Source organism: Fundulus heteroclitus, unplaced genomic scaffold (genome assembly GCF_011125445.2).
Source record: "Fundulus heteroclitus isolate FHET01 unplaced genomic scaffold, MU-UCD_Fhet_4.1 scaffold_42, whole genome shotgun sequence".
Classification (NCBI taxonomy): domain Eukaryota; kingdom Metazoa; phylum Chordata; class Actinopteri; order Cyprinodontiformes; family Fundulidae; genus Fundulus; species Fundulus heteroclitus.
The window spans coordinates 617,958-688,541 of NW_023396835.1; the positions used below are offsets into that span (position 1 = coordinate 617,958).

General features: G+C 42.5%; 3 protein-coding genes and 2 pseudogenes across 9 annotated transcripts; 3 read left to right on the plus strand and 2 right to left on the minus strand.

The window, feature by feature from the left end:
- Positions 1-4,641: 4,641 nt before the first annotated feature.
- Positions 4,642-5,336, minus strand: LOC118560367 (annotated as a pseudogene).
- A 2,715-nt stretch (positions 5,337-8,051) lies between these two features.
- Positions 8,052-16,393, plus strand: LOC118560366 (intraflagellar transport protein 57 homolog). 3 transcript variants are annotated; one of them, XM_036131331.1, is made up of 11 exons: positions 8,052-8,512; positions 11,772-11,946; positions 12,214-12,332; positions 12,414-12,504; positions 12,636-12,719; positions 12,801-12,923; positions 13,006-13,077; positions 15,623-15,754; positions 15,845-15,907; positions 15,997-16,063; positions 16,153-16,393. In XM_036131331.1, exons 1-11 carry the CDS (start codon positions 8,358-8,360, stop codon positions 16,332-16,334), a joined length of 1,263 nt encoding a protein of 420 aa, XP_035987224.1. In that variant the 5' UTR covers positions 8,052-8,357; the 3' UTR covers positions 16,335-16,393. The 3 variants fall into 3 exon arrangements, with proteins under 3 accessions (XP_035987224.1, XP_035987226.1, XP_035987225.1); XM_036131332.1 differs by lacking the exon at positions 8,052-8,512 and adding an exon at positions 10,345-11,116; XM_036131333.1 differs by lacking the exons at positions 12,214-12,332; positions 12,414-12,504.
- Positions 16,394-17,123: 730 nt separating this feature from the next.
- Positions 17,124-36,663, plus strand: LOC118560368 (annotated as a pseudogene).
- An 18,971-nt stretch (positions 36,664-55,634) lies between these two features.
- Positions 55,635-61,453, minus strand: LOC118560365 (tripartite motif-containing protein 16-like). 3 transcript variants are annotated; one of them, XM_036131330.1, is made up of 2 exons: positions 61,432-61,453; positions 55,635-57,540 (listed from the first exon to the last, which is right to left on the minus strand). In XM_036131330.1, the coding sequence occupies exons 1-2, from the start codon at positions 61,439-61,441 to the stop codon at positions 55,865-55,867; spliced, it is 1,686 nt and encodes a 561-aa protein (XP_035987223.1). In that variant the 5' UTR covers positions 61,442-61,453; the 3' UTR covers positions 55,635-55,864. The 3 variants fall into 3 exon arrangements, with proteins under 3 accessions (XP_035987223.1, XP_035987222.1, XP_035987221.1); XM_036131329.1 differs by lacking the exon at positions 61,432-61,453 and adding an exon at positions 59,556-59,570 and having other exon boundaries at positions 55,635-57,529; XM_036131328.1 differs by lacking the exon at positions 61,432-61,453 and having other exon boundaries at positions 55,635-57,686.
- LOC118560364 (intraflagellar transport protein 57 homolog) lies at positions 60,254-70,514 on the plus strand. Of its 3 annotated transcripts, none has more exons than XM_036131326.1 (11): positions 60,337-60,728; positions 63,990-64,164; positions 64,432-64,550; positions 64,632-64,722; positions 64,854-64,937; positions 65,019-65,141; positions 65,224-65,295; positions 67,120-67,251; positions 67,342-67,404; positions 67,509-67,575; positions 67,665-67,905. In XM_036131326.1, exons 1-11 carry the CDS (start codon positions 60,574-60,576, stop codon positions 67,844-67,846), a joined length of 1,263 nt encoding a protein of 420 aa, XP_035987219.1. In that variant the 5' UTR covers positions 60,337-60,573; the 3' UTR covers positions 67,847-67,905. The 3 variants fall into 3 exon arrangements, with proteins under 3 accessions (XP_035987218.1, XP_035987219.1, XP_035987220.1); XM_036131327.1 differs by lacking the exon at positions 60,337-60,728 and adding an exon at positions 62,785-63,336; XM_036131325.1 differs by lacking the exons at positions 63,990-64,164; positions 64,432-64,550; positions 64,632-64,722; ... (5 more) ...; positions 67,509-67,575; positions 67,665-67,905 and adding an exon at positions 68,631-70,514 and having other exon boundaries at positions 60,254-60,699.
- The last annotated feature ends 70 nt before the right edge of the window (positions 70,515-70,584 follow it).

Genomic DNA, 70,584 nt, shown 5'->3' on the forward strand with positions numbered 1-70,584 from the left:
CTGTGCAATAAGCAGCATATTACCTTTATATATGTAATTTTTAATTAAGGTGTTTCCTAATAATCTTAGATTTTTAACCAAACATTTCTGCACCCAGCAAGATGAATGGGCCTGCTGAGCTGTCTTCTTTCATGCCATGTCTTCACCCTGCTGGTCGAGACCGCGGCTCACCGGGCGTTGTCAGCGAGGCGGCGCTGCTGCCGGTGAGCCTGTCAATAAAAACTGAGACAGGCAGGCAGGGAGCAGCGTGCAGATAAAACAAACACGCCCTCCCTCCTTCTGCAAACCTCCTGCTGCACCACCGGGGGGGAGGAGGAGGCATGAATTATTCACCAACACACACTGAAGGCCTGTGAAGGTGGAAGCTCGGTGTGAAGCATCACTGGAGAATATTATACATGTGGAGGAGAACAATAATGCTGCAGACGTTTCTGTCCAGTATTCTAGTTTCTGAGAACAGCCACACAATGAAACTCAATCTGTTGGCTCCAATCTTTCACAGGTCTACGACTTTTATTGGAAAATGCATCACATGTGTCCAAAAAGGGAATATTTATGTGGTTGATCCTCTTGTGCAACTCCAGACTTGCTGAACATCAACATCGTGGCTGAATTCTGGGGAATAACACGGGTTCTTAGTTATTGAACAGTTGATCCAAAGCTGTCAGGATTTTGGGGTTTATCTGGACACTGTTTGGTGCCTTGAAAATATAATGAATGTCCTAGAAGCAAAGGTAAATATGGCCATGCAGTCTCAAGCCAGCACTCAGGGTGAACACCGTCAAACTCAGGGCTGCTGTCTGTCTGTCAGCAGCATCCACATGGGCTGGGATGGACATTTTACAAATGTGTAGTTTTGGTCGTTCTGTGATTTTTTTCAGGTCTGCTACCACCTGTTTTAGACGGCAAGGGCTCTGGAGACCTACCCCTATACATTGGAGTCATAATCTGACTCAGACATTAAAGGTTAGTCCTCTCTCATGTACATCTGGGTTGTCTTTCTTCAGAAAAAAAAAAAACTTGAAGATGAAAATACTTCAGAATCCACATTAGATTCCTCCAAGTAACTTATTGATAACACGGTCTCTAGATCTTCCCGTCTCAATCACTTCAGCCCGCCTCACCCGGGTCGTAGATTTGGCAGCAGAGGAAGAAAACAATTAACAGAGACAAAACACTCAGAATATAGATATATTTATTACAATTGGAATTCCAGGAGGAGACACACACAACGTTATCATAAAGCTCATGTAGTAAAACCCAAATTCCGCCCTTTCATGCTGGTTGTGAGCGTGTCTGCCGGTTTCATCCTTTGCTTCAGCTGGCCGCCCCTCACAGAGTGACTCGGGGTGAGGTCCACGCACACAGGTCTAATCTTCTCACAAGCAAAACAGATCCATATTCCAGTGTCAAACAGGTTCTTGATATATTTCTGCCAGATGTTTTAGGAGTTTACTAAGATAATGAAGAACAATAAAAAAGCTTTTACTAACCTTCTTGACTGGTACCCCCATAAACCCCATGTGACTCCCACTTTGCCCAGTATCCTACAAGACGGTCGAGTGAATTTATAGATTTCAGTAAGTCTGCAAACCCCCATCCCATGTCGAGTCCAGGCCACACAGTTTAGTAATTAGAACTTAGGTAATGATTACTGCTTTAAGAAAAAGACATGATTAATAGAAAAAATTATTGTATATTTCCATAATGTTATCCAGCTCATTTTTAATTTTGTTCAAGGTACCAGTGGTTTTTCTCTGACTGTAAGCTGACAGGAAATGGGTTTGAGAGAGAAGACGTGATAAACAGGGGACGCAAACCCTGGATGGCTACGTCAGGGTCTGAGGCCTTCAAACAAGGGTCATGTTCTCCAACCCTGCCCCACCACGCCTCGGTCATTTTATCATCAGTATGCGGCCATCAGCGCTGAGAGGTTAGAGGAAGCCACTCGGGAACAGAGCAGGTCCACCTCTGGCATAATTCTAGGAAGGTGAGAATCACTACCAGCTCTGCTAAAGAGTTCCTGTCAGAGCCCACCCCGACGGCTTCTTAAAGACACACCTTTATCCCTGGTTTAATGGGAATGCAGCCCCCAGACACGGTCATGAGAGTGAAATCTGGGCCATCCAGTGCTTAGAGAAGCCTGGCACACAGTGTTTGGCAAAGGTACTGCACGGTGTCCCCAAGAACCCCGGCTGTCTGCAAGTCCTGATGGACTTTTAGAGACGGGAGAACTTTTAAACACGAAACGGCCCTTCCTTAAGGCCAACCATTATAAACGCTGATGATGAGCCCAGATATGATGTGGAGCTGCTGGGTGGTCTGCCTCAGCTGACAGAAAATGCTCCTCAAGGTTTTTCTGTCCAGCTTCAGCTTGGACGGCTCTGTACTGGGCTGAGATCAGGTCTGCTGTTTACCTGGACTTCATCGCACCAGGTGATGCTTCATGTTCCATTCAATAAGCAGTTCTGCTCCATGACCGCTCTAAGGCTCCAAGCTTTTAATTTTAAAGATTTTCTCCCTTTAGTGGCGGCTGAGTATAAGGAAGGTGGCTTGGTGCTTTGTGAGCGATATTCTAGGCTGTGTTAAGTATGCTTGCTTAGTGCATACATGCCAGCAGTGTTAGGGGACAATGTCCATAAAACTCCTCTGTTCTTTGGCAGGAAATGGGTAAAAATCGTATTTTTGTTTGTTAAAACAAAGTTTCTGAGTTATCGTTGTAGTTGACTGTTTTCATTCATATTTTATCCTAACATGTTAAAATTCGGTGGACCTTGTCTGTCATGAAATGAGCACTTATTAAATGGTTGGTTCCACATTAATCTTATTGTACTTTTTACTTCATCTGCTAGTTTAACGTGTTATTTTCTTTTAGCAATACATTCAGTTAGGAACCTTAACCCCTGAAGGTCAGGTTGCAGCCAAAATAGATGAAACATTCTTAGCTGCTGACTTGCATTCATAGAAAAATTAAACAAAATACACAAAATTCTGCCTGAAAATCTTTGCTGCATAAACACAGAAGTTGCTGCAGGTATTAATGTTTAGTCTGATTAGTTGTTGCATTAAAAGTCTGCAGACTTTTGTCTGGCAGTGAATGTTTAGGTATCACAGCTGATCAGTTGAGGAACAACTTGAACATCAGTTATTGTCTCTTTATGCTTCAGCTTCAGCTGAACATCTCGCTGCTTTCATTATTACAGATCACATCAAAAATAGATTCTAGAAGTTGGAACCAAGTCTGGATCCTGACTTTACAACCAGCAGTGAAGCAACATGACATGAAATCAGCTCAGGTCCACTAAGAGACCATATCTGTTGTCTCATGTGTGTCTGAACTCAACAAAACGGGTCCAAACCAGAACCGGATCAAAGAACTGGATCCACTTTTTCAACCTGGGCAATCATTTGACATTTTATTACTGAGTTTGCAGTCTTTGCTGCTAAAAGAAACAAGGAGGTAAAAACAGCAAACATTCTGGTGCTGATCAGCTGGTTTAGAAAATAATGCTGAGAAATGAACAAACCCAACAGAACCAGAACATCAATTCTGAAGAAAAACAAGTGCTGACAATCTCTGACTATTGATTTCTGAGCAGTTTAGACATAAAACAACAACCATCAAGAAAATAATCTGCTGGAGATTTAAAAACCAGAATCAAACTCACTGAACCTTCAGTGGATTCTGTCTATTTGAGTTTACAGAACTCAGCAGAACCTCCAATCATCCAAACATTAACTCCAGCATGTAGCGGCTGAGTGAAGGTGGTCTGGACTCTGTGGAGGAGAGTCATGGTTTCAGAGACGCTGTAGAAGGACAGAATACCTGCTCTGTGATCCAGGTACACTCCTACTCTGGAGGAACCAGGACCTGAGATGTAGGTCAAGATGTTGTTGTGATAAAATCTATAACCTTCTTGGGAACAATCTAAAGCCCAAGATTTGTCATTAGCTCCAAATCCACATTTATTCCCTCCTCCTGCTCTGCTGATATTCTTGTATGCGACTGCTACATCAACTCTCTTTCTCCTCTCCACCTCCCAGTAACAACGTCCAGTCAGACTCTCTCTACTCAGAACCTGATAATAACCAGTGAATCTGTCTGGATGACTAGAATAAGACTGAGGTTTATTCATCCTTGTCACCTTCCTGTTCCCCTTTGATAGTAACAGAAGACTGTTTGCTGTGTTTGGATCCAGTGTGATTTCACATGAATATCTCAAGAATCCAGCTCTGCTCTTTGGTTCTGGTTCTGACAGTGAAACATCCACCTCAGTGAGTCTCAGTGAGATGTTTGTCCATGCGTCTCTCAGGATGTCCTGTAGTTGATCTCTGAGCTCTGACACAGCTGCTGTCACATCCTCAAAGTAGCTCAGAGGACGGATCTTGATGCTGGATGAGTGTGTAGACTCACTGAGTGCTGACAGTGAGGGGTAGTTGTGGAGAAACTGGTTGTGATCCTCTGTGTCTGAGAGCTGCTTCAGCTCAGCGTCTTTCCTCTTCAGCTCAGTGATCTCCTGCTCCAGCTTCTCCTGAAGCTCTTTGACTCGACTCCCTTCAGTTTCCTGCTGGGATCTGATCTGCTGCTTCACATCAGAGCTTCTTTTCTGGATGAGACGGATCAGCTGAGTGAAGATCTTCTCACTGTCCTCCACTGTTTTATCAGCAGAGTGCTTGATGGCCTCCAGCTCCTGTTGAAGCAGCTTCACATCTTTCTCTCTGTTCCTGGATTCTCTGCTGGATGTTTTCTCGTCTCACCTCCAGCTCTCTCTGCCTCTCAGTCCTTTCTGCTGCAGCTGACACTGTGTCGTGGCCTTTATGTTCATCCACTAGAGCAGAGACTAACAGATACACTTCTGATCAGTACGACAGAACATCTTCATCACCTCATCATGACGAGAGCAGATGTTCTCCTGGAGGTTCTTGGAGGGCTCCACCAGCTTGTGTTTCTTAAATGCAGCTGAATCATAATGAGGCTGAAGGTGTTTCTCACAGAAAGAGGCCAGACAGAATAAACAGGACTTGATGGCTTTCAGTTTTCTTCCAGAGCAGAAATCACAGGCCACATCTTCAGGTCCAGCATAGCAGAGATCAGCAGGAGCAGCTTGGAGTCCAGTCTTCTTCAGCTGCTCCACTAAAGCTGCTAACATGGTGTTTTTCTTCAGAACGGGCCTCGGTGTGAAGGTCTCCCTGCACTGAGGGCAGCTGTGGATTCCTTTGTGATCCTCTTCATCCCAGAAGTTTTTAATACACTTCATACAGTAGCTGTGTCCACAGGGAATAGTCACCGGATCCTTCAGTAGATCCAGACAGATCGAACAGGAGAAGGTTTCTCGGTCCAGCTGGTTCTGCTCCATTTCTCCTCTCGGTCACAGTGACTGTGTGAGTTTCATTTCCTGAAAACAGCAACAGCTCTGAGCTCTGATCTACGAATCACGTGTCAGAGCAGAGAGGCTGCAGCCAATCAGCTTTCAGCTCCAGCAGATGTTGCTCCACCAGCTTCAAGGTGTGTCTGAGAGCAGGAAGAACAGGGAGGGTTATCAGGTTTTACAGCCTGCAGAATAAGGAGCAGGGCCTCATTTATACAACATTGTAGGGAATCTATACTAAAAGTGTACGTACTCCAAGAAATAAACTGTTTCTGTGACTTATTTTCTTACGCATTTTATTTTGAAAGGTTCGTCTTCCGGCACAAACATCCGGTCATGAGAGGTTTTGGTTGAACTTTCCTGTAAATCTCAGCTGAAATATTGTGGGAAGTTTCTGTTTTCCTGGCGAGCTCTGTAGGAAATCTTTCTTTCTTTGCTCCCATCAAAACTAATCAGTTTTAATCCGTTTAAAGCTCAACAGACGCTGATTTAGATGCTGCAACGGCGACATCTGGTGGACGCTTTGCATAATTACACCTAAAAAGAATTCAGCCGTTTAGAAAAAAAAAACTGTTTATTTAAACAACAAAAATACAAAATATATTACAGAATGAAATAAATAGTTTTTATAAGACAAAACAGATGTTTGCTGGTTTTCTGCTCAGTCTTCAGGACAGAACAACACTCCCGTCCCGTCTGGAAGAACAGAACCTGCTGAGGGCTCTGGGGCCCGTCCCGTCGGCGGTTCTAAGCCAAGGGCCCGGCGGCGGGCTCGGGGATGTTGGTGGCGTGCATGTCCCGCGTCATGTTGGACTTCTCTTTGAGTTTGGCCTGCAGCAGCGTGTGCTGGACCACGCCTATCCTCACGTCCATCTGGACCATCTCCTGCTTCAGCTTGGTGAGGCTCTGTTTGATTTTCACCAGCGGGGCTGGAGAGGAGAGATGGGAACACAGACAGAGGAGGGATGTCAGACACGCTGGGGGCAAAAACAAGGACTCCTCTAGAAGTCTGCTTCACCTCCATCACACATGCCGCAGTGACATTTTCTGGCCTAGATCATTTTTCCATGTCTGGCTTCTAAACTGAACGAGTCTTCTGGACGTTTCTTAAACAGATCCCCAGGGTCCGTCTCCCAGGGATCTCTGTTTCTGGTCCTCATGGACCGATGTCCAGCAACGCTTACATCTGTCTCTTCCTCATCACACATGAAACAAATAACCGGGCCCCTAGCAGGACTCTGCAGTATGTGTCTGCATGCTGAGGAGGTGATTCAGCCACTTGGTTCAGGTGTAGGTAGCACTGTTGCCTTGCAGCACGGAAATAAGTGAATAAATACAAATAATAACAACAATGAATGAAAACCATCAACATCAAAGATTAAAAGTACAAAATCACACAGTTTGCACACAATAACTCTATACAAAAGCTACATTCATGCTTTATACAAAAAGTTAATAAAATAACTATAAACCAAAGCTATAAAACTACCTTTATCCAACTAGATTTAAAACTGTGGATAAAAAGGAGTCATTTTACAGACGTCTATGGTGCTTTTTACCACAGCCACTAGAGATGGAAACTATGCCTCAACTCAACCTCAGCTCTCCTGCTACAGCTGTACTTTCCTAGATCTGCAAAGCAAAGTTTCTATGGTTCTGTTACTACCATTTATAGCAACATTCAACAATTTCCCCATGGGATTATTAAAGTATTTCTGATTCTGAAATGAGAATCGCTTTATGTTTCAATCTACTTTAGCTTTTCCATTTTAAGACTTAATGATAGTAACTGATTTTAATATGACTATATTAAAGGGTTTTCTTCTGTTTTGTGGTGCCCACAGGGGGCCAAAGGACCCTTGTTGTTTATTGCTGAATGGACCAATCAGGTCTAAAGGATGGATGGACGGATTTAGGTGTGTTAGACCAGAGAGACATCTTTAAGGTGCAGTCCTCTTGAGCTGGAAGTAGAGGCCCCTTTTAGAGCCATGAATCCCTTCTCCAGGAGAAAGCGGTTCATGCAAATGGAGTCTTTGCAAAAAGAAAAAAAACAAACAAACAAAAATAACTCTACATGTTTGGAAACATGACCATCAAAGCTTAATAAAAAAATAATAAATGTTAATGCCGAGCGTGCAGCAAGATCCAGCCAACTGTTGTCATATTTTTCTCTCAGAATCAGTCATCAAGATACAGAAATGGTGGAAATCATGATTTGACTGTAAAGAGTTTAATAAATAAATAGGAAATAAACTCACAGATGAGCTAAAAGTGAAGGTTTGAGTTACAGCTAAAAAAACTGTTTGGAGGAGAAAAGAGGAAACAGCATTTATATAATTGAAAAAGGTATCATTGTAAAATATTATAAGAAATATAATAGAAGAAACAACAAATAAATCAGGATTGGCAAGTTTAATGTTTGTTATATGGAACAGGAGCAACAGTTTGACCTGCAGTAGATATGAAAGAGAAAGGAGGAGGAGAGTGGACTTTGATGGAGGTTTCAGGAACAGACTGGGAGGCAGATGGTCCAATAAACACCAAGAAAGCATTTTACTTGTTATTTTAAGCGAAACGGATGAAATAAATAAAGTAAAAAAAATAATCAAGTGCTGTTGCGCCACTAGTGTACAGCAGGTGGCGGTATGCAGCTTCACGTTCTTGCAATCCGTCAGTAAAAACGAGAAGAAGAAGAAGAAGAAGAAGAAGAAGAAGACCGTGTAGCTTCGCCACCGCGTCACACTAAACGCAGTTTATCACCAGGATCGTATCTACACCATTTAGACTTTAAACGCAAATCTTTAATATATAAACACATCTAAACTTGGACTTAAATACCATGCTAGCAGCTAGCATTAGCCACATCTGCGGTTAGCTTTCGGTTGCCGTGGCAACGGGCAGCGCGAGCACCGAGGAGGCCGCGGAGCGACTGCCTGAGCGCCATTTAGCTGTTTTTATTGTCAGCGTTAGTATTTAGGTGATTAACGGATGGCCGAGGAGGGGAGACGCGGAGAGGAGGAGGACCGGGGGCCCGGGGCGGCTCACCGGGGCTTTGTGCTGATGGAGGAGCTTGTGGAGAAGCTGAAGCTGCTGAACTACGAGGAGGAAGTTCTGGTGAAACACAACATGAAGAGCCTGAGCAGGTGAGCCCCGGCGGGCCCCGAGAGGCCCTGCAAGGCCCTGGAGCTCCATGGAGAGCCGCTTTCTTTCTCCTCCGGGGGGGAAATGTGCAGCTTGGGGTGTAGAAGGGGGACAACATGGCGCCCTCGGTGTGTTCAAAGTGTGGAGCAAATCTTTCAGGTTTTCCCAGCAGGAGGTCTGGAGACACGGAGGCGTGAAGCAGGTTCCTCCTCAGGTCTGTCATTAAGATGGTTAGAAAGCTTTGGAGCCTGAGCCGATCCGCTAGGATCCAGTACCAGAACCGCCCAGATCCACTCCTCTCCTCAGACTCCTTGCAGCTTTGCAGCAGTCAGCAAAGCAGCAATCTGACTGAAGCTTGTTTCCTTTGCTGTAGAAGAAGTTGAACTGTTTGAGAAATGCTCAATAAATCAAGTTTGACTGACTGAGATCTAGTTTAAGGTGTGAATGAGGCCAGAAAAAGACCTTCCATTTATTCTGCTGCCCTCTGCTCATCTCACATTCTGACCTTAAACATGTGGAAAATGATCTGGATTCACTTTGATGGTGAATCTTTCTGCTTCTAATTTAAAATAATCTGTGTAGAACCCTGACAACGTGCCTCCTTTACACAGTGACCATGTAAACCAGGCAGAACTGAGAACCACGTGTTAAAATCTGCCCATAAACTGAAGCACTGCAGGGGAACGAGTTCCACCGACGGAGAACCAGAACACATGAAACATGTGAGGAACACGTTCTGATGCTGGCCTGAACTTTAGAACGTCTGCTAAAGAGAGAGCAGACGGTTGTGGACGCGTTGCCAGCGGCTCCATCCAGGAGCGTCAGAACGGTGCAAACAGGAAGGTTTAATGTGAGCTGAAGGAGACGTTTGTTTCCTCAGACGTTTAACGCTGCCTTTCTGCAGCTTTTGGTGAAGAAGGCCAACTGGATGTGGTTGGTGTGGATCAGGCCAGACATGAAGGGCTCAGAGCGTCAGTGTGGACCGGCTCCTTCTGCTCCTTTCCACACATCTGCTGCACGCCGCTCTCTTTGTTACACTTCTTCACAACAAGGAGAGCAAAGAGACTTTTTAGGTCTGTGTAGAGCCGTCAGAGCAGCTCACACTGACCTCAACTACAGAGTTCCTGCCAATCCTTAAAAAGCCTTAAAAGGCATTGAATTCTTCAGTATAAAACTAAGGCCTTAATTGGTATTTAAATGTCTTAAATAGGGCTGAACAATTAATCGCATTTTCAATATAATCGTGATTTAAAATAACGCAATTTCCAAATCGCAGAGGTCTGCAATTTTTGGTTATGTAACAATTAGGGAATTAGACACGTCCATTAGGTGTCAGTAAAATGTTTAAAGTGGGTTTGCTTCCATATGGAAGGGAAGACAGTTACAGCAGTGAGATAATCTAATTTTATTAGTTGTTTTAGAGTTTTTATAATCATACAAAGCATTAAGTACTGGTCAATGAGTTTAATACATAGACTTGCTTGTTGGTTGGACTTTGCACTTTATCTTCTACAAAGATTGATGTCTAATTAAATTAAAAGCTGTTCTCTTGAATAATATTCTGATCAATAGAAACATTAAAAGTTCATATTTAAAATAGTCCTTGTTAACAAACATCTTTATTTAGAGGCCATTTTTGTTGCTTACGGAGAAAAGTCAAAATTGCAATTTTGATTGAAATATATTGTAGGCAGAACGCAATCATTACTGCTCTGAGTTTAGATGCTGTGGGTCTTTTAGCAACTAATCCACATGGCGAGGAAACAAATTGATTTGTTGTTTGTATATATTTTGAAACACTTGATAAATTAAACTGGAAAAAAAATTGTATTAAATCACAATATTAAGAAAAAAAATCGCAATTAGATTATTTTACAAAATCGTTCAGCCCTAGTCTTAAATCAGTCATTCATAGGTCTTAAATTTGTTACCATGTCATAAATAGGATTTTAGTTTTGTAATCCATATCAAGCATTAAAATAACTACAACAGTTATTTATTTATTTTACCTACTGAACGGCTCGCTGTACCCTTTATTGGTTCTGTCCCAATAGAGAAACCAATAAAAACCATGTTGTGGACTTTGGGGAGATGCGCCACTTTTTATCTGGACAACATGGGGAAGTGTAAATTCGTCCAGCCAAGAGTTTTCTGCATGGCTAAAACCAGGACCAGGGAATGTGTATGAGGCAACGGTGTATTTTGTGCAAGGAGTCATTGAAGCTCGGCATGATGGGAATGAAGGCGGTGGAGTCACACATGTGAAGGTGAAACACAAAGCGTCCAAATCAAGTTACCCAGAAATAGCAGGTATGTCTCAGTTGTGTTCCTCCTCGTCTCTGCGATGCCTCCACAGCCGTCTCCGTCATCAACGACAGTGATGTTGGTCATCGCTGTGGCACAGCAACAAACCTCTGGACAATGTTTGGCGGTACCAAAGCAGAGGTGTTGTGGACTTTGAACACGGTGACGGCACAACTTATCACCAAATCCAACACGCTAAGAAGGCGATATAAAGACAAAATGGCAAAGTTGGAGGTGGAGGAGGAACTGAAGAAAGCCTGCAGTACCACGCCATGCTAACACACTGCAAAAAGGGAACTCAAGTAAGGAATATTTTCTTGACATTTTTGTATTTGTCCTTGATTTGAGCAAGTAAACAAGATTATTTGCCAATGGAATAAGATTTTTGCACTTAAAATAAGAACAATTCATCTCCATCATCTTATTTCAAGTGCAGGACATCTAAGTATCTTATTTTAGGGGTAAAAATACTCATCCCATTGGCAAATAGTCTTATTTAGCTGCTCAAATCGAGGAAAAATACACTAATTTCAATAAAATTTTACTTGCAAAAGGAGCTAGCACTGATTATGTTGTGGTTTTAAAAACTGATTTATTGTTTATTTTACTAGGGAACAAAACAAAGTTCATCAGTTCAGTTCAATAGTTGTTAAAAAATATATATCTGTCATTTATGTGCTTTTAGCTTTCTTCCTGTATGGAAAGTTTTTCAAAATTAGAAACATTCTACTGACCAGAAAGTAACGCTTTATGTTAAAATAAACATTTGGGTAAAGCAGTTTGTTGGTCTTAACTTTTTATTTCCAGTGGCGTTAAAAAGTGTAAAGTAGGAACCCTGAACTAAGTCAGGGATGGTTTCCAGCAGGTCTGCTAGAACGGTTGTGGGTTGAAATCCCAGCCCAGCTGGAAGGAAACGTGTTGAGCAGCTTGATGAAGCCTTCTGCTCTTCCTGCGCAGACATTACTTTGTCTCCAGTCCCTACCTGGCGTCCAACCCCGGCGAGCAGTTCTACATGTTCACCATCATCGCTGCCTGGCTCATCAACGTGGCGGGGCGGCCGTTCACAGAGCCCCAGGAGTACGACGAGCCCAACGCCACCGTGTCCAACATCCTGGCAGAACTCAGGGCCTTGGTGAGTCCATCATGCTGGAGCCGGAACGGCGCTGAGTTGCTGCAGCAGCGGCCATTTAAAGCCATCGCTGTGGTTTCTGTCTCTGCTTCTTAGCTGAAACGCTCCAGCTGGGGGTTTCTCACCTTTTTCAGCAAACGTCTGCTTTTTATCTGCTGCAGTAAATCTGCTGAATAAGTTTGCAGTGACGGTGAATGAGCTGCTGAATGGATGAAAGTGTTGAAAGAGAAGCAGCAGAGATGTAGGGATGGTCTCTCCCGTCTCTGTCAGGGTGTCCAGGTGGACTTTCCTCCCTCCAGACTGAAGTCGGGCTCAGGTGAGCACGTCTGCCTGGTGCTGGACCACCTGGCTGAGGAGGCGCTGAAGAGGAGAGGCTTCACCTTCACCAGGTTCTCCCACATTTCTTCCTCCCTGCGTGTTAGCGGCCGCTAGCAGAGCAGCTTGTTGATGCGGCCCGTTTCCTCCCTCAGACCCAAGTACCCTGCAGAAAAGCCGGAGGAAGACGGCGTGATGGACGACGACGCAGAGCTGACGCTCAGCAGAGTGGAGGAGGAGATGATTGTAGGGGCCTCGCTGGAGAACTTCACGCTTCTGATCAATGGAGGCCAAGCAGCCGCTGATGCAGCTGCTGCTAGAAGGTTCTCAGGGGTTCTGCTGGTTCTGATGCTTGTTGGCTTTTCATGTGACCCCAGGAGGAAGCTGACCATGAGGAGGAGGAGGAGGAGGAGGAGAACATGATGGACCTGGAGGCTCTGAAGCTACCGAGCTCTCACGCGGTGAGATTTGGTCCCGGCTGCTGGCAGAGATCGCAGCTTTGCTTTCAGTCAGGAAGTGAAACAGATTCTGTGTTCTGGCAGCAATCAGAACCGAGCTCCAAGCCGGACCGGATCCTGGAGTCCACTGTGGACGCTGCAGAGTGGAGGCTGGAGGTGGAGAGGGTCCTGCCGCAGCTCAGAGTCACCATCAGGACCGACAACAAGGCCAGAGCTCACCTTCAGCGCCTGAAGCTTAGCGGCTGGCTTCTGTGGCCAGCTTGGTTCTGACCGTGTTCTGCTCCTCCAGGACTGGAGGATCCATCTGGACCAGATGCACCAACACAGAGACGGGATCACGTCATCGCTCAGAGACACCAGGGTGAGTTCACCTGAACACGGTGGCCACCACAGCAGGAGCCAGCCATGGCTCGGTTCTGCTCAGTCCAACCGGGTCACTGCTTCAGCTGCAGAGACTCCGCTTTGCCTCTCTGTTGGTTCTGGTCCGGACCGTCGGTCTGTTGGTCCCTGCTGGTTTTCACTGAGTAACTGGGAGCCAGAAATCTGCCGGGAACAACGAGCCTCCTTAGACTTCAGGGATGAAGCGGCGCTGTTGACCCGCAGCAGAACCTTTTCACAGAACCCGTCTTAAACTGGACCTTTGTCTGCTCTCCGTTCACAGCGTCCCTCTGAGACCAGATCAAGCTCTCTGATGTCAGCAGTTAAAGGAGGAAAGGACCTCATGAGTCCTAAAGCCTTCATCCTTCTGCAGCAAATGCGTCTGAGAAAAGCTGCTTTCCACACTTTAGCCTCCCACAACCTGGAGGCACTTTTCTTCATTATTGCTGCAAAGAACTCGTTTCCTGAATGCTGATTAGAACAAAATGCAAAACTGAAGAAAAGCTTTGGAGAGGAACTTTGATGTTTTCTCACATTTTCTCACATTTTCTTCACTTCTAACTCTTGATGCACATTGACCAATAAAATGTTGTTGCTAACGTCTTCGCTGACCAATAAGAATGCGTCTTTGTTGACCAATAGGAATGCGTCTTTGTTGACAAATAGGAATGTGTCTTCGCTGACCAATAGGAATGCGACTTTGTTGACCAATAGGAATGTGTCTTTGTTGACCAATAGGAATGCGTCTTAGCTGACCAATAGGAATGCCTCTTTGTTGACCAATGGGAATGCGTCTTCGCTGACCAATAGGAATGCATCTTTGTTGACCAATAGGAATGCGTCTTCGCTGACCAATAGGAATGCGTCTTCGCTGACCAATAGGAATGCGTCTTCGCTGACCAATAGGAATGCGTCTTTGTTGAACAATAGGAATGCGTCTTTGTTGACCAATAGGAATGTGTCTTCGCTGACCAATAGGAATGCGTCTTCGTTGACAAATAGGAATGTGTCTTCGCTGACCAATAAGAATGCGTCTTTGTTGACCAATAGGAATGTGTCTTTGTTGACCAATAGGAATGCGTCTTTGTTGACCAATAGGAATGCATCTTCGCTGACCAATAGGAATGCGTCTTCGCTGACCAATAGGAATGTGTCTTTGTTGACCAATAGGAATGTGTCTTTGTTGACCAATAGGAATGCGTCTTCGCTGACCAATAGGAATGCCTCTTCGCTGACCAATAGGAATGCATCTTCGCTGACCAATAGGAATGCGTCTTTGTTGACAAATAGGAAAGTGTCTTTGTTGAACAATAGGAATGCGTCTTCGCTGACCAATAGGAATGCGTCCTCGCTGACCAATAGGAATGCATCTTCGCTGACCAATAGGAATGCGTCTTTGTTGACCAATAGGAATGCGTCTTCGTTGACCAATAGGAATGTGTTTTTGTTGACCAATAGGAATGCGTCTTTGTTGACCAATAGGAATGCGTCTTTGCTGACCAATAGGAATGCGTCTTCACTCTTCAGAGGAAATTTGCCCCAAAGGTGAAGACACTGTGATCTGAAAAACATACTTAGAAAAATTTAATTACAAAGTATACAATTTTAAATAAAATTGAAAAAATAAAAAAATAAAATATTTTTATGTTGATCAAAAGGTAAAATATAAAATCTGTAAAAAAAATTAAATAAAATTTGGGTATGAAATTTGAGTATGAAATAGAAAATAGAAAAAATAAAATATTTTTATCTGTTGATCAAAAGGTAAAATATAAAATCTGTAAAATGAAATAAAATTTGAGTATGAAAAAGTTTTATTTTTTATATAAAATCTTAGAAAACATGAAAGTCGCCCTAGAAGTGAAGAAAATGTGATCTGAAAAACATTGTTAGAAAAAATAAAATTAGAAAGTATGAAATTGAAAAGAAAATAAGAAAACAGAATTTTTTTGTTGATCAAAAAGGAAAATATAAAATCTGTAAAAAAAAAAAAGAAATTAAATTTGAAAGAATATGGGGGAAAAAAGAAGAATATTTGTTATATAAAATCAGAGAAAACATGAAATTTACCCTGAAAACCTTTTTTGATTAAGACATTTTTCAAAGTTTAAAATCTGGGCTGCATTTTTTTTCTAATTTCCTTTTCCAAACCGTGTTGTTTGTAACAATAAAGGAATGAAATAGTCTCCACAGCAGAAGCTCTTCAGCTGCAGTCTCAGCAGAGATCTCCTCCACAGACCGCCTGTTTTAACCTCAAACATCTTCTGCTGCTTCCAGGGTTCCTAGCCTCAAACTTGTGTCACGTCTCCCTCCGCAGCAACAAGTCCTGGAAAACCTGAACACCAAGGCGGCTGATTGTGGTCCAGAAATGTTCTGATTGAACCTACTTTCATCTCCACATGTATCATCTGGACATGAAAGCTTGGGCCTTGTAGTCGTTTCTCCAGCTGCTGGAGGACTCAGCGCTTCTCTCTCTCTGGACGTCCTTTGTTCTGTCCACCATGTTCATGTCCTCTCTGTGTCCGCAGAGCTACCTGGACAAGCTTCAGGAAGACATGGGGAAGACTCTGGAGAAGGTGGGCAGCAGAGAGAAGTACATCAACAAGCAGCTGGAGCAACTGATCCAGGAGTACCGCAGCGCTCAGGCCAAACTCAGCCAGGTGAACCAAGCTCACGCCTCCAACAGCCAAAACATGTGCAGCTTTAAAAGCTTTCTCCTGGAATAACTGCATCAACGTGTCCTCCATCAGGCCAAGGAGCGCTACAAGCAGGCGAGCGGAGGAGTGACGGAGAGAAGCAGAGTCCTGGCTGAGGTCAGCCAACACATCATCATCATCATCATCATCATCTTCTCTGCTGCAGCTCCAGCAAACATTGACACCAATTCTTCTATTTGTTTCAGATCAGCGAGGAGCTGGAGAAGGTGAAGCAGGAGATGGAGGACAAGGGCAGCAGCATGTGTGATGGAGGTGAAGCAGACTTCTAGAGGAGTCCTTGTTTTTGCCCCCAGCGTGTCTGACATCCCTCCTCTGTCTGTGTTCCCATCTCTCCTCTCCAGCCCCGCTGGTGAAAATCAAACAGAGCCTCACCAAGCTGAAGCAGGAGATGGTCCAGATGGACGTGAGGATAGGCGTGGTCCAGCACACGCTGCTGCAGGCCAAACTCAAAGAGAAGTCCAACATGACGCGGGACATGCACGCCACCAACATCCCCGAGCCCGCCGCCGGGCCCTTGGCTTAGAACCGCCGACGGGACGGGCCCCAGAGCCCTCAGCAGGTTCTGTTCTTCCAGACGGGACGGGAGTGTTGTTCTGTCCTGAAGACTGAGCAGAAACCCAGCAAACATCTGTTTTGTCTTAGAAAAACTATTTATTTCATTCTGTAATATATTTTGTGTTTTTGTTGTTTAAATAAACAGATTTTTTTCTAAACGGCTGAATTCTTTTTAGGTGTAATTACGCAAACCGTCCACCAGATGTCGCCGTTGCAGCATCTAAATCAGCGTCTGTTGAGCTTTAAACGGATTAAAACTGATTAGTTTTGATGGGAGCAAAGAAAGAAAGATTTCCTGCAGAGCTCATCAGGAAAGCAGAAACTTCCCACAATATTTCAGCTGAGATTTACTGGAAAGTTCAACCAAAACCTCTCATGACCGGATGTTTGTGCCGGAAGTCGATGCAAAGCACTTCAAAATAAAATGCTTACAAAAATAAAGAAAAGTAAGTGACAAAAAATAGTTTATTTCTTGGTGTTTGTACACTTTTAGTATAGATTCCCTACAATGTTGTATAAATGAGGCCCTGCTCCTTATCCTGCAGGCTGTAAAACCTGATAACCCTCCCTGTTCTTCCTGCTCTCAGACACACCTTGAAGCTGGTGGAGCAACATCTGCTGGAGCTGAAAGCTGATTGGCTGCAGCCTCTCTGCTCTGACACGTGATTCGTAGATCAGAGCTCAGAGCTGTTGCTGTTTTCAGGAAATGAAACTCACACAGTCACTGTGACCGAGAGGAGAAATGGAGCAGAACCAGCTGGACCGAGAAACCTTGTCCTGTTCGATCTGTCTGGATCTACTGAAGGATCCGGTGACTATTCCCTGTGGACACAGCTACTGTATGAAGTGTATTAAAAACTTCTGGGATGAAGAGGATCACAAAGGAATCCACAGCTGCCCTCAGTGCAGGGAAACCTTTCTACACCGAGGCCCTGAGCTGAGTAAAAACACCATGTTAGCAGCTTTAGTGGAGCAGCTGAAGAAGACTGGACTCCAAGCTGCTCCTGCTGATCTCTGCTATGCTGGACCTGAAGATGTGGCCTGTGATTTCCTGCTCTGGAAGAAAACTGAAAGCCATCAAGTCCTGTTTAGTCTGTCTGGCCTCTTTCTGTGAGAAACACCTTCAGCCTCATTATGATGTGGCTCCACTTAAAGAAACACAAGCTGGTGGAGCCCTCCAAGAACCTCCAGGAGAACATCTGCTCTCGTCATGATGAGGTGATGAAGATGTTCTGTCGTACTGATCAGAAGTGTATCTGTTATCTCTGCTCTGTGGATGAACATAAAGGCCACGACACAGTGTCAGCTGCAGCAGAAAGGACTGAGAGGCAGAGAGAGCTGGAGGTGAGACGAGAAAACATCCAGCAGAGAATCCAGGACAGAGAGAAAGATGTGAAGCTGCTTCAACAGGAGCTGGAGGCCATCAAGCACTCTGCTGATAAAACAGTGGAGGACAGTGAGAAGATCTTCACTCAGCTGATCCGTCTCATCCAGAAAAGAAGCTCTGATGTGAAGCAGCAGATCAGATCCCAGCAGGAAACTGAAGGGAGTCGAGTCAAAGAGCTTCAGGAGAAGCTGGAGCAGGAGATCACTGAGCTGAAGAGGAAAGACGCTGAGCTGAAGCAGCTCTCAGACACAGAGGATCACAACCAGTTTCTCCACAACTACCCCTCACTGTCAGCACTCAGTGAGTCTACACACTCATCCAGCATCAAGATCCGTCCTCTGAGCTACTTTGAGGATGTGACAGCAGCTGTGTCAGAGCTCAGAGATCAACTACAGGACATCCTGAGAGACGCATGGACAAACATCTCACTGAGACTCACTGAGGTGGATGTTTCACTGTCAGAACCAGAACCAGAGAGCAGAGCTGGATTCTTGAGATATTCATGTGAAATCACACTGGATCCAAACACAGCAAACAGTCACCTGTTACTATCAGAGGGGAACAGGAAGGTGACATTGATGAATCAACCTCAGTCTTATTCTAGTCATCCAGACAGATTCACTGGTTGGTCTCAGGTTCTGAGTAGAGAGAGTCTGACTGGACGTTGTTACTGGGAGGTGGAGAGGAGAGAGGGAGTTTATGTAGCAGTCGCATACAAGAATATCAGCAGAGCAGGAGGAGGGAATGAATGTGGATTTGGATATAATGACAAATCTTGGGCATTAGATTGTTACCAAGGAGGTTATAAATTTGGTCACAACAGCATCTGGACCTCCATCTCAGGTCCTGGTTCCTCCAGAGTAGGAGTGTACCTGGATCACAGAGCAGGTATTCTGTCCTTCTACAGCGTCTCTGAAACCATGACTCTCCTCCACAGAGTCCAGACCACCTTCACTCAGCCGCTACATGCTGGAGTTTATGTTTACTGGATCATTGGAGGTTCTGCTGAGTTCTGTAAACCCAAATAGACAGAATCCACTGAAGGTTCAGTGAGTTTGATTCTGGTTTTTAAATCTCCAGCAGATTATTTTCTTGATGGTTGTTGTTTTATGTCTAAACTGCACAGAAATCAATAGTCAGAGATTGTCAGCACTTGTTTTTCTTCAGAATTGATGTTCTGGTTCTGTTGGGTTTGTTCATTTCTCAACATTGTTTTCTAAACCAGCTGATCAGCACCAGAATATTTTTTTTTAAATTGTTTATTTTTTTTTTCTGTTGAAAGTTTGAATAAATCAAACTTATCTCAGAATCATGAGAATTAATTTGATATATTTCAAAAACTCTTTCTACGTAAAATAAAATAAAAAATGTTTTATATCTGTGTTAAAATCTAAATAAATCACATACTACTCGGAATCATGACAATTAATTTAATTTATTTAGGACTCTTTCTAGGTAAAAGTAAATAATGTATAATTGTTATATTATTATGATAAGATGTATGTGTGCATAAGGAAATATGAACGCTGAAAAAAACTTTTTACGGACAAAGAAACTACTCCTAAAAGTACATTTTGTCCAAAAAGTTGCTAAAGTAAATGTAACTGAGTAAATGTAACTAGTTACTGCCCACCTCTGTGGACAGTACAGTAACCGTAACATAAGTCTAAATTAACAGCTAAAGCTTCTAAAAGCTTAATTTTCTATTCTGACTCCCATCAAAAGCAACTTTTAAAATCCATGAAGCGTGTGAATTTAGTGAGATGTCAGCTTTTAGAAAGAGGCCTAACATGAGCATTTTCACAGCAGTGAGCTGAAAAAACTTGGCCTTCTAACTGCCCTAACCTTGGCTGCTAAGCAGAGCATCATAGCAAAGCACAACAGAGGCACTTGAAGTTACACTGCTGCTTATTGAGAGAAATATTACCAAGATGACATCATAATTGTAGCAGTTATCAAGTTACCTTTTATTTAAATAAACATACCTTCCACAGTACTGCAGCGGCGTGACTGCATGACCGTCCCAACCCTGCAAAGTCTTATTTCCATTTCTCTATAAGCAGTTTTATTGTTTGAAAAATGCTCAATAAATAAAGTTTGACTGATTAAAATATTGTTTAATGTCTAAATGATCCCAGAAAAAGACCATCCTGTATCAATGCATCCATCTTCACTGCAAAAAGGAACTAAATGAAGTAAAATCTTTTAGAAATGAGTGTATTTGTCCTTGATGGGTGGGCCTGGGTGGGTCTAGGCTCTCCCACTTGTTTGTTGGACATGTGTTGTTAATTGTTGCTATATAAATAAAACTGAATTGAATAGCGTGTTAGCAGAAGAAGAAGAGAGAAGAGGACAAGGAGAAGTTTCCTTCCAGCTGATTCAGACATGAGGTTCTTTGGTTGAGCTCCAAAATGTGCTGAAATGGTTGAGTCAGCTCTCCTCTTCCCTGCTGGCTTCTGCTGGGGGTTTTGAATGGAGCGCTGACAGAAGGGGAGGAGGAGGTGGATCTCAGAGGAGATGCCACTTTCACATCATGCTAGCTCTCCATCATTACCAACTATAGCTTTAAGGCTATTTAGATGGAGCCAATGACTGCTGAGATATTCACCAGCTACTATAAAACTCAGGAGCTGAGTCCAGAGAGCACAATCTGTAGCGCTAGCTGACAGTGGACAGCCCATCTCTGCATGAAAACCTCACAAAGACGTTTAAATGTGGCATTAAAATAATTGGCAGACACAACTTGTTCTTCTGCAGCTTTTTGTGGAACGGTGGTGCTCAACCAGTTCTGCTGGAAACTGATTGGTTTCACCACAGCACACAAGGCAACTTGTGTCAGAACTGCTTCATGGAGTTGGTGCTTCTGGTCAACTAGTGGTGGAAGGATTTCCATCCATGTCTCCAGGAAGCCGCCTGTCTGCACACATAATCCTTGTCAGAACTATGGACGGTGCCAGAGACTCCTGGACTCAGACCAATGGTTTTGTTGATGTCCCGCTGGATTCTACAGGGAACAATGTGAGCATTGACTGAAGAGCAGCACCCTAAAAGGACGCCATCTTTCCCCCATCAGTTCCATAAAGGACAACCTGGAAAACATCAGGACCAGATGTTGCATTTCTGCAGAATACTGATGGATGACACCAGGGATTTAATTCCAAGCGAGCGCTAAAAGTCATCTGAAAACAGATGTTAGAAATAAAGCAGAACTGATGGGTCCCCAGGCTGCCCCTGCGATTCAACAAACCACCACCAGATGGCGCTGAACTGAACCCTGATTGTTGAAGCTGGTCATGTTTGAGATGCTGTTACTGTTTGTTGGCAGGAACCATTCATGTTTCACTACAAGGATTCTGAGTAGATGAATAGATTCTGTTTCTAATGAAAATAAATGTCATTTTCATTCCTTTGAGTTTATTTACTCTGTGAAGCCTTGGGTTCAGCTGTTTTTAGTTCTGTTTAAAAGCTGCTAAAATTTAAGATCAGACAAACAGTTGATATTGTTTCACTTTATAACCCCATCAGCTAAGATTTAAGGTATAATTGCAGCAAATGTTGCTCTAGTATAAAGGAAAACAAACCCTAGAAAAAGAAAGTAGTCTCAGAGACACGTGTGTGTTTCAGTAGTGATCAATGCTGCACCAGAGGGTTGTTAGGATCCTGAAATATGGGGACTTAGCCCCGCCCAGAAATAGTTGAAGTTTGATACAACAGCAGAAGAAATTTCATTTACTTCCATCTAATAACGATACTGAATATGCTGCAGTCCTTTGCCTCTAGACTGAGTTTTTAAGCTGCTATAAATGAAAAAGAAACATGCTTTATGTGGTTGTTTTTATTGGTAGCAGCCTGAGTAATCCCTGCAGGAACAGAGTTTGCTCGTTGTGTCTGATGAAAGTTGCTCTAGAACTCAGAAGCTTTCTTCAACCACTGTCTCATCTAAAGAACCAAACTCTCCCTTTTCCCTGGTTTTGTAATCGTCATTGTAATTTATTTCACAAAGGACTAAGGCCTTCAGCTGATACAGTGTTTGTATTTATATTTACTGTTATTATAGTTTAGTAATATTTATGGTTTCTTTCATCCTCTTAGGCCAATTGATTCCTTTTCCTCCAGTTTTTGTTTCTCTTCACTAATTCTCACCTGGAAATGATTGAAGGAAACATCCTGGATGAATAAAGAGTGGTTCTGCAGCTATTTTGTTGTGTTATCTGTTCTTAATTTGCTCTGATTTCATGAATAATAACAGAAAGGTTTTAGAGGAGCAGCTCAGCTCTGCTCTTACTGCAGCATCAGGATAAAAACCTGTTTCTCCTCCACCAATCACAGCAGCTTTCTGCCTGAAGGAGGAAGAAAACCTCCTGATAAAGTGCGCTTATTGTCCTCTGTCCCTCTGAACAACAACTATTTAACTATTTAACAACCACTACTTGTTTATTTCTGCACCTGCCATTTCAGAGCCAGATAAAAGCTCATATTTTCTTCTTCTGCTAAGTTCAGAACAAACTCAGCTTCAATAGCAGCCAGAGTGCTGCTCAATGTTCCCCCTAATTTATTTAAATTATTTCCATTTTCTGCAGTGAGATTTAGCCCCAGCATGTGGCAGCCTCTCTTCTGTCAGTCTGCTCCAGGGCAGCTGTGGCTACAATGTAGCTCACCACCATCAGGGTGTGAATGTGTGCATGAATGGGTGAATGACTGACCAGTGGAAAGCGCTTTGGGGTCGTCAGATGATTTATTTCATTATTCTCAGCTCCCACATCGCTTTTCTAACACAATGAGGTAACACTCTCAGTTCTGAACAATTTCTTTGTGCTGCTCTCCGTTTTTATGCCAACAGCAGCTTTTTAATAACGGAGGAGGTGCAGAAAATCTTTCAGGGCAGCTGTATGTGGTGGACCCACAAGATTAATATTTAATTTTTAACACCTCGCTGGACCAAGCCATAGTGCCAGCATGCTTCAAGTCTGCCTCCATCATTCCGGTGCCAAAGAAACCTCAAGTCACCTGTTTCAACGACTACCAGCCTGTTGCACTGACTCCCCTCATGATGAAGTGCTTTGAAAGGCTGGTAAAGGAACACATCGTCTCCAGTCTCCCATCAACACTCGACCCGTTCCAGTTTGCCTACCGACGGAACCGCTCCACTGAGGACACCATCTCCTCTGCTCTTCACCTGAGCCTGGCACACCTGGAGGAGAAGAACACGCACGTGCGGATGCTGTTCCTGGACTTCAGTTCAGCGTTCAACACCATCATCCCACAGCATCTGGTGGGAAAACTAGAACATCTGGGCTTCAACACACCCCTACGAAACTGGCTGCTAGACTTCCTCACCAACAGACCTCAGTCAGTCCGGGTCGGACAGAACACCTCTGATGTCATCACCCTCAGCACGGGCTCCCCTCAGGGCTGCGTCCTGAGCCCCCTGCTGTTCACCCTGATGACACATGACTGCGTCCCCAGGTTCACCACCAATCACATCGTGAAGTTTGCTGACGACACAACGGTGGTGGGCCTGATCAGAGACGACAACGACCAGGACTACAGAGAGGAGGTGGAGCAGCTGGTGGACTGGTGCAGAGACAACAGCCTGATCCTGAACGTGGAGAAGACGAAGGAGATCATCGTCGACTTCAGGAAGAACCGGCCTCACCACGCTCCACTGCTCATCAACAGCTCAGCGGTGGAGGTGGTCAGCAGCACCAAGTTCCTGGGGGTGCACATCACGGACAACCTCACCTGGACTGTGAACACCACGTCACTGGTGAAGAGGGCACAGAAGCGACTGTACTTTCTGCGGAGGATGAGGAGAGCCCGCCTGCCCCCGCCCATCCTCACGACCTTCTACAGAAGCACCATAGAGAGTATTCTGACCAGCTGTCTCTCTGTGTGGTGTGGAGGCTGCAGTGCCTCCGACTGGAAGAACATGAGGAGAGTGGTGAGGACAGCACAAGGGATCATCGGGGCTCCTCTTCCCTCCATTAAAGACATTTCATCGCAGCGCTGTGTGTGTCGAGCCCGTAACATCATCAGGGACCCCTCACACCCCCACCATAGACTATTCTCCCTGCTGCCCTCTGGGAAGAGGTTCCGCAGCATCCGCTGCAGGTCCACTAGGTTCTGCAAAAACTTTTTCCCTGCTGCCATCAGACTGTTGAACTGCTGAACTGCCGAAGTATAAAAAACGGACTGTGTACCACACTCGACTCGCTGATTTGCACATTTGCACATTTGTATCGTATCCTGCAAAATTGCTGCTGCACCTTACCCAGAAACGTACTGCAAAACTGTTCACAATGCAACTGTCTACTTTTAAATCACTGCTGCACCTTACTGCATATTTGTTTACATTTGTTTTACATTGTTTACATTTCAACTGCCTACTGTTCACTGCTGCACTTTATCCGGAAGTCAATTGAAACATATCCTGTAAGTGACTGCGACTTATCACTGCACTTTATCCTGTACTGTAATTCACTGTCAGGTATCCTGTAGAGTTACTGCAATCTTTCTGAGCTGTGTGAAAACGAAATTTCGTTCTATATGCACTCTGTGTATACAAAATGACAATAAAGAAAGTCTAAGTCTAAGTCTAATAACAGAACTATATGAAAGCAATAAAGCAATAATTTATTCTGTATCAAATTGTGGCACTTTCAGCTCTAATTTTCCATTCACGTCACTTCCTGTTTGCGGTAAGGTGTATTGGATCACTTCCTGTTTTCACTGCGTGAGCAACGGTTTGTTGCTCAAGATTCTCTCGCTTTTATCTTTAATCTCTTTGCTGTAACATCTGTTTCTAACACATAAGCACTTTTAAAACATTTTCTGTTGCTGCACGTCACGCTTGGGAACTCCTCGTGTTTCACGGTTTGCTCTCTTGGCGTGGTAGAAGGGCGCTAGCCTAGCTTTAGCCTAGCCTAGCTTTAGCTCCACAATGGCTTCCTCTCCTACTATTACTTCAGCTTCTCCGTCTCTGACTAAGTCTCCCCTTATCTCCTGCTCTCTGTGTCAGATGTTTAGCTATTCCTCTGCCTCCTTTAGTGATAATGGTACGTTTCAAACAAATTTTCCCCACTCAGCGACACACCCGCTGAGAAGCCGACCCTGATTATTGGGAGCTCAATAGTCAGAAACGTGGCATTAGAGACACCAGGGACCATAGTTAAATGCCTGCCAGGGGCCAGAACGGGCGACATAGAATCTTACCTAAAACTGCTGGCTAAGGATAAGCGTAAATACAGTAAGATTGTTATTCACGCTGGCGGTAATGACACCCGATCACACCGATCGGAGGTCACTAAAGTTGGTGTTGCTTCGGTGTGTGAGTTGCTAAAGCAATGTCGGATTCCGTAATTTTCTCTGGTCCCCTGCCTGATTTGACCAGTGATGACATGTTTAGCCGCATGTCATCATTCAACCGCTGGTTGTCTAGGTGGTGTCCTGAAAACGACGTGGGCTACATTGATAACTGGAGAACTTTCTGGGGAAAACCTGGTCTGATCCGGAGAGACGGCATCCATCCGACTGTAGCAGCATAAATGGTACGCTGCCACTTTAAGGTCTATTTCGGCTGCTGCATATAAGCAGGTATCCACCCGCCACGAAGTTGCTTGCGTCATGACGTCGTATCATTTTGGTTCCTGTGTCTGCTGAACTGTGCTGGGTGAGCGTGGCTGTTTCTTTGTTTTGTTAGCTTTAATCTTAGTTATTAATGTAGTTTGGTCTGCTCTGTTTAGCTTCTTTCGTTGCTCCTCCAAAACCTGGACTGATCTGTTTGTGTTTGCTTGGTGCTGGGAAGGTAAGGGCTAGCGTGGCTAGATAACATCCACCCCATATAAATAAAGCCTTCACACAGCATTTTGTTACAGCTGCGCTGCATAGGCGGAATTGTGACTCCGTTTATTTGGCAGCCTGGTAATGAAACAGGTAAGCGGCTATCACAAATACTAGTTTTCATCAGCAGTTGTATTGATGATCTGCTCTATTTTTTTAGCTTCCTGATGAGTCTTTGACCACCATAATACTGGATTTGACACTCGCTGCTGTTTTGCCTATAAAGAACTGTTTCGCCTAAAGAAATTCTTAAAAGGACCGATCTGGACTTTCCCCCTGCTGCCGGGAGCATTGATGACACTACCATCCGGGAAAAAGTGCAATATTGTAGTGCTATTGTACCACTGTTTTACTCATATCGTTTCATTTTTGCCTTTCTTTTAGGGACTGAGGCTTCTGTGGTGGCGGTGGTGATCCCTGGTGGCGGTGTCTTATTTTGTGTGTTTTGTTGGAGCACCTTCTTTTTTTTGTTTGCCGTGTTTTTGTAGTGTCCAGGGTGATCCCTTTTCTTCACTGGACGTTGCCCCTTTTCTCACCACTCTTCCCCCCCCCACTGGTAAGCCTCAGTTTCCTTTTGAAATTTAAAATATTTTATAATCAATTTAAATAAAATGCATTCACTGTTTTAACCATTCAATTGCTGATTATTGTGATTCTTTTTAAACAAAAGACGTGTAGTGTTTAATAAACTTTTGTAAAACTATTTGAATCCTGTCTCATTTCCAGTAGAACTTACCTGTGTCCTTACTATTTTATTTTCCTGGAGTTATTCCAGGTGGCGTTGTTGGTATCCCATATTAACTTTAACATCTTACATTTGGGTTTCATAAAAAAAAAAAAAGAAAATCCATCCACCCCCCAGGTTGCCACAAATTGGCGTTGTTGACAGGATTCTGCTGTGTAAAGTGAGACTTGATTCGTTAGTTTTGTTTTGTTGTTGTTGTTGTTTTGTTTTTTTTTGTGTAGTGGTGTTGTATTTTGTTTGCTTTGGAAGAGAATTGTGCTGTGTGTACAGGCAAAACAGCAGCGAGCCCATTAATCACAAAGGATCCAGGTCATGGAGGAGGAGATCCAAGAAATGCGGGACTTGATTGCCCAATTGAAAGCAGACAACGAACAATTACGACAGGAACAGTCACGCTCTGCCCCAGGTACTTCTACTGCTCCTTCTACTCCCAGCCCATTTCAGAGTGCTTTGCCTGCCCCGGGTCCACCTGTGTCAGAGAGGTTGGTGTTCGTGCCTCGTGACAGGAAATGTCCGATGTTCCGGGGAAGATCAGGAATAGGGTTAAATGAGTGGTTGGAGGAGGCTGAGGCCTGTATGAGGGCACGCCACTTATCACCTGTTGATCAGGCTTTTTATTTGTATGATCATCTGGAGGGTGAGGCACGAGAGGAACTTAGATACCGTCCTAGTGCTGAACGGACTGATCCAGCTTGCATTATTAGAGTGCTAAAAGAGGTATATGGTTGTACCGATTCCTATGTCTCGTTGCAAGAGGCTTTCTTTTCTAGAAAGCAGCAGGAGGGTGAAACCCTTCAAGAATTTTCCCTTGCACTAATGGGATTAATGGAGAGGGTTAAGGTTTCTGCGCCCACTAGCATGGTTAATGCTGCTGTATTTTTAAGGGATCAGTTTGTGGAGCATGTTTTAGATGGTCCACTGCGGCGTGCATTAAAACAGTTTGTACGGGAGAAACCTGCAGCTACTTTACTTGACGTCAGATCTGAAGCTATTAGGTGGGAACGGGAGGGATCAACAGGCGGTAGTAGGGCTCGCAGTCTTTCAGTTCCATCACTTGGATTTCAGTATGCTGTCCATGGCACTTCTCAGATCAGTTCAAGGGATCAGGGGTCAGAATTGAGGTCTCTGCGTGATATGTTGGCGCAACAACAAGAGCAATTAAATCAACTCACTCAGAGTATTGCCTCTCTTAGTCAAACTCACCAACAGAGTCGTCCCCCTCGTAATGTCCCTATAGTCTGTAGACGGTGCCAACAGCCAGGCCATTATGCTAGGGAATGTGATGGTGTACGTGTCCCTTCCCATTTTCGCACTCAAGGCTCTCAGCAGCCCTCAAATTCCCTGCCTCATAGCTCTGCGGTCTCGGAAAACTAGTGCCCACTGAATTGTTGAGCCGCAGTTCGGGTGGGGCCACTATTGGCTCAGTTACAGCACCATATAATGGTATGGATACGCCAAAGCTTGTTGCATCGTGTCCTCATTTAGATGTGTGTTTGGGAGGTGTTCAGGTGCCCTGTCTAATTGACACTGGTTCTATGGTGTCAACCCTTACAGAAAGTTTCTTTAAGGATCATTTCAAGTCTGGGGGCCCTGATGGTTTACGCCCTTGTCACTGGTTGCAGCTTAAGGCAGCAAATGGGTTAAATATCCCCTACCTTGGCTACATAGAGCTTAGTGTTAAACTTTGTGGCAAAGACATCCCAAACTGCGGGGTTTTAATTGTAAAAGATCCTCCTGGCAAAGTGGCTCCCACACCAGGTGTTTTGGGCATGAATGTAATCCAAAAATGCTATCATGAGCTTTTTGTGCAGCATGGCGCAGGGTTGTTCAGTCAGGACAATGTCCCCCAGGCCCCTCATGAAATCTGGCCCGCATTGCAAAAGTGCCATCAGGCAAGCCTGCAGGGCCCATCAGACTGTGTGGGGAAGGTAAAGGTCAGAGGTCGTGCAGCATGCAGGGTCCCAGGTGGGGTTATGAAGCTTGTGGCTGCTACATGCTCTGATCAGCTGTCACAGGCTGTACTATTTGAGCCTCCTGAGGCAGGTTTGCCTGGAGGTTTGCTTGCTTCTCCTGCCCTGGTCCGTGTGGTGCGAGGCACAGCCTACATACCAGTTGTTAATGTAGGCTCTACAGATATCTTGCTTTATCCACGTACTGTCGTAGGTACTCTGCATCATGTTAATGTTATTAGTCTGCCTGCCGGTGTTAAAGAAGAGCCCTCATATACAGCTAAGGTGTCCTCTCAGGTTGTAGCCCCAACAGTGCAGGACCAAATTGAGGCCATTGACCTCTCCCAATTGCCCAGCACACATCAGGGGCAGCTGAGGACCCTTCTTAGGGATTATTCGTCAGTTTTTGCAGAAAATGACAGTGATTTGGGGTGTACGAACATAATTAGTCATGACATACCCCTTATTGATGAGACCCCTGTAAACCAGCGATACCGGCGTATACCACCGTCAGACTATGAAGCAGTAAAGAATCACATTAATCAGCTACTTAGTACTAATGTGATCAGAGAAAGCTGCAGCCCCTATGCATCTCCCATTGTGCTAGTCAAAAAGAAGGATGGGAGCCTGAGGATGTGTGTGGACTATCGGCAGCTTAACAGTAAAACCCGCAAAGATGCCTTCCCATTACCACGCATTGAGGAGTCGTTGGATGCACTTACAGGTGCTTGCTGGTTCTCTACTCTGGACTTGGCAAGTGGTTACAACCAGGTACCTGTTGCAGAAGCAGATCGTCATAAAACGGCGTTCTGCACCCCATTTGGGCTATTCGAGTGGAATAGAATGCCATTTGGCCTCTGTAATGCGCCCAGTACATTTCAGAGACTTATGCAGCGTATTTTCTCTGACAAACAGAATCAGACATTATTGCTGTATCTTGATGACATAGTTGTGTTTTCTTCCACCGTGGAACAGCATTTGGAGCGCCTGGGGATGGTGCTTGGACGCCTGAAGAAAGAGGGTCTCAAGGCAAAGTTGACAAAATGCTCTTTTCTTCAGCCAGAAGTTAAATACCTAGGCCATGTCATTTCTAGCAAAGGTGTTGCAACTGATCCATCTAAAATTGAAGCAGTGGCTAACTGGCAGCGCCCCAGCACATCCACAGAGCTGAGGTCCTTCCTTGGGTTCGCCAGCTACTATCGGCGGTTTGTTGCAGGCTTTGCCGAGCTGGCTGCGCCCCTTCACCAACTAGTGGCACAGTTAAGCAGTTCAAAAACAAAAAAGCGGCTAAGACAGGACATCGCCGAGGGCTGGACTGCAGAACACCAACAGAGCTTTGATGAATTGAAAAGGAGGCTAACTACCTCACCTGTGCTAGCCTACGCTGACTTTTCTCTGCCTTTTATTCTAGAGGTTGATGCGAGCCAAGGTGGTCTGGGTGCTGTCCTCTCCCAACAACAGGACGGGGTGGTGCGTCCTATTGCTTACGCCAGCCGAGGATTAAGGCCAACTGAACGCAATATGGATAACTACAGCTCCATGAAACTTGAATTTTTAGCCCTTAAATGGGCCATGACTGAAAAATTCAGAGAGTACTTGTTGGGCCATAAATGTCTTGTGTTCACTGATAACAATCCCCTTAGTTATCTTAGTACTGCCAAGCTGGGTGCCACTGATCACCGATGGGCTGCACAACTTGCCTCCTTTGACTTCAAGATTCAGTACCGGTCAGGGCGTACGAACAGGAACGCCGATGCCCTTTCCAGAAAACATCCATCTACCGGAGAACAGGTTGGTGCTCTTCTTCCAGGGAGTAGCCTGCCTGAATCCCTGCAGCTGATGATGGAGAGACAGGATGCTACGCAAGCTGCCATTACAGTCCTCCCTGAACGCACCACAAAGGATGTGCAAGTATTACAACATGCTGACCCAGTTTTGCAGGAACTATGGACCTTCTGGGCCCGCAAGAAACAACCTGATCGCACAGAGCGAAAGAATTTATCTTTGTCTTTGTTAGCATTCCTGAGGCAGTGGGATCGGCTGGTGGAGAAGGATGGTGTCCTCCACCGTAAGACCTTCCGTCCCGATGGTGCTGAGGAGATGTTACAGCTGTTGCTGCCCACAGCCTTGAAGAAGGAGGTTCTGACGCAGGCTCATCAGGACCATGGCCATCAAGGTGTGGACAGAACTCTCTCACTCCTGAGGACAAGATGTTACTGGCCAAAAATGTCCTCTGATGTTGTTGATTGGTGTAGGTTATGTGAGCGATGCCAAGTAGCAAAAGATACTCAACCTCGTGCACGAACCTACATGGGCCATTTGCTGGCGTCACGACCCAATGAGATTCTGGCAATGGACTTCACAATCCTGGAGCCTTCTCAAGATGGACGGGAGAATGTGCTCATCTTAACTGATGTTTTTAGTAAGTACACCCTGGCCATACCAACCAGAGATCAACGTGCCTCTACTGTGGCTCATGTCCTGGTGACCGAGTGGTTTTCAAAGTTTGGGGTACCAGCCCGTGTTCATTCGGACCAGGGGCGTAATTTTGAAAGCTCCCTTATTCAGCAACTTTGTCAATTCTATGGCATCAAGAAGTCCAGGACCACACCGTACCACCCTGCTGGAAATGGACAATGTGAAAGGTTTAATCGTACACTTCATAATCTGTTGCGTACCCTCCCCACCACCAGTAAAAGAGCATGGACCTCTTATTTGCCACAAGTTGTCTTTTGTTATAACACCACACCACATCAAAGCACTGGAGAAAGTCCCTTCTTTCTGATGTTTGGCCAACAACCTAGGCTTCCTTTAGACTTTCTGCTGGGCCATGTATCAGAACCAAGTGCTGGCAGTGTTGACAAGTGGGTTGCAGAGCACCAGACACGCTTGCAACTGGCTTTTGAGGAAGCCAGGGAGAAGCTGAAGATTGCTGCAGATAGGAGAAAAAGAAATAATGACCAGCATGTTCAAGATTCTCCTCTGCATGAAGGTCAACTTGTCCTACTGCGAGACACCAATCAACAGGGAAGACACAAAATTCAGGATCTGTGGTGCTCCAAGGTGTATAAGGTCCTAAAAGTACTGGGTGACACCGGAGCAGTTTACACTGTGGCTCCTGCAGATGAGCTGAACAAAATTAAAAGGGTCCACAGGTCTCTACTGAAGCCAGTTGTTTGCAATGATGTCCCAGCATCACCAGCTGGGGAACCCCTGTTAAGTGATTCATCCTCTGAGGATGAAATTGATTCTGATTTGTTTTTGAGGTTAAATGTCCACCAACCACCGCCTTCTTTGCCAGTCAACCCACCCATGGCCAGAAATGACACGGTTCTTCAGTCTGCTGAGATATATCCTCCTGAAGCGCCTTCAACATCTGCCAGCTCAAGAAAAGATGAGGGCCCTCCAAGGGTAATGAGAAGAACTGCACGCTCAACAGCAGGTCAGCACTCCAATGTCCACCATCTCCCAAGAGCGACAGGATTAGTGCATGGGGCTGCAAACTCTCCTGATGCACACTGCAATGCTGCTTCTGCACTATTTAGACCTTGGTGCTAGTGTTTTTGGGGTCGTCGTCGGGGCGTCGACGCAAGCTGGGGGGGTAGACTGTAGCAGCATAAATGGTACGCTGCCACTTTAAGGTCTATTTCGGCTGCTGCATATAAGCAGGTATCCACCCGCCACGAAGTTGCTTGCGTCATGACGTCGTATCATTTTGGTTCCTGTGTCTGCTGAACTGTGCTGGGTGAGCGTGGCTGTTTCTTTGTTTTGTTAGCTTTAATCTTAGTTATTAATGTAGTTTGGTCTGCTCTGTTTAGCTTCTTTCGTTGCTCCTCCAAAACCTGGACTGATCTGTTTGTGTTTGCTTGGTGCTGGGAAGGTAAGGGCTAGCGTGGCTAGATAACATCCACCCCATATAAATAAAGCCTTCACACAGCATTTTGTTACAGCTGCGCTGCATAGGCGGAATTGTGACTCCGTTTATTTGGCAGCCTGGTAATGAAACAGGTAAGCGGCTATCACAAATACTAGTTTTCATCAGCAGTTGTATTGATGATCTGCTCTATTTTTTTAGCTTCCTGATGAGTCTTTGACCACCATAATACTGGATTTGACACTCGCTGCTGTTTTGCCTATAAAGAACTGTTTCGCCTAAAGAAATTCTTAAAAGGACCAATCTGGACTTTCCCCCTGCTGCCGGGAGCATTGATGACACTACCATCCGGGAAAAAGTGCAATATTGTAGTGCTATTGTACCACTGTTTTACTCATATCGTTTCATTTTTGCCTTTCTTTTAGGGACTGAGGCTTCTGTGGTGGCGGTGGTGATCCCTGGTGGCGGTGTCTTATTTTGTGTGTTTTGTTGGAGCACCTTCTTTTTTTTGTTTGCCGTGTTTTTGTAGTGTCCAGGGTGATCCCTTTTCTTCACTGGACGTTGCCCCTTTTCTCACCACTCTCCCCCCCCCCCCACTGGTAAGCCTCAGTTTCCTTTTGAAATTTAAAATATTTTATAATCAATTTAAATAAAATGCATTCACTGTTTTAACCATTCAATTGCTGATTATTGTGATTCTTTTTAAACAAAAGACGTGTAGTGTTTAATAAACTTTTGTAAAACTATTTGAATCCTGTCTCATTTCCAGTAGAACTTACCTGTGTCCTTACTATTTTATTTTCCTGGAGTTATTCCAGGTGGCGTTGTTGGTATCCCATATTAACTTTAACATCTTACATTTGGGTTTCATAAAAAAAAAAAAGAAAATCCATCCACCCCCCAGGTTGCCACACTACTTTGGATGGTGCAGCTCTTCTTTCTAGAAATCTGGCCGGATTTATTAGTCCTCCTAAATGCTGACAACCCAGGGTCCAGACCAGGAAGCAGAGCCGTAGTTTAACACACCTCTCTGCAGCTTCTGTACTGTTACCCATCCATTATCCTATTGAGACGGTGTCTTTCCCACGGCCAAAACTTAACAGATCAAAAACTTATCTAAAAGGAACAAATCATAAAAACCTAATAAAAATCAATACGGTTCACCTTGAACCTAAAAATAAAACAATTAAATGTGGTCTATTAAATATAAGGTCTGTCCCTCCAAAGACTTTGTTACTTAACGAATTGATTTCTGATAAACAGATTGATTTGTTTTGTCTCACAGAAACCTGGCTACAAGAGGACTACGTTAGTATAAATGAGTCAACTCCCTCCAATTATTCAAATTTCCACATTCCCAGATCTGTGGGAAGAGGAGGAGGAGTGGCAACCATCTTTCAGTCTGATTTATTAATTAGTCCCAGGCCAATTAATAACTACAGTTCTTTTGAACATTAAACCCTCAGTTTCCCTCATCCAAACTGCAAAGCAATAAAACCTCTTCTGTTTGTTGTTTTGTATCGTCCACCAGGCCTTTACACTCAGTTTTTAGATGAGTTGTCAGATTTCTTATCTGATTTAAATACTGTTAAGGCTATTATAGTGGGTGATTTTAACATCCATGTTGACACAGAATGTGATAACCTTAGTGTAGCCTTTAAAACTATCCTAGATTCAATTGGTTTTGCTCAAAATGTGCATAAACCGACGCACTCTTGGCTCCATACTTTAGACCTTGTGCTGACATATGGCATTGATTGTGAGGAATTAACAGTATTTCCTCACAACCCTGTCCTATCTGATCATTTTTTAATAACATTTGAGTTTAATCTAACTGAGTTCTCCACCCCCAAAAGAGGGTTCCATTATAGTAGATCTTTATCGGATAATGCTGTATCAAAACTTAAAGAGTCTGTCCCCTTTTTAATATCCTCCGTATTGCAGAAATGCCCTGTAGATGGCAGCAATGTTGTTTCTTCCAATTCACAAATAGATGTCTTTGTAAACGGTATGACTTCGTCATTGCGTTCTGCATTAGACAATGTAGCTCCCTTGAAAAAGAAGGTGATTATTCACAGGAAGCTGGCTCCTTGGTTTAATTCAGAGCTGCGTTCCTTGAAGCACAATGTTAGGAAATTGGAGAGAAAATGGCGCTCTACACACCAAGAGGAATCCTACCTAATCTGGAAGAACAGTCTATTGTTGTATAACAAGACCCTTCGCAGAGTTAGAGCAGCATATTTTTCATCATTAATTGAGGAGAATAAGAATAATCCTAGATTTCTCTTCAGTACAGTTGCCAAACTTACACAGAGTCACAGCTCTGTTGATCCATCCATTCCCTTAGCTCTTAGCAGTAATGATTTTATGGGATTCTTCATAAATAAAATTGATTCCATTAAAAATAAAATAATTGGCATCCTTCCAAACATGATTACCTCGTCCTCAGTAAGTGAGGCAGCATTGGAGGAATCCTTAGAACCTGCGCAGTGTCTGAACTGTTTAAAAGCAGTAGAGCTTTCTGAGCTATCTAAAATTTTAGCTTCATCTAAACCTTCTACCTGTATGTTAGACCCAATCCCAGCCAAGTTGTTTAGGGAGGTATTCCCTCTGATCAGTGGTCCTATTTTGGACATGATTAATCTATCCTTGGTAAATGGATATGTACCACAGGCTTTTAAAGTAGCTGTTATTAAACCTTTACTTAAGAAACCATCTCTTGATCAAGATGAGTTAGTAAATTACAGACCTATATCTAATCTTCTTTTCTTAGCTAAAATTCTTGAGAAAGTAGTTGCTAATCAACATTTACAAAGTAATGACCTACTTGAGGAGTTTCAGTCAGGCTTCAGAGCTCATCATATCACATCAATGTTTATTTGGATATAATGACAAATCTTGGGCATTGTATTGTTACCAAGGAGGTTATGAATTTGGTCACAACAGCATCTGGACCTCCATCTCAGGTCCTGGTTCCTCCAGAGTAAGAGTGTACCTGGATCACAGAGCAGGTATTCTGTCCTTCTACAGCGTCTCTGAAACCATGACTCTCCTCCACAAAGTCCAGACCACCTTCACTCAGCCGCTACATGCTGGAATTAGGGTTTACAACTTTTACAAAAACTTTGCCGAGTTTTGTAAACTCAAGTAAACTGAAGTATATTTGATCTGTTTTATTCCTTCTGATGTTTTTAATTCAATCATTTTAGTATCTTTGCTGTCAAGGTTTTCTGTTCAGGTTTTTCACGTCATTCATCAGTAATTTTCTGTGCAACAAGAGTTTTCTAATAGTTAAAGTATAAACTACTCTCAGTTTTTTTTTGTATGTTTATTTAATTCCTTTTCTAGCCATTGAGGTTATAGGAGGGGAACTCAATTTATTTCAAAACTTAATTTCTTCAATAACAAAAAAGTTCCTGAGGTTTTAAAGCTTGAAGAAGCTGTTTTGATCTTTTGATTGATCTTTCTCCCAAAATGCAAAGTTCATCAATTCAGGGAAGTTAAACATCCCTTTCAGTTTTCTTCATGAATGTTAATTAAAACTTCAGCATGAAAACAGAAATGTTTGTTAAAATGTAAAGATGTACATGTCTGTGAAATATTCCCAATTAAATCACCATTTTCATGGTTACAACTAAGATCTCAGATGCTTTCATTTACTGAACCTTTGCTGGTGATGAACACAAACCTGAACCCTGGATCTCATCACCAGATGATGCATTTTTCCTGCTAGCAGATAAAAAGTTTTCTCTGATTCTGAAACATATTTATTATACAGTGAATTACACAGAAGGAAAATTTATCATCTGAATCATTTTATTCCCAGTTTACAAACTAGAGCAAGGAAGCTGAACAACAGTAACACCTTATCATCAATCAGCAGTGACTCATAATTAGCATCACTTCACGATTATTATTACAATCCAGACATTCAGCTGCTGAAGTTAACAGAAACAACGTTTCCTTAGTCGTGTTTATCTGGATATCTGGGTTCTCAGCTGGATTTCTACATGTTTGATGGGAAGAAGGTTGTTTCACAGACAGAGGTACAAACTGGGGCAGATTCACAAAGCTGTTTATAGCTGCTAAATGTTTCCTAACCTGTTTCTGTCTGCTTCTAGTTCTGAGACTAGACACAAAGGCAGATCTTCTGCTAAAGGTGCTTCACACAGCAAATTCCCTCTTTGCTGAAGCCGTTTGAGTCCATTTAAACAAGGCAGTCTGCATGGATTTGTTATCAGGCTGGTGGAGAAACCCTGGACTAGATGATGGAGGGAATGGAGGCTGGGATCCTGGTTGCTGACGACGGCCCTCTGACAGACGCCTTTCCTTTGGACATCTTTAACGTGGCTGTGGTGCTAGAGGAGAAGATCAGCCTCCATGACCTCAGAAATGTTCCCAACACCTTTGTTCATGGGAGCAATCTGCTGCCTTGACCTGGAGGATCTCCACCAGATGAAGTCCTTTTTGACTTCCTTCAAAGAGTCATGAAGGTTAAACCAGACCAGAGCTCTGCTTGGATTCATGGACTCAGAAATAAAACACTTAGAAGCTGTAAAAGAATAAAAAAATATAAAGCCTTATGAAAACAATCCTCAGCCTGTTTAGTTCTATTCTGTTCAAATTATTGAAGGTTTTTGCTCTTTAATCATTTGCCACATTCTCCAAAGAAAGATAAAAACTGATTTTAAAAAGCTGCAAACACTGTTCTGACCTCCAGCTTTGATCGTTTAGAAATGAACATATCTTTGTTTTTACGTCCAGTTTTATAAATCTGAGAAGAGCAGAGGAATCACATCAGGAATCCTCCACAGCAGATTTATCCACTAAAGCCTTTACAACAGCAGATTCTGAGCTTCTTGGTTCATGTGAGCAGGTTCTCTGTCCAGCCTCTGGAGGTTTCTGCTTTCTGTCACCTTAAAGCAAATATTTACTTTGGTTCAACGGTCAGTTTGAAACGGTCAAGGACGACGTCTCCTCTCTTTGTTCTGCAGAATTCAGTCTGATGTTGAAGAAACATCAGCAGATATTTCATTCATGCGAGTTGACTTTCAGTCACAATAACCTGAAACAATTAGCTATTTTTGTAACGATCTGTGTTCTGGTGCTGGTCTGACCTGCTCACTCATTCTACACACCTGCCTAGCTCCACCCCTGCTGCAATCAACTTTTACCTGCTTCACCTGCATATCCCACTACTTAACCAGACCTGAGACCAGACTCCAGTGCTAAAGCAAAGTGCAGTTAGAAGAAAATATCACAGTGTCAGTAGAAAAATTAATACTATTTATAGCATATGTTATCAACTGCACCGACCAAGTCAAGCATAAAACTGAGAAAATCAAAATAATAGTGAGAGGAGCAGAAAAATATTTGGGGTTTAAAGAGGGATCATGGGAGAACATAAACAAAAAGCTGGAGGGGGATGGGAGATCAGGACCATCAGCTGAAAATAATTAATGTTAATATTACAATGGAATGCAAGAAGTTTAATTGCTAACGGACAGGAATTTAAGGGTTATGTTGATAGTCTTGAGGAAAAACCAGAAATTATTTGTGTTCAGGAAACATGGTTAAAAACAACATTAGATTTTGTGATTAAGGGATATAATAGTGTAAGAAGAGATCGACAGGAGGGAGGGGGAGGAGGATGTGCAATATTTATAAAACAAGGGATACAATATCAGGTATTAGGGAAGGGGAAAGAACTTGAATTTATAATAGTTGATATATGGGAACAAGAAAGTAAATTCAAAATAATAAATTTTTACAATCCATGCAAAACATTATCAATTGAAATAATGGAGGAGTTAATGGTATATTTGGAAGAGAAAGTAATTTGGTGTGGGGATTTTAATGCAAATAGTACATTATGGGGTAAAAGTAATGATAAAAATGGAAAAGTTATAGAGGAATTAATGGAGGTGAAAAATCTTGTATGTATTAATGCTGGTAGGGGAACAAGAATCAATGTAAGAACAGGGATGGAATCAGTTTTAGATTTAACAATTGTTTCAAATGTTTTAGCTGGTATATGCGAGTGGTTCATTGATAAAAATACAACAATAGGTAGTGATCATTATCCCATCGTAGTTAAGGTAGGATTAAATCTAAATAAGAATATAAAGGTAAATAAAAAACTGAATTTTAATAAAGCAGATTGGATTAAATTTAGGTATTTGAGTCAAATAAATTTAGAGAAAGTAGATATGACAAGGGATATAGATGAAGTTAATCTAGAAATTTGCAAAATAATTATGGAAGCAGCAGATAATTCAATAAAGAAAACAGGATGTAGAAGTGATAAGAAAATGGTGCCATGGTGGACAGATGAATGTAAAAAAGCAATAAAGATAAGAAATAAAGCATTTAAGGTATTAAAAGGGAATCCGATTTATATAAATTTAATTGATTATAAAAGAAAGCAAGCAATGGTAAGAAGAACTATTAAGAACGCAAAAAGAGATTATTGGAGGAATTTCTGTAGTACAATAGGGAGAGAAACCAAAATGGAAAAAATATGGAAAATAATTAAAAGAATGAATGGCAAAAAGAAAGAGTTTGAATATCCTATATTAAAAATGGATAATATAAATATAGTAAGAGATGAAGATAAAGCTGAAACATTGGCAAGAACATTTAGTAAAGTTCATAGTTCAAATAATATAAGTGAAGAGGGAAGGACAGGGAGAGAAAATACAAAACTTAAATATAAAGAGCTATTAGAGAATATTGAAGAAACAAATAATTTGTTAAATGTTGAGTTCACAAAAGCTGAATTGAATTCTGCACTCAGGAAGACAAAAAATACAGCACCAGGTAAAGATAAGATTTGTTATAGAATGATAAGACAACTTAGTGAGAAATCAAAAGATGTAATATTGCAAGTATATAATAAAATTTGGGAGGAAGGAAAATTACCAATGAATTGGAAGGAATCAGTTATAATACCAATAGCAAAACCAGGAAAAGATAATTCAAACCCAGGAAACTACAGACCAATAGCTTTAACATCCAATTTATGTAAAATAATGGAAAGAATGATTAACAATAGGATGGTTTATTATTTAAATAGTAAAGGATATATGTCAAAGTATCAAAGTGGGTTTAGAAAAGGGAGGAGCACTAATGATCCAACGTTATGTTTAGAACATGAAATTAGAAGAGCACAAGTAAATAAAGAAAGTGTGGTGGCAGTATTTTTTGACATAGAAAAAGCATACGATATGATGTGGGTGGAGGGATTATTGATTAAATTATATATGTTGGATATTAAAGGAAAATTATTTAAATGGATTAAAGACTTTTTAACAAATAGAAAAATACAAGTGAGAATAGGGGAAGAGTATTCAGAAAAATATAAGGTAGAAAATGGAACTCCGCAAGGAAGCATTATAAGTCCTTTACTGTTCTTAATTATGATAAATGATGTGTTTAATGGTATTGGAAAAGAAATAGGATGTTCATTATTTGCAGATGATGGAGCGGTCTGGAAAAGAGGGAAAAATGTAGATCATATGGTAAAGAAAGTACAAAAGGTTATCATTGAAATAGAAAAATGGGCGTTGCAATGGGGATTCAAGTTTTCAGTTGAAAAGACAAAAGTAATGATATTCACAAAAAAATAAACAAGGAAATAAAATTAAAATTATATAATCAGGAATTAGAACAAGTAAAGTGTATAAAATTTTTAGGAATATGGTTTGATGAAAAACTAAACTGGAATATACATATTCAAAAAGTGGTTGATAAGTGTAAGAAAATCTTAAATATTTTAAGATGCTTGGCTGGCAGTGACTGGGGAGCAGATAGAAAATCAATGAAGCAGATTTATAATGGAATGATAAGATCTAACATAGACTTTGGGTGCATAGTTTACGGTTCAGCAGCTAAAACACATCTGAATAAATTAGACATAATTCAACATCAGGCAATAAGAATATGTACTGGAGCATTTAAAACCACACCAACAGCTGCAATAGAAGTAGAAATGGGAGAAATGCCATTAGATTTAAGAAGAACAAAACTAGAAATAAATTACTGGTTAAATTTACAAAGCAATAAAATGGATCATCCAACTCGGGAAATTTTAGGTCCATGTTGGGAAAAAGAAAAGAAAGAAATGAGGAGTTTTGGATGGAATATTGGAAATAAAATAAAAGAATTCAAGATTGATATTTTAGAAATAAGTCAAACACCAATGTCAATAATACCGCCATGGATTTTACCAGAAGCAAATGTAGACATGTCAATAATAGAAAAGAAACAAGATAAATCATACACGGTAGATAAATATTCAGTACAGATACATATAAACAAATATTACAAATATATTCAAATTTATACAGATGCGTCAAAGATAAATGGAAAGATAGGAGTAGCTGTTGTGGTGCCAGAATTCGAAGTAAAAATAGGAAAACGGAGCACAGATGGGTTATCAGTATACACAGGAGAAATGTTGGCAATATTGTTAGCCTTGCAATGGGTGGAAGAAATAAAACCATTAAAAACAGTGATATGTTCAGATTCAAGTTCAGCATTATTAAGTATTAAAAATGTTCAATCAGATAGTAGGATGGATATATTATTAGAAATATTTTATACATTGTATAGAATACAGAATATGGGGCTGGTAGTTGTATTTGTATGGATTCCAGCTCATATAGGGGTAGAAGGAAATGAGAGGGCAGATAATATGGCAAAAAGGGCAATTCATAATAATATTAGTTTTAAAGTTAAAACAAGATGAGGGAAAGAGTATGGTTAAAGAAAAACTGATGGAAAAATGGCAAAAAAGGTGGGATGAAGAAAAAACAGGAAGATGGTTTTATAAAATACAGAAGATAGTAGGAGAGAAAAGAAATGAAAGAAGAAATAGAAAGGAAGGAAGGGTGATAACAAGAATAAGATTAGGGCATACAGGTCTTAATTATACACTTTTTAAAATACAAAAGCATAATAATGGAAAATGTGAGTATTGTGACAGATATGAAACGATAGAACATGTTATGTTAGAATGCCATAAGTATGAAAGAGAAAGAAGGTGTATGAAAAGAGAGTTTGAATGTATTAAGGAAAAGATTAATTTGATAGATATTTTGAGGAAGAATTCGGGGAGTAAACATATACAAATAATTATTAAATATTTAAAGAAAACTAAATTATTTCAAAGAATATGATTAAAATAGGTGTGTGTGTGAATGGGTGCATGATCTAGGGGGGTGGATTATAAAGACATATATAAAAATGGATGAGAGTATGTAGGTATATATAAATAGGAAATTCATTTAGTTAAATTATATATTAAAGGTAGGAGTAGGAAGAGATAAATAATTATATAAGTTGATAGTCCATTTCGAACCACACTCCATACCAGTAGGTGGCGGTAATGCTACTTAAAGTTTGTTGCCAACCGCCAATAAAATCAACAAGAAGAAGAAGAAGAAGACTCCAGTGCTAGTTCGTCTTTAGCTAGTGATGGGTCGATGAGGCATCATGAAACGTTTCGACACATTGGCAAACTGTATTGATACTGTGTCACTGAATACTGACACCTGCTGGACCTTAAAAATCCCTACAGGCAACCTGGTTGACAGAGTTAACTGACACTGATTTGATGACCAAGTATACACAATACAATTTAAATGATTGTATGTTGCATTGTATTATTTTATATTTTCATCTGAATTAAACATATATTTGTTTTGTTTTTTTTAGATACAGTCAATAAATAATGTGAAGGAGGATGCTTGTGGACTGGCTTTTTTACTTTTTACAAATGGTTGATCGGGCGCTGTGTTTAGTTACCTGACTGATATCATCTGTTCTGAAATCGGACATGCTGAGTATGACAAAGGAAGGAAGAACTACTCAGAGTAGCAACTTTCTACTCAGTGTAGATCAGCCGTTTTTTCTGAAACGACGCTCAGAACAAAGACACACAGCGCAACCCGGCCAACCAAAAAGGCGTTGCAGAACCCATCCATCAGTGGTGCGCTCTGATCAGCACCTGGCGCTCACAGAGCGAGACTGTGGTACAACACCATCACACCAGAGTTGCAAAATGGTTAAAAATTAACCATTATTAACCGTTATTTTGTTTACAGTTCAGCTTGGATTTTCTTTACTGCGCAGCATAGCTCTGCTGTGCGCGAATGCACACGCGTCGCGTGCAGCTTAGAGGGAACAGAAACAGTTTGGCGCGTCAGTCAGTTCGAAACAGGCGCTGTATTGGTCACGTGACTTTTCCGTAGCAATACACACATTGACACGGGTTTCGCTCTATGAGATCGACACATGCGCCGACGCATCGGTGTTGCCGGACCCATCACTATCTTTAGCCCACCGGTTAGAGGAATCCAGCGGTCGTCCTTGTTTGCCAGTCAGTTACTAAACCAGTTCTGTCCTTCGTTTCCGAGCCTACCTGTCCCCCCTCTGACTCTGTCTGCCTGCCTCCTGTATTTGGACCCGGACTGAAACCCGACCTCGCTCTTGGATAACCCTTTTGGATTATTAGTGAACCTCTGCTCTCTCGGACCCGACCTTGTTCTGAATCAAGGATCACGAACCCGGAAAGCCCTGTTCGGTCTGCCTGCCGTTGCCCCAAAGCCCCACTGGCCCCGAATCTGTCAGCTCCGGCCCTGTGCTTCGATCACGAGCAGACGCTGTGAGCTCCCGACTTCCATATCTCAGGAGCCCCAGCCCAAACGCTGACGCATGCTGCAAGTAAGGCAAGGCAAGGCAAATTTATTTATATAGCACAATTCAGTAAAAGGACAATGCAAAGTGCTTTACATGATTAAAATATAGCAAAATAAAACAGAATAAAAGCAAGTAGGAAAAATGTAGGTAGAAAATAGAACAAAAAAGTGGTGATTCAGTTAACTAGAACTGTTGAAGGCAATTCTAAACAAATATTTTTAATCTTGATTTAAAGGAACTCAGGCTTTCCACACCTTTACAATTTTCTTTAAGTTTGTTCCAGATAAGCGGAGCATAGGAACTAAATGCTGCTTCTCCGTGTCTGGTTCTGGTTCTGGTTCTGGTTCTGCAGAGCAGGCTGGAGCCAGAAGACCTGAGTGGTCTGGAGGGTTGATGCCCTGATAACAAGTCTGTGATGTATTTAGGTGCTAAGCCATTCAGGGATTTATAGACTAACAGAAGTATTTTAAAGTCTATTCTCTGAGATATAGGGAGCCAGTGTAAGGACTTTAGAACTGGGGTGATGTGCTCTACTTTCTTAGTCTTAGTGAGGACGCGGGCAGCAGCGTTCTGGATCAGCTGCAGCTGTCTGATCCACTTTTTAGGCAGACCTGTGAAAACACCGTTGCAGTAATCAATTCTACTAAATATAAACGCATGGATTAGTTTTTCCAGATCCTGCTGATACATCAGTCCTTTAATCCTAGAAATGTTCTTCAGGTGATAGAAAGCCGACCTTGTAACTGTCTTTAGATGCTTTTGGAGGTTCAGGTCTGAGTCCATCACTACTCCCAGATTTCGGGCCTGATTGGTGGTTTTTAGCTGAAGCGACTGAAGCTGTGTGCTAACTTTTGATCTCTCCTCTATTGGTCCAAATTATATTACTTCAGTTTTGTTTTTATTCAACTGAAGAAAATTTTGGCACATCCATGTATTGATTTCTTCTAGGCATTTACTCAGTGCCTGAATTGGTTCATAGTCACCTGGTGACATGGTGATGTAGAGCTGTGTGTCGTCTGCATAGTTATGGTAGCTGATGTTGTTTTTTATTATCTGGGCTAAAGGGAGCATGTAGATATTGAAAAGGAGGGGACCCAGGATGGACCCTTGGGGAACCCCACATGTGATTTTTGTCATCTCTGATGTAAAGTTACCTACTGATACAAAAAAGTCCTTTAAGTAGGATTTAAACCAGTTGAGAGCTGTACCAGAGAGGCCGACCCAGTTCTCCAGGCGTTCTAACAGGATGGAGTGATCAACAGTATCAAATGCTGCACTGAGGTCCAATAGAACCAACACGGTGGTTCTTCCACAGTCTGTATTTATATGGATGTCATTAAACACCTTGTTAAGGGCGGTCTCTGTACTGTGGTGAGGAAACCTGACTGGAAAACATCAAAGCGGCTGGTCGCTGTTAAGAAGGTGTTTAATTGTTGAAATACAGCTTTTTCAATAATCTTACTGATAAAGGAGGTTTGAGATGGGCCTGTAGTTCTGGAGTAGAAGTTTGTCTAAATTGTTCTTTTTCAGCAGTGGTTTGATAATTGCTGTTTTTAGGGACTGGGGGAAAACACCTGACAGAAGGGACGCGTTTATTATCTGAGTCAAATCAGACGCTATGACAGGTAAAACTTTTTTAAAGAAAGCTGTGGGTAGAACATCAAGGCAGCTGGAGGAGGAACTTAGCTGCTGAATGATCTGCTCTAAGCTTTTGGAGTTTATTTGGCTGAATTGGGACATTTTGTCAGGATAAGTTCCAGCTGAATACGGCTTTGGTTCTAGAGTTGGTGTGGATGTACAAACTGATCCTCTAATTTTTAGGATTTTCTCAGTAAAGAAGTTAGCAAATTCATTGGTAGTCAAGCTAAGTCTCCTTCTCCAATAAACAATACTTTCACGTCACTGACCTTGTCTCGGTTGATTACAGGGTCCAGTCCAGATACATTACAATTTTAACTTGATAATGTGAGTTAAATTAATCCAGAAATGTGTGCTGGTTAATATGGGCGAGGACAGTTTTTTCTGCTTTTATAATTTGGTTTAACTTGCAGTATTAAGTTTAAACAACTTACAATTCAAGATCAAAAACATTTTAGAATTATAAAAACAATGTTTAAATAACTTTTCCTTTGCTGTTTAATCAATTTGATTATGTTTAGTTTCTAAATTTAAACCAAGATCACTTTCTAAGGACTTTACTTGTATTTTCAAGGCAGCAGGTGAATTTTCGTCTTCAATTAATGCCCCTTCAAATGCTGTAGAGGGCGCTGTCCTCCTGGAAAAAGTGATGAAGAGGAGGTTAAAGCTGCTGCACTCAGGGCATCAGCCTGATGAAGATTGAGCGATCACTGCTCATTCCATACATAGAAGGGAAAAACAAATATAGAAATGAGAGAATACATAATAAATTAAATGAATAGTAAATGAAAGGTGTGTTATTAGAAAGACATTAAAGAGATTATTAAATTGAAGCGATTCTAAAGTTGTTTTTTTTTTTTGGGGTCCAAAAAACTAATTTCACTTTTAGAAAATAGCAGGAAGCAGAGCCGGCCCGAGCCTCTTGGGGGCCCTAAGCAGAATTTGATTTTGGGGGGCCCCCCCTCCCACCATGCAGAATCACCTATACTAGCACATTACTGACACAAATGTCACACTATAATGTTATAGAGAATATTATAAATGAATACACTATGCTAATGTATTATTACAAAATAAATAAATAAACAATACTTACAATACTTTCTTTTATTAAACCTTTTGAATACAAACATATTAAACAAAAATGCAAAATGTGCATTAAATGTGCAATATTTTAAATAAAACCAAAATAAACAAAATAAAATAGTCAAAAATAGAATGTTACAAAACAGATACTTAATAAGGAAAGCAAAGATAATAGCAAGGGTTCAACAATGAATTGTACAACAATGCCTCAAAATCTTTCCTTCCTAGCTTTTCTGGATGTAAAATCACTGATGACATCATTGTATGGTATTGCTTGGCCAACTTTGTTATTAATACTAATGACTGCAAGTCCACTTAGTCTTTCCTGGGCCATTGATGATCTCAAGTATGATTTTATCAATTTGAGCTTGGAGAAGCTCCTCTCTGCTGAGGCAACTGTCACAGGCAGAGTGCAGGCTATCCTGAGAGCTGCCCAAAGATTTGGGTAAAGCTCACACATCTCATTTTGTGACAGGTATGTGAGAAGCTCAAAGGTCTTCATAGTTTGGGGAAGTTCAGGAAGACTCTCTATCTCTGATGCCAGTGCGCTACCATCAATATCAGCTTCCTCTCCACAAGAGAGTTTTTCCCCAACAAGCTCACATTGTTCCCTCCGGACCTTTTGATCTAGCTCCCTAAAACTGAGCAGCACTCCAAAGTTATCTTTAACCTCACTTAGAAACTTAAATCTATCCTTCAATGACTGAATGCTACAATCCACTACAGCATTAAAAACAACACTTGCAGCCTCTTCATAGCATCCACTATAGGCTCATCTGCAGCCTCATAGGCAAAGTGCCTTTTTGTAGAACGCAACCGCTTCTCTTTCAGCACTGCTCCTGTGTTCATCCGCTCAGAAATGTCTTTAGCAGATGTCTGTGCATCACAGAAGTCTGTTTTTCGGTAACTGATAAGTTCGCCTTTGTTCTTTTTTAGAAAGTTAACCGCTACATAAAGCTGCATGGTGGTTGACTGTAAAAGCTTGCTTGTGATGTTAATTTTAGAGAAAATGTCACACCAGACAACACAACAAATCTGGAGCTTAAATGAACCTCTCTCTAATGCTAGGGAGTTGGCTTCAGCAGCCACTACAGGGTCAGTCGCTTTGCCTCTCACTTCTAGCAGGGCTTCTCTCACCTTCTCTGACTGGTAACAAATTGTACACCTTCTCCACATTTCCAAAAAAAACCAAGAAGCATCCATTGATGCTTTATCGCATCTGAGACGGTCAGATTTAGTGTATGGGAACTGCAAGGCACATAAAAAGCTCTTGGATTCTTAACCAATAGCCTAGCCTGCACACCTTTGTTTTTTTCCCTTCATATTAGCCCCATTGTCATAGGACTGCCCCCGACAATCCAGAAAAGGGAAGTTCAATTCCTCAAGCCTGTTAAGGATTAGATTGGACAAACCCAGGCCAGTGGATTCTGGAGCTATCAGAAATCTTAAAAAGTGCTCTTTTATTTCTGCTGTTTGGCCCAGAGTGACTGTGCGCACCACAACATACATTTGTTCATGGTGACTAACATCATCTGTACAGTCTAAAATTATTGAATCATTTTTGCAGTCCTTGATTTCTGCCACCATTACCTCAGTTATTTTGTCACTGACACTCTATCAGCTCATTCTGGATAGTCTTACCCAGGTACGTGTTGTGCTGCATTCCACTATCAATTTGTCAGATGTGATCTTTTAACACCGGGTTAAAAATTTTGCCATCAGTTCCACCTCTTTAAGGAATTTCCCATTGTTGTCCTGATGCAAAGTATCGACAGAGCCCCTGAGTGCAAGATTCCTCTCTGCCAAAGACTGAATGATGCTAATCAGACGGATGAGAACATCCATCAAATTAGCCAGCTTGGCTTGATTTTTTTCCCCCATTAATTAATTGTCTGTATGTATAGTGGTAGTGAAAGCTTCATCCATCTGACTTCTTGGTGTCACTTATTGGCACTGGCCCTCTTCTTACCTGATCAGGCCTTTCTGAGTCTGACAGGAATGCTGACCATTCAACTGGATCAATTGGAGGAGCTGTTGATCTCTCTTGGTATCTGGAGCTTGTTGAGGGAGTGGATGGGAAATCTATAGCAGTGGGTCGAGATGTAGAATGACCTGTAGGGATATAAAAAAATATAATAATAAAATAACATAGCAGAATATTTTATAGTAAAGCCAACACAAAACAGAAACTTTTAGATTAACTGACCTGCCATGCCTGCTGAGGTTGAAACCGATGTATCAGTGAATGTAACTGCTCCTCGCTTTCAGTCGCTTGTGCAGTGGATGAACCTGCAATGATAAAACAAACAAATAAATAAATGAAAAGCTAAATGTGTCATGTCATATTAACAGTCTATGTAACCGTTTGCCATCAAGAAAACCCTCACCTGCTGTATCATCAGTGGAGGCACTGACACTCGATGAAACATTAGGGGCTGGTAGAGTTGGTTGTGCTCCAAAGTACTGAACAAATAGCATTGCATAAGTGCATAGTTGATTGAGCTGAATGAGTTTATTTTGCCATCATTACTTGCACAACAAGAAATTCCACACCACATCTAACAATTCATATTCTATTGGCAAATGAGGCATAATTGCAGTCTGGTGAAAACTTAACATGGTGATCTACTGCAGCCTATAAATATGAGGATAGCACTGCTACATCACTCACCACCATATTAATAAAACTGAAGCCTATTTTCATTTTTTTGGATTATATTTTCTTATAAAGATCAATACCATGTCTCACTAAAGGTTTTAGAGCAGAGAGCGCACGTGCTTTGCCTATGAAGCTACATTCACTTCAACACAAACAGCGATGCTAGCTAAGCTGTTTTCTCCAACTTAAACCGATATCTATCAATACGTGAAAGACACACCTACCTAGATAAATGTATATTAATAATGGGAGATATTTCACTGTTGATGGCGGGGATTTAGCTCTGGTGATGGATGTCTGATAAATACCACCACGAGTCATGACTAGCTAGCTGCTAGCTAGCTGCTACCTCAAGTCACGTGAGCACAATCTGTGCTGCTGCTGCACAAAACATACCATAAATCAGGGGTTCTCAACCTTTTGCAAGCTGGGCCCCCCCAAAGCTGGTTCGTTGCAGTTGGGGCCCCAGTGCCCCCCGCCCAGATCCCCCATCACCCCGCCCCGCCCCGCTCTACCTTGCATAGATAGATAGATAGCCCTAGGCTATTATTTTTAGGCCCACATTATTATTATTACCATCATCAGTAGCGGTAGGTAGGCCTATTATCATTTCTAGGCTATTGTTATAATTGGCAGTAGCACCAGACTTCTAATGTGAGCTTGCAGGCATTATTATTATTATTATTATTATGAGTAGTATAGGCCTATCACCATTACTAGGCTATTGCTATATAATTGTGAGGTTACATGCTTTTTTTTGTTATTATTATTATTATTATTATTATTATTATTATTATTATTATTATTATTATTATTATTATCAGTAGGCCTATCATCATTACTAGGCTATTGCTATAATTGGCAGTAGCACCCGACTTCTAATGTGAGCTTGCAGGCATTATTACTATTATTATTATTATTGTTATTATGAGTAGTATATGCCTATCATTATTACAAGGCTATTGCTATATAATTATGAGGTTACATGCTTTATTGTTGTTGTTATTATTATTATTATCATTATTATTATCATCAGTTGGCCTATTATCATTACTAGTCTAACTCTTGGACTGAACGAATTTTTTGCCAGATGCATTCAAATAGTCACCAGAGTAAAGAAATGTATATTATATGTGAATTATGTGCGCCGTTTGGAAGTAGTTTTGATAAAACTTGCTGTATAAGCGAAAGAGCACGAACGTTCTGCATTCGGGTTGTTCCGGAATGCGACGTCACAAACAGAACTAGTACCGGGCATCAGCCTGCAAATACTACGTCTTTTGCTACCGATTTGTTCAATTTTATTAATAACTCTTACTCTACGTACAAAAAAAAAATTAAAAAAATGTCTGATACATCTACAAACTCCACCTCAAGCATCGGCGACTCAGATAAGGAATATATATACGAAGAAACGGAGTTTGAACAAGGTGAACCTGAGGAGACTATATCCAACGCTGGCCAACACATAGAGTCCATGCTCCATTGTAAGTACCCCTCACAATCCTCGCTTGTGAAGTGTGAATTGCATAAAACACTTTTGTCACTGCTGGCAATCCAGTCCTTTTGCGTTTCTTTTACGAATGTATCCCATTTCTTTCGGACCTTTGAATCATTCGGCCAAGTATGTAGCGCTACTTTCTGGCCTACACTAGACCGCGGTGAAGTTGGCTTGACATGGACATTCAAGCTCCGCGGAGTCAGCGGAGCACTCTTGAGAAACAAAAATCAAATCAGATTTATTGACGGTCCCACCGCGTATGAAAGAAGGGAGCAGCTGAGACACGCAAGCCGAAATCGGAGTCCTTCAACCGGATCAACCGTGAGCTAGATCCCGCTGACTCCGCGGAGGTTGAATGTCCAATGTCAAGCTAACTTCACCGCGGTCTGCACTACAGCTGCTAACTACGGCGATTTTTTTAATATACATACATACATGTACAATGTATGCAAACCCTCTGGCATGAGTCTGTGAAAAGGATTAATAGGACAAAAACACCGAAATAATCCTTAGTGAACAATGTTTGTTTAAACCTACCGGGCGGCTCGTCCTCTTTGCTGAAGCGCTGTGTGTCTGCTGTGTGTCCGCTTTCTGATGTTAAACAAACATGTCTGAACGTCCATCCATCCATTTTCTGACCCGCTTAATCCCTCATGGGGTCGCGGGGGTTGCTGGTGTCTATGTCCCGATATAAAATAATTCTTAGCCGTCCAGTGGGTTCATGGTTCCATGCTCTCTCATGTGTATTGCCTGCCGTGTTTATAAGGCAGCTAAGCTACTAGCTATGTCAACCGTACAAGCCTTGGCCAGCATTTCACAGACTCCCTCCGTCCCTTCAGGCTTTTGCTGTATAAATCTGGCAATATGATACCATCAACCATCAACTTACTCTTAAAACGATCTTGTGATACGTTATCTAAAGAAGAAAAATATGCCGAGAACTCGTCAGCTTCCTTCCAGTCCGGCGCGCATGCGCGAAAAACCCGGATGAAAACCGCTTATCACCTGCATTTGCGCTCACTATCGACAAAACAATCAAATTTGTTCAAAACTTTTTTTTTTAAATCAGTCCAAACACATTTTAATTTTTATTCAGGAGTTATGTATATACAAAACTTTAACTTTTTATGAAAGTAGTTTAGTGATAAAAAAAAAGTGCAAATTTTTTTTTCCAGTTTTTTTCCACTCCCATCCTGTAGCCTACTCGCGCCCCCCCGGAAGAGTGTCGGCGCCCCCCCGGGGGGGCGCGCCCCACCGGTTGAGAACCACTGCCATAAATAATCATGCAAACAAACCTTTATCTTGCTCTTTTTTCTCCTCTTCTGTCCTTTTCTTTTTTCTTTTTTCGGCACCAGAGGGATACATCCTTTTTTGTGACATGGCTTAGGCTTATTTATTATCGTGACGTAAGCGCCCACGCGAATTGTCAATGCACGCGCGCGCGAGCAGCGACAGCCGTTGCGAGGTGTCTAGTGTATGCACATGAGCAGTTGTCGGTAAATCAGAATTTTCTTGTCTTAAATTATTTATTCATTCATTTATATTCATTCATTTCATCATTTATATCACTTGTTTAAGTTATTTAATTGTAAAAAATAAAGAAATAAAAAAACGATTGACCAGGGCCTGGTCAATCGTTTTTGGGGCCCCCTTGCCCCACATGAGCCAGTGATTCAACTGGGTCATGTCGTGTATTTCTTGGAACCCTTCAATGACTGAATAACAGATGAAGGAAGCAACATTTTTACCTTCATCTTTAAATAAAACCGTGCCAGATTTTGAAGAAACAAGTTCTCATCTGTATTTTCTGCATTACCATCAAACTGCTCTATGATGGCATCGTTTAAAGCTTCATTACATCTATCACCTGAATGACCCATCACAGTTGTAACATGTGAGCTCTCCTCACTATGACCTTCACTTTTATTGCTTTTCTGGACAATGCCTTCAAGCAGATTATGTTCTGTTCTTCTTTTGTGACATCTTGATAAATGTGATGTGAATGTAGACAAAGTCGTAAAGGTTCGGGTTCACTGTTTAAATGGACAACTTACACTTGTATCTTCGTTTAAATGAGTTTTTAAATGTGAAAAGAAACTAACTGAATCATCACAATATTCAACATGACAGGTAAAATCATTGTAGACTGAATTCATAGCTGCTTGTTGCTGCTTATGAAACCTGTATTAATGAGATTTGAAAGCATTGAAGTTTTTTAACACCATGCTGCAGGTATTTATTCCACATCTAAAACTGACATTTGGCAGGTTTCTGTGAAATTTAATGTGCCTCAAATATGAAAAAAAGAGTTTCAGTTTTATGTGTGTAAAACTGAGAGGTAATCATCCTGGTCCTGAAATTAAAGCTTATTTTAGTCCACGATGCACATTCAAAGAGTTCCAGAGTAAAAAATAATTCAGATTTTATATTTCTGCCACAACCTAAAACAAACCTATTGGATCATTTGAGATATACGTTTATTCAGTTGTTAAACTACCAGTAAAGTGTAGCAATAAAAGCACAGGTGAGGCTTCCTGAGGGAGGGAAAAAAGCACAAATCTGTTTTTTTACTCCAGCTAAAGAAAACTCATGCTGGGGCTAAATCTCACAGCAGAAAATGGAAATAATTTAAAACAATTAGGGGGAACATTGAGCAGCACTCTGGCTGCTATTGAAGCTGAGTTTGTTCTGAACTTAGCAGAAGAAGAAAATATGAGCTTTTATCTGGCTCTGAAATGGCAGGTACAGAAATAAACAAGTAGTGGTTGTTAAATAGTTAAATAGTTGTTGTTCAGAGGGACAGAGGACAATAAGCGCACTTTATCAGGAGGTTTTCTTCCTCCTTCAGGCAGAGAGCTGCTGTGATTGGTGGAGGAGAAACAGGTTTTTATCCTGATGCTGCAGTAAGAGCAGAGCTGAGCTGCTCCCCTAAAACCTTTCTGTCATTATTCATGAAATCAGAGCAAATTAAGAACAGATAACACAACAAAGTAGCAGCAGAACCACTCTTTATTCATCCAGGATGTTTCCTTCAATCATTTCCAGGTGAGAATTAGTGAAGTGAAACAAAAACTGGAGGAAAAGGAATCAATTGGCCTAAGAGGATGAAAGAAACCATAAATATTACTAAACTATAATAACAGTAAATATAAATACAAACACTGTATCAGCTGAAGGCCTTAGTCCTTTGTGAAATTAATGACAATGACGATTACAAAACCAGGGAAAAGGGAGAGTTTGGTTCTTTAGATGAGACAGTGGTTGAACAAAGCTTCTGAGTTCTAGAGCAACTTTCATCAGACACAACGAGCAAACTCTGTTCCTGCAGGGATTACTCAGGCTGCTACCAATAAAAACAACCACATAAAGCATGTTTCTTTTTCATTTATAGCAGCTAAAAAACTCGGTTTAGAGGCAAAGGACTGCAGCATGTTCAGTATCGTTATTAGATGGAAGTAAATTAAATTTCTTCTGCTGTTGTATCAAACTTCAACTATTTCTGGGCGGGGCTAAGTCCCCATATTTCAGGATCCTAACAACCCTCTGGTGCAGCATTGATCACTACTGAAACACACACGTGTCTCTGAGACTACTTTCTTTTTCTAGGTTTTGTTTTCCTTTATACTTGAGCAACATTTGCTGCAATTATACCTCAAATCTTAGCTGATGGGGTTATAAAGTGAAACAATATCAACTGTTTGTCTGATCTTAAATTTTAGCAGCTTTTAAACAGAACTAAAAACAGCTGAACCCAAGGCTTCACAGAGAAAATAAACTCAAAGGAATGAAAATGACATTTATTTTCATTAGAAACAGAATCTATTCATCTACTCAGAATCCTTGTAGTGAAACATGAATGGTTCCTGCCAACAAACAGTAACAGCATCTCAAACATGACCAGCTTCAACAATCAGGGTTCAGTTCAGCGCCATCTGGTGGTGGTTTGTTGAATCGCAGGGGCAGCCTGGGGACCCATCAGTTCTGCTTTATTTCTAACATCTGTTTTCAGATGACTTTTAGCGCTCGCTTGGAATTAAATCACTGGTGTCATCCATCAGTATTCTGCAGAAATGCAACATCTGGTCCTGATGTTTTCCAGGTTGTCCTTTATGGAACTGATGGGGGAAAGATGGCGTCCTTTTAGGGTGCTGCTCTTCAGTCAATGCTCACATTGTTCCCTGTAGAATCCAGCGGGACATCAACAAAACCATTGGTCTGAGTCCAGGAGTCTCTGGCACCGTCCATAGTTCTGACAAGGATTATGTGTGCAGACAGGCGGCTTCCTGGAGACATGGATGGAAATCCTTCCACCACTAGTTGACCAGAAGCACCAACTCCATGAAGCAGTTCTGACACAAGTTGCCTTGTGTGCTGTGGTGAAACCAATCAGTTTCCAGCAGAACTGGTTGAGCACCACCGTTCCACAAAAAGCTGCAGAAGAACAAGTTGTGTCTGCCAATTATTTTAAAGCCACATTTAAACGTCTTTGTGAGGTTTTCCTGCAGAGATGGGCTGTCCACTGTCAGCTAGCGCTACAGATTGTGCTCTCTGGACTCAGCTCCTGAGTTTTATAGTAGCTGGTGAATATCTCAGCAGTCATTGGCTCCATCTAAATAGCCTTAAAGCTATAGTTGGTAATGATGGAGAGCTAGCATGATGTGAAAGTGGCGTCTCCTCTGAGATCTACCTCCTCCTCCCCTTCTGTCAGCGCTCCATTCAAAACCCCCAGCAGAAGCCAGCAGGGAAGAGGAGAGCTGACTCAACCATTTCAGCACATTTTGGAGCTCAACCAAAGAACCTCATGTCTGAATCAGCTGGAAGGAAACTTCTCCTTGTCCTCTTCTCTCTTCTTCTTCTGCTAACACGCTATTCATTCAGTTTTATTTATATAACGCCAATTAACAACACATGTCCAACAAACAAGTGGGAGAGCCTAGACCCACCCAGGCCCACCCATCAAGGACAAATACACTCATTTCTAAAAGATTTTACTTCATTTAGTTCCTTTTTGCAGTGAATATGGATGCATTGATACAGGATGGTCTATTTCTGGGATCATTTAGACATTAAACTATATTTTAATCAGTCAAACTTTATTTATTGAGCATTTTTCAAACAATAAAACTGCTTATACAGAAATGGAAATAAGACTTTTCAGGGTTGAGGCGGTCATGCAGTCACGCCGCTGCAGTACTGTGGAAGGTATGTTTATTTAAATAAAAGGTAACTTGATAACTGCTACAATTATGATGTCATCTTGGTAATATTTCTCTCAATAAGCAGCAGTGTAACTTCAAGTGCCTCTGTTGTGCTTTGCTATCATGCTCTGCTTAGCAGCCAAGGTTAGGGCAGTTAGAAGGCCAAGTTTTTTCAGCTCACTGCTGTGAAAATGCTCATGTTAGGCCTCTTTCTAAAAGCTGACATCTCACTAAATTCAGACGCTTCATGGATTTAAAAGTTGCTTTTGATGGGAGTCAGAATAGAAAATTAAGCTTTTAGAAGATTTTGCTGTTAATTTAGACTTATGTTACGGTTACTGTACTGTCCACAGAGGTGGGCAGTAACTAGTTACATTTACTCAGTTATATTTACTTTAGGAACTTTTTGGACAAAATGTACTTTTAGGAATAGTTACTTTGTCCGTAAAAACTTTTTTTCAGCATTCACATTTTCCTATATACACATACATTTTTAACACAAAAATAAAACAATTTTACATTTTTACTTTTACATAGAAAGAGTTGAAAATAATTCAAAGTAGCATGATTTTGAGAAATGTCATTTATTTACATTTTAAAACAAAAATAAAACAATTATTTCTATTTTTTTTATGTAGAAAGATTGTTATAAATGTTTGATTTATTTACATGTTCGAAAGAAAAATGAAACAATTATACATTTTTTCTATTCTGGTGCTGATCAGCTAGTTTAGAAAACAATGATGGGAAATGAACAAACCCAACAGAACCAGAACATCAATTCTGAGAAAAACAAGTGCTGACAATCTCTGACTATTGATTTCTGTGCAGTTTAGACATAAAACAACAACCATCAAGAAAATAATCTGCTGGAGATTTAAAAACCAGAATCAAACTCACTGAACCTTCCGTGGATTCTGTCTATTTGGGTTTACAGAACTCAGCAGAACCTCCAATGCTCCAATAGTAAACCCAAACTCCAGCATGTAGCGGCTGAGTGAAGGTGGTCTGGACTCTGTGGAGGAGAGTCATGGTTTCAGAGACGCTGTAGAAGGACAGAATACCTGCTCTGTGATCCAGGTACACTCCTACTCTGGAGGAATCAGGACCTGAGATGGAGGTCCAGATGTTGTTGTGACGAAATTGATAACCTCCTTGGGAACAATTTAATGCCCAAGATTTGTCATTAGCTCCAAATAAACATTCATTCCCTCCTCCTGCTCTGCTGATATTCTTGTATGCGACTACTACAAAAACTCCTGTTCCTCTCCACTCCACCTCCCAGTAACAACGTCCAGTCAGACTCTCTCTACTCAGAACCTGCCACCAATCAGTGAATCTGTCTGGATGACTAGAATAAGACTGAGGTTGTTTCATCATTGTCACCTTCCTGTTCCCCTCTGATAGTAACAGATAACTGTTTGCTGTGTTTGGATCCAGTGTGATTTCACATGAATATCTCAAGAATCCAGCTCTGCTCTTTGGTTCTGGTTCTGACAGTGAAACATCCACCTCAGTGAGTCTCAGTGAGATGTTTGTCCATGCGTCTCTCAGGATGTCCTGTAGTTGATCTCTGAGCTCTGACACAGCTGCTGTCACATCCTCAAAGTAGCTCAGAGGACGGATCTTGATGCTGGATGAGTGTGTAGACTCACTGAGTGCTGACAGTGAGGGGTAGTTGTGGAGAAACTGGTTGTGATCCTCTGTGTCTGAGAGCTGCTTCAGCTCAGCGTCTTTCCTCTTCAGCTCAGTGATCTCCTGCTCCAGCTTCTCCTGAAGCTCTTTGACTCGACTCCCTTCAGTTTCCTGCTGGGATCTGATCTGCTGCTTCACATCAGAGCTTCTTTTCTGGATGAGACGGATCAGCTGAGTGAAGATCTTCTCACTGTCCTCCACTGTTTTATCAGCAGAGTGCTTGATGGCCTCCAGCTCCTGTTGAAGCAGCTTCACATCTTTCTCTCTGTCCTGGATTCTCTGCTGGATGTTTTCTCGTCTCACCTCCAGCTCTCTCTGCCTCTCAGTCCTTTCTGCTGCAGCTGACACTGTGTCGTGGCCTTTATGTTCATCCACAGAGCAGAGATAACAGATACACTTCTGATCAGTACGACAGAACATCTTCATCACCTCATCATGACGAGAGCAGATGTTCTCCTGGAGGTTCTTGGAGGGCTCCACCAGCTTGTGTTTCTTTAGTGGAGCCACATCATAATGAGGCTGAAGGTGTTTCTCACAGAAAGAGGTCAGACAGACTAAACAGGACTTGATGGCTTTCAGTTTTCTTCCAGAGCAGAAATCACAGGCCACATCTTCAGGTCCAGCATAGCAGAGATCAGCAGGAGCAGCTTGGAGTCCAGTCTTCTTCAGCTGCTCCACTAAAGCTGCTAACATGGTGTTTTTCTTCAGAACGGGCCTCGGTGTGAAGGTCTCCCTGCACTGAGGGCAGCTGTGGATTCCTTTGTGATCCTCTTCATCCCAGAAGTTTTTAATACACTTCATACAGTAGCTGTGTCCACAGGGAATAGTCACCGGATCCTTCAGTAGATCCAGACAGATCGAACAGGAGAAGGTTTCTCGGTCCAGCTGGTTCTGCTCCATTTCTCCTCTCGGTCGCAGTGACTGTGTGAGTTTCATTTCCTGAAAACAGCAACAGCTCTGAGCTCTGATCTACGAATCACGTGTCAGAGCAGAGAGGCTGCAGCCAATCAGCTTTCAGCTCCAGCAGATGTTGCTCCACCAGCTTCAAGGTGTGTCTGAGAGCAGGAAGAACAGGGAGGGTTATCAGGTTTTACAGCCTGCAGGGTAAGGAGCAGGGCCTCATTTATACAACATTGTAGGGAATCTATACTAAAAGTGTACATACACCAAGAAATAAGCTATTTTTTGTCACTTAATTTTCTTTATTTTTGTAAGCATTTTATTTTGAAGTGCTTATCATCGTCTTCCGGCACAAACATCTGGTTATGAGAGGTTTTGGTTGAACTTTCCAGTAAATCTCAGCTGAAATATTGTGGGAAGTTTCTGCTTTCCTGGCGAGCTCTGCAGGAAATCTTTCTTTCGTTGCTCCCATCAAAACTAATCAGTTTTAATCCGTTTAAAGCTCAACAGACGCTGATTTAGATGCTGCAACGGTGACATCTGGTGGACGCTTTGCGTAATTACACCTAAAAAAAGAATGCAGCCGTTTAGAAAAAAAATCTGTTTATTTAAACAACACAACCACAAAATATATTACAGAATGAAATAAATATATTTCATAACACAAAACAGATGTTTGCTGGTTTTCTGCTCAGTCTTCAGGACAGAACAACACTCCCGTCCCGTCTGGAAGAACAGAACCTGCTGAGGGCTCTGGGGCCCGTCCCGTCGGCGGTTCTAAGCCAAGGGCCCGGCGGCGGGCTCGGGGATGTTGGTGGCGTACATGTCCCGCGTCATGTTGGACTTCTCTTTGAGTTTGGCCTGCAGCAGCGTGTGCTGGACCACGCCTATCCTCACGTCCATCTGGACCATCTCCTGCTTCAGCTTGGTGAGGCTCTGTTTGATTTTCACCAGCGGGGCTGGAGAGGAGAGATGGGAACACAGACAGAGGAGGGATGTCAGACACGCTGGGGGCAAAAACAAGGACTCCTCTAGAAGTCTGCTTCACCTCCATCACACATGCTGCAGTGACATTTTCTGGCCTAGATGATTTTTCCATGTCTGGCTTCTAAACTCAACGAGTCTTCTGGACGTTTCTTAAACAGATCCCCAGGGTCCGTCTCCCAGGGATCTCTGTTTCTGGTCCTCATGGACCGATGTCCAGCAACGCTTACATCTGTCTCTTCCTCATCACACATGAAACAAATAATCGGGCCCCTAGCAGGACTCTGCAGTATGTGTCTGCATGCTGAGGAGGTGATTCAGCCACTTGGTTCAGGTGTAGGTAGCACTGTTGCCTTGCAGCTCGGAAATAAGTGAATAAATACAAATAATAACAGCAATGAATGAAAACCATCAACATCAAAGATTAAAAGCACAAAATCACACAGTTTGCACACAATAACTCTATACAAAAGCTACATTCACACTCTGCAGATGCTTTATACAAAAAGTTAATAAAATAACTATAAACCAAAGCTATAAAACTACCTTTATCCAACTAGATTTAAAACTGTGGATAAAAAGGAGTCATTTTACAGACGTCTAGTGGTGCTTTTTACCACAGCCACTAGAGATGGAAACTATGCCTCAACTCAAGCTCAGCTCTCCTGCTACAGCTGTACTTCCCTAGATCTGCAAAGCAAAGTTTCTATAATTCTGTTTCTACCATTTATAGCAACATTCAACAATTTCCCCCTGGGATTATTAAAGTATGTCTGATTCTGAAATGAGGATCGCTTTATGTTTCAATCTACTTTAGCTTTTCCATTTTAAGACTTAACAGTAGTAACTGATTTTAATATGATTATATTAAAGGGTTTCCTTTTGTTTTGTGGTACCCACAGGGGGCCAAAGGGCCCTTGTTGTTTATTGCGGAATGGACCAATCAGGTCTAAAGGATGGATGGACGGATTTAGGTGTGTTAGACCAGAGAGACATCTTTAAGGTGCAGTCCTCAAGAGCTGGAGGTAGAGGCCCCTTTTAGAGCCATGAATCCCATCTCCAGCAGAAAGTGTTTCATGCAAATGGAGTCTTTGCAAAAAGAAAAACAAACAAACAAAAATAACTACATGTTTGGAAACGTAACCATCAAAGCTTAATAAAAAATAAATAAATGTTGATGCTGAGCAGGCAGCAAGATCCAGACAACTGTTGTCATATTTTTCTCTCAGAATCAGTCATCAAGATACAGAAATGGTGGAAATCATGATTTGACTGTAAAGAGTTTAATAAATAAATAGGAAATAAACTTGCAGATGAGCTAAAAGTGAAGGTTTGAGTTACAGCTAAAAAACTGTTTGGAGGAGAAAAGAGGAAACAGCATTTATATAATTGAAAAAGGTGTCATTATAAAATATTATAAGAAATATAATAGAAGAAACAACAAATAAATCAGGATTGGCAAGTAGCCTATAATGTTTGCTACATGGAACAGGAGCAACAGTTTGACCTGCAGTAGATATGAAAGAGAAAGGAGGAGGAGAGTGGACTTTGATGGAGGTTTCAGGAACAGACTGGGAGGCAGATGGTCCAATAAACACCAAGAAAGCATTTTACTTGTTATTTTAAGCGAAACGGATGAAATAAATCAAGTAAAAAAATAATCAAGTGCTGTTGCGCCACTGGTGTACAGCAGGTGGCGGTATGCACCTTCACGTTCTTGCAATCCGTCAGTAAAAACGAGAAGAAGAAGAAGAAGAAGAAGAAGAAGACTGTGTAGCTTCGCCACCGCGTCACACTAAACGCAGTTTATCACCAAGATCGTATCTACGCTATTTAGACTTTAAACGCAAATCTTTAATATATAAACACATCTAAACTTGGACTTAAATACCATGCTAGCAGCTAGCATTAGCCACATCTGCAGCTAGCGGCGGTTAGCTTTCGGTTGCCGTGGCAACGGGCAGGGCGAGCACCGAGGAGGCCGCGGAGCGACTCCCTGAGCGCCATTTAGCTGTTTTTATTGTCAGCGTTAGTATTTAGGTGATTAACGGATGGCCGAGGAGGGGAGACGCGGAGAGGAGGAGGACCGGGGGCCCGGGGCGGCTCACCGGGGCTTTGTGCTGATGGAGGAGCTTGTGGAGAAGCTGAAGCTGCTGAACTACGAGGAGGAAGTTCTGGTGAAACACAACATGAAGAGCCTGAGCAGGTGAGCCCCGGCGGGCCCCGAGAGGCCCTGCAAGGCCCTGGAGCTCCATGGAGAGCCGCTTTCTTTCTCCTCCGGGGGGGAAATGTGCAGCTTGGGGTGTAGAAGGGGGACAACATGGCGCCCTCGGTGTGTTCAAAGTGTGGAGCAAATCTTTCAGGTTTTCCCAGCAGGAGGTCTGGAGACACGGAGGCGTGAAGCAGGTTCCTCCTCAGGTCTGTCATTAAGATGGTTAGAAAGCTTTGGAGCCTGAGCCGATCCGCTAGGATCCAGTACCAGAACCGCCCAGATCCACTCCTCTCCTCAGACTCCTTGCAGCTTTGCAGCAGTCAGCAAAGCAGCAATCTGACTGAAGCTTGTTTCCTTTGCTGTAGAAGAAGTTGAACTGTTTGAGAAATGCTCAATAAATCAAGTTTGACTGACTGAGATCTAGTTTAAGGTCTGAATGAGGCCAGAAAAAGACCTTCCATTTATTCTGCTGCCCTCTGCTCATCTCACATTCTGACCTTAAACACGTGGAAAATGATCTGGATTCACTTTGATGGTGAATCTTTCTGCTTCTAATTTAAAATAATCTGTGTAGAACCCTGACAACGTGCCTCCTTTACACAGTGACCATGTAAACCAGGCAGAACTGAGAACCACGTGTTAAAATCTGCCCATAAACTGAAGCACTGCAGGGGAACGAGTTCCACCGACGGAGAACCAGAACACATGAAACATGTGAGGAACACGTTGTGATGCTGGCCTGAACTTTAGAACGTCTGCTAAAGAGAGAGCAGACGGTTGTGGACGCGTTGCCAGCGGCTCCATCCAGGAGCGTCAGAACGGTGCAAACAGGAAGGTTTAATGTGAGCTGAAGGAGACGTTTGTTTCCTCAGACGTTTAACGCTGCCTTTCTGCAGCTTTTGGTGAAGAAGGCCAACTGGATGTGGTTGGTGTGGATCAGGCCAGACATGAAGGGCTCAGAGCGTCAGTGTGGACCGGCTCCTTCTGCTCCTTTCCACACATCTGCTGCACGCCGCTCTCTTTGTTACACTTCTTCACAACAAGGAGAGCAAAGAGACTTTTTAGGTCTGTGTAGAGCCGTCAGAGCAGCTCACACTGACCTCAACTACAGAGTTCCTGCCAATCCTTAAAAAGGCTTAAAAGGCATTGGATTCTTCAGTATAAAACTAAGGCCTTAATTGGTATTAAAATGTCTTAAATAGGGCTGAACAATTAATCGCATTTTCAATATAATCGTGATTTAAAATAACGCAATTTCCAAATCGCAGAGGTCTGCAATTTTTGGCTATGTAACAATTAGGGAATTAGACGCGTCCATTAGGTGTTGGTAAAATGTTTGAAGTGGGTTTGCCTCCACATGGAAGGGAAAACAGTTGCAGCAGTGAGATAATCTAATTTTATTACTTGTTTTAGAGTTTATATAATCATACAAAGCATTAAGTACAGGTCAATGAGTTTAATACATAGACTTGCTTGTTGGTTGGACTTTGCACTTTATCTTCTACAAAGATTGATGTCCAATTAAATTAAAAGCTGTTCTCTTGAATAATATTCTGATCAATAGAAACATGAAAAGTTCATATTTAAAATAGTCCTTGTTTACAAACATCTTTATTTAGAGGCCATTTTTGTTGCTTGTGGTTAATGCAGAGAAAAGTCAAAATTGCAATTTTGATTGAAATATATTGTAGGCAAAACGCAATCATTTCTGCTCCGAGTTTAGATGCTGTGGGTCTTTTAGCAACTAATCCGTATGGCGAGGAAACAAATTGATTTGTTGTTTGTATATATTTTGAAACACTTGATAAATTAAACTGGAAAAAAAATTGTATTGAATCACAATATTAAGAAAAAAAAAATCGCAATTAGATTATTTTACAAAATCGTTCAGCCCTAGTCTTAAATCAGTCATTCATAGATCTTAAATTTGTTATGTCATAAATAGGATTTTAGTTTTGTAATCCATATCAAGCATTAAAATAACTACAACATTTATTTATTTTACCTACTGAACGGCTCGCTGTACCCTTTATTGGTTCTGTCCCAATAGAGAAACCAATAAAAACCATGTTGTGGACTTTGGGGAGATGCGCCACTTTTTATCTGGACAACATGGGGAAGTGTAAATTCGTCCAGCCAAGAGTTTTCTGCATGGCTAAAACCAGGACCAGGGAATGTGTATGAGGCAACGGTGTATTTTGTGCAAGGAGTCATTGAAGCTCGGCATGATGGGAATGAAGGCGGTGGAGTCACACATGTGAAGGTGAAACACAAAGCGTCCAAATCAAGTTACCCAGAAATAGCAGGTATGTCTCAGTTGTGTTCCTCCTCGTCTCTGCGATGCCTCCACAGCCGTCTCCGTCATCAACGACAGTGATGTTGGTCATCGCTGTGGCACAGCAACAAACCTCTGGACAATGTTTGGCGGTACCAAAGCAGAGGTGTTGTGGACTTTGAACACGGTGACGGCACAACTTATCACCAAATCCAACACACTAAGAAGGCGATATAAAGACAAAATGGCAAAGTTGGAGGTGGAGGAGGAACTGAAGAAAGCCTGCAGTACCACGCCATGCTAACACACTGCAAAAAGGGAACTCAAGTAAGTCATATTTTCTTGAAATTTTTGTATTTTTCCTTGATTTGAGCAAGTAAACAAGATTATTTGCCAATGGAATAAGATTTTTGCACTTAAAATAAGAACAATTCATCTCCATCATCTTATTTCAAGTGCAGGACATCTAAGTATCTTATTTTAGGGGTAAAAATACTCATCCCATTGGCAAATAGTCTTATTTAGCTGCTCAAATCGAGGTAAAATACACTAATTTCAATAAAATTTTACTTGCAAAAGGAGCTAGCACTGATTATGTTGTGGTTTTTAAAACTGATTTATTGTTTATTTTACTAGGGAACAAAACAAAGTTCATGAATTCAGTTCAATAGTTGTTAAAAAATATATCTGTCATTTATGTGCTTTTAGCTTTCTTCCTGTTTGGAAAGTTTTTCAAAATTAGAAACATTCTACTGACCAGAAAGTAACGCTTTATGTTAAAATAAACATTTGGGTAAAGCAGTTTGTTGGTCTTAACTTTTTATTTCCAGTGGCGTTAAAAAGTGTAAAGTAGGAACCCTGAACTAAGTCAGGGATGGTTTCCAGCAGGTCTGCTAGAACGGTTGTGGGTTGAAATCCCAGCCCAGCTGGAAGGAAACGTGTTGAGCAGCTTGATGAAGCCTTCTGCTCTTCCTGCGCAGACATTACTTTGTCTCCAGTCCCTACCTGGCGTCCAACCCCGGCGAGCAGTTCTACATGTTCACCATCATCGCTGCCTGGCTCATCAACGTGGCGGGGCGGCCGTTCACAGAGCCCCAGGAGTACGACGAGCCCAACGCCACCGTGTCCAACATCCTGGCAGAACTCAGGGCCTTGGTGAGTCCATCATGCTGGAGCCGGAACGGCGCTGAGTTGCTGCAGCAGCGGCCATTTAAAGCCATCGCTGTGGTTTCTGTCTCTGCTTCTTAGCTGAAACGCTCCAGCTGGGGGTTTCTCACCTTTTTCAGCAAACGTCTGCTTTTTATCTGCTGCAGTAAATCTGCTGAATAAGTTTGCAGTGACGGTGAATGAGCTGCTGAATGGATGAAAGTGTTGAAAGAGAAGCAGCAGAGATGTAGGGATGGTCTCTCCCGTCTCTGTCAGGGTGTCCAGGTGGACTTTCCTCCCTCCAGACTGAAGTCGGGCTCAGGTGAGCACGTCTGCCTGGTGCTGGACCACCTGGCTGAGGAGGCGCTGAAGAGGAGAGGCTTCACCTTCACCAGGTTCTCCCACATTTCTTCCTCCCTGCGTGTTAGCGGCCGCTAGCAGAGCAGCTTGTTGATGCGGCCCGTTTCCTCCCTCAGACCCAAGTACCCTGCAGAAAAGCCGGAGGAAGACGGCGTGATGGACGACGACGCAGAGCTGACGCTCAGCAGAGTGGAGGAGGAGATGATTGTAGGGGCCTCGCTGGAGAACTTCACGCTTCTGATCAATGGAGGCCAAGCAGCCGCTGATGCAGCTGCTGCTAGAAGGTTCTCAGGGGTTCTGCTGGTTCTGATGCTTGTTGGCTTTTCATGTGACCCCAGGAGGAAGCTGACCATGAGGAGGAGGAGGAGGAGGAGGAGAACATGATGGACCTGGAGGCTCTGAAGCTACCGAGCTCTCACGCGGTGAGATTTGGTCCCGGCTGCTGGCAGAGATCGCAGCTTTGCTTTCAGTCAGGAAGTGAAACAGATTCTGTGTTCTGGCAGCAATCAGAACCGAGCTCCAAGCCGGACCGGATCCTGGAGTCCACTGTGGACGCTGCAGAGTGGAGGCTGGAGGTGGAGAGGGTCCTGCCGCAGCTCAGAGTCACCATCAGGACCGACAACAAGGCCAGAGCTCACCTTCAGCGCCTGAAGCTTAGCGGCTGGCTTCTGTGGCCAGCTTGGTTCTGACCGTGTTCTGCTCCTCCAGGACTGGAGGATCCATCTGGACCAGATGCACCAACACAGAGACGGGATCACGTCATCGCTCAGAGACACCAGGGTGAGTTCACCTGAACACGGTGGCCACCACGGCAGGAGCCAGCCATGGCTCGGTTCTGCTCAGTCCAACCGGGTCACTGCTTCAGCTGCAGAGACTCCGCTTTGCCTCTCTGTTGGTTCTGGTCCGGACCGTCGGTCTGTTGGTCCCTGCTGGTTTTCACTGAGTAACTGGGAGCCAGAAATCTGCCGGGAACAACGAGCCTCCTTAGACTTCAGGGATGAAGCGGCGCTGTTGACCCGCAGCAGAACCTTTTCACAGAACCCGTCTTAAACTGGACCTTTGTCTGCTCTCCGTTCACAGCGTCCCTCTGAGACCAGATCAAGCTCTCTGATGTCAGCAGCTAAAGGAGGAAAGGACCTCATGAGTCCTAAAGCCTTCATCCTTCTGCAGCAAATGCGTCTGAGAAAAGCTGCTTTCCACACTTTAGCCTCCCACAACCTGGAGGCACTTTTCTTCATTATTGCTGCAAAGAACTCGTTTCCTGAATGCTGATTAGAACAAAATGCAAAACTGAAGAAAAGCTTTGGAGACGAACTTTGATGTTTTCTCACATTTTCTCACATTTTCTTCACTTCTAACTCTTGATGCACATTGACCAATAAAATGTTGTTGCTAACGTCTTCGCTGACCAATAAGAATGCGTCTTCGCTGACCAATAAGAATGCGTCTTCGCTGACCAATAGGAATGAGTCTTCGCTGACCAATAGGAATGCGTCTTCGTTGACCAATAGGAATGCGTCCTCGCTGACCAATAGGAATGCGTCTTCGTTGACCAATAGGAATGCGTCTTCGCTGACCAATAGGAATGCGTCTTTGTTGACCAATAGGAATGCGTCTTTGTTGACCAATAGGAATGCGTCTTCGCTGACCAATAGGAATGCCTCTTCGTTGACCAATAGGAATGCGTCTTAGCTGACCAATAGGAATGCAAAAAAAAAAACATACTTATATAAAATTTGAAATGAAATAGAAAAAATAAAAAAATAAAATATTTTTATCTGTTGATCAAAAGGTAAAATATAAAATCTGTAAAAAAAAAATGAAATAAAATTTGGGTATGAAATTTGAGTATGAAAAAGTTTTATTTTTTTATATAAAATCTTAGAAAACATGAAAGTCTCCCCAGAAGTGAAGAAAATGTGATCTGAAAAACAGTTAGAAAAAAATAAAATTAGAAAGTATGAAATCTGAAATGAAATTGACAAAAAAAAAATAAGAAAGAATTTTTTTGTTGATCAAAAAGGAAAATATAAAATCTGTAAAAAAAAAAATTAAAAAAAATAAGAAATTAAATTTGAAAGAATATAGGGGGAAAAAGAAGAATTTTTTTTTTAATATAAAATCAGAGAAAACATGAAATTTACTCTGAAAACCTTTTTTGATTAAGACGTTTATCAAAGTTTAAAATCTGGGTTTTATTCTTTTTTTCTAATTTCCATTAATTACACGTGTTGTTTGTAACAATAAAGGAATGAAATAGTCTCCACAGCAGAAGCTCTTCAGCTGCAGTCTCAGCAGAGATCTCCTCCACAGACCGCCTGTTTTAACCTCAAACATCTTCTGCTGCTTCCAGGGTTCCTAGCCTCAAACTTGTGTCACGTCTCCCTCCGCAGCAACAAGTCCTGGAAAACCTGAACACCAAGGCGGCTGATTGTGGTCCAGAAATGTTCTGATTGAACCTACTTTCATCTCCACATGTATCATCTGGACATGAAAGCTTGGGCCTTGTAGTCGTTTCTCCAGCTGCTGGAGGACTCAGCGCTTCTCTCTCTCTGGACGTCCTTTGTTCTGTCCACCATGTTCATGTCCTCTCTGTGTCCGCAGAGCTACCTGGACAAGCTTCAGGAAGACATGGGGAAGACTCTGGAGAAGGTGGGCAGCAGAGAGAAGTACATCAACAAGCAGCTGGAGCAACTGATCCAGGAGTACCGCAGCGCTCAGGCCAAACTCAGCCAGGTGAACCAAGCTCACGCCTCCAACAGCCAAAACATGTGCAGCTTTAAAAGCTTTCTCCTGGAATAACTGCATCAACGTGTCCTCCATCAGGCCAAGGAGCGCTACAAGCAGGCGAGCGGAGGAGTGACGGAGAGAAGCAGAGTCCTGGCTGAGGTCAGCCAACACATCATCATCATCATCATCATCATCATCATCATCATCATCTTCTCTGCTGCAGCTCCAGCAAACATTGACACCAATTCTTCTATTTGTTTCAGATCAGCGAGGAGCTGGAGAAGGTGAAGCAGGAGATGGAGGACAAGGGCAGCAGCATGTGTGATGGAGGTGAAGCAGACTTCTAGAGGAGTCCTTGTTTTTGCCCCCAGCGTGTCTGACATCCCTCCTCTGTCTGTGTTCCCATCTCTCCTCTCCAGCCCCGCTGGTGAAAATCAAACAGAGCCTCACCAAGCTGAAGCAGGAGATGGTCCAGATGGACGTGAGGATAGGCGTGGACCAGCACACGCTGCTGCAGGCCAAACTCAAAGAGAAGTCCAACATGACGCGGGACATGCACGCCACCAACATCCCCGAGCCCGCCGCCGGGCCCTTGGCTTAGAACCGCCGACGGGACGGGCCCCAGAGCCCTCAGCAGGTTCTGTTCTTCCAGACGGGACGGGAGTGTTGTTCTGTCCTGAAGACCGAGCAGAAAACCAGCAAACATCTGTTTTGTCTTATAAAAACTATTTATTTCATTCTTTGATGTATTTTGTGTTTTTGTTGTTTAAATAAACAGATTTTTTTTCTAAACGGCTGAATTCTTTATAGGCGTAATTACGCAAAGCGTCCACCAGATGTCGCCGTTGCAGCATCTAAATCAGCGTCTGTTGCGCTTTAAACGGATTAAAACTGATTAGTTTTGATGGGAGCAAAGAAAGAAAGATTTCCTGCAGAGCTCGCCAGGAAAGCAGAAACTTCCCACAATATTTCAGCTGAGATTTACAGGAAAGTTCAACCAAAACCTCTCATGACCGGATGTTTGTGCCGGAAGACGAACCCTTCAAAATAAAATGCTTACAAAAATAAAGAGAAGTAAGTGACAAAAAACAGTTTATTTCTTAGTGTACGTACACTTTTAGTATAGATTTCCTACATTGTTGTATAAATAAGGCCCTGCTCCTTATCCTGCAGGCTGTAAAACCTGATAACCCTCCCTGTTCTTCCTGCTCTCAGACACACCTTGAAGCTGGTGGAGCAACATCTGCTGGAGGTGAAAGCTGATTGGCTGCAGCCTCTCTGCTCTGACACGTGATTCGTAGATCAGAGCTCAGAGCTGTTGCTGTTTTCAGGAAATGAAACTCACACAGTCACTGTGACCGAGAGGAGAAATGGAGCAGAACCAGCTGGACCGAGAAACCTTCTCCTGTTCGATCTGTCTGGATCTACTGAAGGATCCTGTGACTATTCCCTGTGGACACAGCTACTGTATGAAGTGTATTAAAAACTTCTGGGATGAAGAGGATTACAAAGGAATCCACAGCTGCCCTCAGTGCAGGGAGACCTTCACACCGAGGCCCGTTCTGAAGAAAAACACAATGTTAGCAGCTTTAGTGGAGCAGCTGAAGAAGACTGGACTCCAAGCTGCTCCTGCTGATCTCTGCTATGCTGGACCTGAAGATGTGGCCTGTGATTTCTGCTCTGGAAGAAAACTGAAAGCCATCAAGTCCTGTTTATTTTGTCTGGCCTCTTTCTGTGAGAAACACCTTCAGCCTCATTATGATGTGGCTCCACTAAAGAAACACAAGCTGGTGGAGCCCTCCAAGAACCTCCAGGAGAACATCTGCTCTCGTCATGATGAGGTGATGAAGATGTTCTGTCGTACTGATCAGAAGTGTATCTGTTATCTCTGCTCTGTGGATGAACATAAAGGCCACGACACAGTGTCAGCTGCAGCAGAAAGGACTGAGAGGCAGAGAGAGCTGGAGGTGAGACGAGAAAACATCCAGCAGAGAATCCAGGACAGAGAGAAAGATGTGAAGCTGCTTCAACAGGAGCTGGAGGCCATCAAGCACTCTGCTGATAAAACTGTGGAGGACAGTGAGAAGATCTTCACTCAGCTGATCCGTCTCATCCAGAAAAGAAGCTCTGATGTGAAGCAGCAGATCAGATCCCAGCAGGAAACTGAAGGGAGTCGAGTCAAAGAGCTTCAGGAGAAGCTGGAGCAGGAGATCACTGAGCTGAAGAGGAAAGACGCTGAGCTGAAGCAGCTCTCAGACACAGAGGATCACAACCAGTTTCTCCACAACTACCCCTCACTGTCAGCACTCAGTGAGTCTACACACTCATCCAGCATCAAGATCCGTCCTCTGAGCTACTTTGAGGATGTGACAGCAGCTGTGTCAGAGCTCAGAGATCAACTACAGGACATCCTGAGAGACGCATGGACAAACATCTCACTGAGACTCACTGAGGTGGATGTTTCACTGTCAGAACCAGAACCAAAGAGCAGAGCTGGATTCTTGAGATATTCATGTGAAATCACACTGGATCCAAACACAGCACACAGTTATCTGTTACTATCAGAGGGGAACAGGAAGGTGACATGGATGAATAAACCTCAGTCTTATTCTAGTCATCCAGACAGATTCACTGATTGGGTTCAGGTTCTGAGTAGAGAGAGTCTGACTGGACGTTGTTACTGGGAGGTGGAGTGGAGAGAGAAAGTTTATGTAGCAGTCGCATACAAGAATATCAGCAGAGCAGGAAGTGGGAATGAATGTGGATTTGGATATAATGACAAATCTTGGGCATTAGATTGTTACCAAAAAGGTTCTAAATTTGGTCACAACAACATCTGGACCTCCATCTCAGGTCCTGGTTCCTCCAGAGTAGGAGTGTACCTGGATCACAGAGCAGGTATTCTGTCCTTCTACAGCGTCTCTGAAACCATGACTCTCCTCCACAGAGTCCAGACCACCTTCACTCAGCCGCTACATGCTGGAGTTTATGTTTACTATTGGAGCATTGGAGGTTCTGCTGAGTTCTGTAAACCCAAATAGACAGAATCCACTGAAGGTTCAGTGAGTTTGATTCTGGTTTTTAAATCTCCAGCAGATTATTTTCTTGATCGTTGTTGTTTTATGTCTAAACTGCTCAGAAATCAATAGTCAGAGATTGTCAGCACTTGTTTTTCTCCAGAATTGATGTTCTGGTTCTGTTGGGTTTGTTCATTTCTCATCATTGTTTTTTAAACCAGCTGATCAGCACCAGAATAAAAATATATAATTGTTTCATTTTTCTGTTGAAAATGTAAATAAATCAAACATTTCTCAGAATCTTTCTACATAAAAAAAATAG

Coding starts and splice junctions, on each gene's coding strand:
- LOC118560366 (XM_036131331.1), top strand. CDS start 8,358: ATGGCCGAGGAGGGGAGACGCGGAGAGGAGGAGGACCGGGGGCCCGGG. Junction 15,755..15,844: donor CTCAGGCCAAACTCAGCCAG/GTGAACCAAGCT, acceptor GTCCTCCATCAG/GCCAAGGAGCGCTACAAGCA. Junction 15,908..15,996: donor GAAGCAGAGTCCTGGCTGAG/GTCAGCCAACAC, acceptor TATTTGTTTCAG/ATCAGCGAGGAGCTGGAGAA.
- LOC118560365 (XM_036131328.1), bottom strand. CDS start 57,574: ATGAAACTCACACAGTCACTGCGACCGAGAGGAGAAATGGAGCAGAAC.
- LOC118560364 (XM_036131325.1), top strand. CDS start 60,574: ATGGCCGAGGAGGGGAGACGCGGAGAGGAGGAGGACCGGGGGCCCGGG. Junction 60,700..68,630: donor ACTACGAGGAGGAAGTTCTG/GTGAAACACAAC, acceptor GAGCAGAACCAG/CTGGACCGAGAAACCTTCTC.